Source organism: Myotis myotis, unplaced genomic scaffold, assembly GCF_014108235.1.
Source record: "Myotis myotis isolate mMyoMyo1 unplaced genomic scaffold, mMyoMyo1.p scaffold_m19_p_2, whole genome shotgun sequence".
Taxonomy (NCBI): Eukaryota; Metazoa; Chordata; class Mammalia; order Chiroptera; family Vespertilionidae; genus Myotis; species Myotis myotis.
In genome coordinates this window covers 165,878,123-165,950,211 of record NW_023416324.1, presented here as the reverse complement: position 1 = coordinate 165,950,211, position 72,089 = coordinate 165,878,123, and the positions used below count along the sequence as shown (strand labels likewise).

General features: G+C 45.8%; 1 long non-coding RNA gene across 2 annotated transcripts; it reads right to left on the bottom strand.

The window, feature by feature from the left end:
* Nucleotides 1-36,570: 36,570 nt before the first annotated feature.
* Nucleotides 36,571-69,146, bottom strand: LOC118677355. 2 transcript variants are annotated; one of them, XR_004974379.1, is made up of 5 exons: nt 68,970-69,146; nt 51,763-51,815; nt 50,652-50,848; nt 41,084-42,745; nt 36,571-36,741 (listed from the first exon to the last, which is right to left on the bottom strand). It is a non-coding gene; the product is annotated as an uncharacterized LOC118677355 (long non-coding RNA). The 2 variants fall into 2 exon arrangements; XR_004974378.1 differs by lacking the exon at nt 36,571-36,741 and having other exon boundaries at nt 41,010-42,745; nt 68,970-69,135.
* Between the last annotated feature and the right edge of the window lie 2,943 nt (nt 69,147-72,089).

Here is a 72,089-nt window from a genome sequence, read left to right as displayed (position 1 = left end):
AAGACAAATACATCGACATGCACCCTGCACATTCCTGCATCCTGGAGAAGTTGGACCATCAAGCGACCATTGTGACATGTCCAATCCCGTGCCACTGTGTGAAGTGAGAGCCAGGGACTTAGAACACGGACCTCAGCTCTGACATCAACTACTGATTCAAGTGGGCAGGAGATTCTGCACCAGTAACCTAGTCATTCGGTGACATAGTGCTGGAAAGGACCTTAATACTATCCTAACCAATATATGCAAGACAAACTGAGGCCCAGAAGGGAAGAGACCTACCCGGGAACTCACAGGGAGTGAAGGGCAGAGCTGAGACCTAAACCCAGGTTGTGGGACTGAGGCCCCGTGCCTCCCTACTAACAATGCCTGGCTCAGCTCTCACTACCTACTGGGTTTCTGCCTTGGCTGGTGTGGAAATTAGTTTGAAAAACCCTGCAAAGGAAGAGAGGCCAAAGGAAACCCAGAAGCATTTGCCATAGATCTTCTTGTAATGGATAATCAAGACATTATTATACTCTCTTGCTTTAGTGAAGGAGCATTTTGCATACTTTCTGCTTGTTTCTTCAAACCCCTTTATTATAATCAAGGCTGCTTCAGTGGTACTTTGGTTAATGTTCAGGAGAAAATGCTCATGCAAGACCATTCGTTTCAAAATGCAGTTTTCAGTGTCTAAAATATTTCCTCCCTCAACCTCACAGAGCCTGTTAAGGGCAAAGGCAGGATCTATAATCCCCATGTCTATAAAGAGGAAATGGGTCTGTGAGAGGTGAGATGACTCATCCAAAGCCACATTCCTCACAAGGGGCTCAGGCAGATCTAGAACCCTCGCCTCCAGGGGAACAACCTGGCTCAGCCAATGCCTCAGAACTTACTCCTCCCTTTGGGGACCAATAAAATCAATGTTCCTTTGAAACATGAGAGTTTGGATCGATGACCACAAGTACTTGTCCCCACCTCCCCTTCTCTGCTCTGCCTGGTGTGCAGGAGTTGAAGAATATTCTGAGTCAACACCCCTAAGCTGACCCTCCCCACCCAGAGCCCAGGGCACCATCAGTGACTCTCAGGGCCTGGCCCACGGCAGGCACCAGGCCACGGCTCTGGAATGGATGGGCAGAACCTTCAGCCTCCTGCTTTAAAGGAACAGAACATGAGAAAACACATCTGTCAAGCTGGGGTTTAGAGAGGAGATAAAATCTCTTCAATGTTGATGCTTGGGAGTTTCTTCTGGAACACGTGAGGAAAGAAGTGAATAGCAAAAGGTGGAAAAGATGAGCTAATATGGACTGTTGACTCCCCAGACTAGAGTCTGACCGGTAAAATAGATAACAGAAAATATTTTAGAGAAGAGACACTCAGCAAATAAGCCCCCAAAAGACTAAGGAAGAATTACTTCCGCACCCATGTCTGCAAAACAAAAATACAAGAGACGTGAAATGAGTGCTGCTTACAGCCAACATAGGAGGCATGCCCTGTCTGAACTCACTCTCAAAACCTCAAAACCACCTGATATACACACACACACACACACACACACACACACACACAATTAAAGGGAGTAATGAGTTCTTCTTGAACGATTCTGCCTTCATGTCTACCAAGCTCAAATGGACTTTTCTGTAGAGAAATGCATAAACATCTTCTGTTGGAAAATTGTGTGTAAGTGTGTGTCCACACTATGTGTAAAAACTTGTATCTTAGTTTGATCTCTCATCTGGAAAATGACTTCAAAACTGGCCTCCCTGCCCCGGGTCTTGAGCCAACCTCCACCCTGCTGTCTATGCTGCTGTCTGACCACTCCCCTCCTGGGACAGGAGCCCGCCCAGGCTCCCCATCACCCACAAGATAAAGCCCACCTCATAGACACAAAGTCCTCGCCTCCGTCTCCAATCCTAGCGCTCACTGTTTCCTCCCTCACAGTTTATGCTCCAGCGACACGGGTCTCTTTATGATTTCCTGCCCAGACCATGCGTCCTCTCTCCTCCATGAATTTGCTCTCGATGGAACTGCGCCAGGAACACACCCTGCCCTCCGGGAAGCCTTCCTAACACGTAACATGTCCGACCTTCCCCTCACTCTCCCACGGTGCCCTAGGCACACCTGCATGTAGCTCTTAGAATGCTGTTTTTGTCAGCTACTAATCTTGCCTTTTTTTTTTCTATTGAGGGATAGCATACACGCCCAAATCTTAAGTATGTGAAGAGTGGAACATTTATAAATTTTATCCAAGACCCAGACATACTTTTGAGGTCAGAGGCTGAGTTTTATTCACTCTGTAACCTCAGCACCATACGCAGTGGCTGGCATGCAGCGTGTACTTAACAAATGGTTATTGAATGAATCAGTGAATGGTTATCACCCTGTCTCTTTCTCTCTGTTTGACCCACTTACCTTTTCTGCCAAATCCCACTTCACCTGAGTTGCCTAACGAATAATTCCGGGTTTCTTCCCTAGGCTTTGAGAGCCTGAATTCTGAGTGATGAGGGTTGTGAAGAAATGTTGGTGGTTGGGAGTAGAGAGGTGGGGAGCAGCTTGACTCCTGAGCACCGAACCTGAATATGCAACTCAGTTAGATCCAAGGCCTGACTTGAAGTTATCATCGCAGCTGCCAAAGCAAGTCACAGCCCTTACATCCATTCAAACAAATGACGAAGTCACTAGAGAATAGCAGTTTCAGCCTATTTTCATTAGGTCTAAGAAGAAGGAACAAGTGGTGTTTGTTTCTTTCACCCTCAGCTTCTGGTGCCCGGCATCAACATCACCTTAAGGCACCATCCCTGAGAAGGCAAGAGCCTATTCTCCCTACACCCATGGAGGCAATCGTAAGATGTTGTACCATACTTCCTAAATACTAATTTCCCTGTCCACACACTTCTCTGTGAAGTCCACAGTGGGAGGAAATAAACCTACCACTTATTTAGCACTTACTATGTGCCAGGCACTGTGCTAAGTAACCATGTACATATATGACCACATTTATTCTTCACAGCTACTCTCTCCAATGGGTGATATTATCCCCATTTTACAGATGAGAAAACTGAGCAGCTAATGCTGGGATTTGAACCTCCATCTTTGATTCCAAAGCCTGTGAGGATAACTCATAGTATGCAGTAGTGCCAGGACTAGCTCTGCTTCCCCGTGTCCCTACTACTGATGACAACATCAACAGTGCCGAGCTTGAGAAGCCCTGATCTAGACAACTTCCCCAAAGACCCTATAAAGCTGTGATCTCCAGGTGGACTGGATCCATCTGCAGCTGGGTGGGAGCTCAGTCCACATTCTCAGTCTCACTGCTGGGAACCCAGGTTCGATGTTACCCAGGGCTGCAGCCAGAATTCTGATGGTGGATTTTCTCCTGAGAAGTTAGAGTTCCTCATTTATGTTCACCCAAGGTCTTATTTTGAAAAAGTATTTTGAGAAGGTTCACAGCACACAAGGATTAAAGCATTAAAAACAACCATCCCTTCACGTGGGCAGCTAACGGAGACCAGTCCTTCTGAAATAGAGGAGAATCTCCCCCAAAGGAGCCTCCCTGAGATCAGCTGCGATGTTCTCAGCAAAAAGCTCAACATAAGAGAAAGCATCCCTCTAATTGACATAAATGACTGCTCCCTGCACAGGGGCACTTCGTCTTGGGATCTACCCAACACCTGGACAGCCGGGAAGGGACAATGACCAAGCCAGGGAGCCCGGCAAACGCTCACCAATATCTGGCTTACTCCTTGGCTTGAGAACAGATTGAGAACAGACACAAAGCTACCCTGTTCCTGAGCCCAGACCTCTAATGAGCCCCTCCCACTTCCCAGCGCTCAGACGTCCCCTGTTTACATTCTACTCACCAGCCAGACCTAATCCCAGGGCTCCGGATCTGCACTTAATCCTGTTTCTGTAGAGTCTAGATCAATACACGTTAATAATAGTCATCACTGTGGTAAGAACCACGTTTGAGGAATTCTGAGCCCTTCAGGTTTGGTGCCAGCAGGAGAAAATGTGGAAAAGGAAACCCAAACATTTACAAACATTCCAGAATGTTTAGTTCAGGCTGCCCTGTGTAAAGAAGAGAGAGCCCAGGAGATACTAATTTTTCTGGGACGCGCTTATTTTGTCCCACGTAAAAATTGGCTTAAAAAAAAAAAATCCAAGTCACCAGTCCCTGCCTCTCTCTTGCTTCTCAGACCCTAAGATCTTTTTCATGCAGTTTGCTTCAACACTATTGTATTTCTTCTGTGCTTTGAAACTGAGCCTCCCTCTTTGATGGATATTAGCAAAACGTGCTTTCGTGTCTCCCTAATGAACTTTCACTTGAAAAAGACCCCAAGCAAGGAAGATGTTGGAAGTGTAATGGTATTTTGTTTAAAGCAAAGAGAGACCCTCTCTTCTGATTTCCCCCTCTTTGGTCCACCCCAGAGGAGCAATAAGCCAAGAATCACAGATGGGATCATTTACAGTTTTACTTTCAAGCTCCTCAGCCCTTTCAGATTGTGTTTACTCCGTCAAAGCCTTCAGACCAGCCAGGGTGGGCCTCCTGACAGCCCCATCTTACTGGTTCTCAGATACTCTGATTGAGATTAAGTCCGTGCTGATCTGTCAGCAACTGATTGATGGAGAGGCTTCTTTGTGATGCTCATGGAAAACGTGAGAGGATAGAAGAGTTCAGATGTGAAGGCGATATTCTTTTGGAGGGTCATCAGCCCCTGCCTGGAGGAGCCAGGAGAGCAGGCCTGCAATAGCTACTGGCTACACAAAAGCAAAACCCACTCAAAATGGAAGACAGCTTGGCGCCCAGTAAAAAACCCCTTTAGTGGGTGTGTTATTATTATTATTTTTAACAATTGAAAATAACCTGTGGGGAACAGTTTTCTAAAATATAAACGACATTAATTTTCAAAGTAAAACCAAGTATAGAAGAAATAAATGAGCAAGGAAACTCAAAGCAGTGGATGTGCCTACGCTGATTTTTTTGTTGTTGTTCTTCCTTCAATGGGTGTTACTGTCAGGAGAGATTGGCTATAATACTAATAATTAGTATTTTTGTGAACAAAGTTGTGTGAAGCTGAATAATTTAGCATAGATCAAATACAAATTTTTTAATTTAGTGATGAGAGAGAGAGAGAGAGAGAGAGAGAGAGAGAGAGAGATTTGTTATTCCACTTATTTATGCATTCATTGATTGATTCTTATATGTGCCCTGACCGGGGGTCCAACCCACAACCTTGGAGTATCAGGACCCAAATACAATTTTTTAAAAATATATTTTATTGATTTTTTACAGAGAGGAAGGGAGAGGAATAGAGAGTTAGAAACATCAATGAGAGAGAAACATCGATCAGCTGCCTCCTGCACACCCCCTACTGGGGATGTGCCTGCAACCAAGGTATATGCCCTTGACCGGAATCGAACCCGGGACCCTTCAGTCCACAGGCTAATGCTCTATCCACTGAGCCAAACCGGTTAGGGCCCAAATACAACTTTTGAGAACACCAACTTCTCAGTGTGGCCTGGTAGGGAAAAAGGGGACTGAACACAAGAACATTATGTTCTTCTCCTTGCATATTAACTTGCGATTGTGAAGGCTTGGACAAGGCTCTGCCTTTCAGTTCTCTGCTTCTTCGCCGATAATATGGGGACATTCAGGCTCTGTCTTTCACAGGTTTGTCCTGGGCATCTAACAAGGCCATGAAGGTGACAGCGCCATGGGATCCCTAATACAGGACTGGTTGTCACCACTCACCTTGGATGTGAGGACTTTAGAAGCAGAAATTCCCGCCTCGGTTAATGTCACCAACAAGTCATCATTGACAAATCCCCCGCTCTGGGGTTCAGAACTTCTCTCCCCTGTACTTTTGCTCATGTTGTTGGCTCAGCCCGGAATGTCCACCTCCCATTTTCCTCCTCTGTGTTTCCCAAATCCACTCCTCCCTCAAGGCTCAATTCAAGTGTTAGCTCCTCCATAAGCCTCCTCTGAGAGTCCTGTCCCCCGTAAAACAGAACCACGCCGCTCTGAGTCCCTGAAGCACTTGTAAGTTTCAGCTGTCGTTATCTTTCAGTCATGTCTGTACATAATCTAACCTCTCCTATCATTTTCCTCAATCACGGGGGCTGTGTCCGCTGGCTATGAGTACATAGACAAGCTCTGCACCCAGGAGGCACTCCCTGTTTTTTCAAGGAATGAGAATGGCTATAGTCACATTCTCTATCCAAAATAAGTTTTAAAGCAGCTTTGCACAGTATGGTGCTCACTGAAATCATACATACCAGACCTGTGTTCTCACTTTGTAGTCACCACAGAATCATGCGAAGTGAGGGCCCCGTTCCAATTGCATGCATTTTAGTTAACTGGACTCTGGAAAGCAAGGATTGCCTGTATACCTAAACAAGCAATCTATAACATAAACGTGCCCCATCTAATCATGTGGGAAGAAACACCATCAAGCTGTGTGCATTGAGGGCAGCCAGCCACATATATTAAATACAGAACTCGTGTAGCATCTCCTAAATCAGAGCCCTGGCAGAAACAGCAATGGGCGTCCAGTCTCAAATGGGGCTTTAGTGACTGAGGGACCACATTATTTCCATTTCAGAACCGTTATAATGCCTTATGGCTGTTTATGGAAGTCATTTCCAGGGACAAAAGCCAATCTAAAATGTGTAGCTTAGATGCTGAAATATGGTCATTTCTGGAATATTTTAGTAGCTTCAGGGACAATGAGACATTTATAATCTGTATGGTCCCAGAATTGCCTTAAACCACCCCTCCCCCCCAAACTGCATAAACACCAGCCTTCCTGGTGGCCTGCTGCTTTCCATGGTGAACACTGTGAGAGACTGGCAAAACAACACATTTTTAAGTCACCGAAGAGCCAGGAGACTGCATAGCAAATCAATTTCAAAAGCTAAACATGCTGAGTTTATGTACTCTACAAAAGAAAGGGACACAGAAAAATAGTTAGAGGTCATGGAAGATGATGATAAGCATGAGTTTAAGCCACTCGCAAGGGTGCCAGGCTGTCTGATAATGCTGAGCAGAGGGCAGAGCCCGAAACCCACAGTGAGACCTCAACGTTGTGCTCCCCATTCAGCTGCTGAGCTCCAGGCAGCTTCAGAGAAGTGCTGTGCTGGCCTTGATTCCCAGCACCTTCGCCAAGGCTCAAGACGGAAAGGACTGAGTGTGAGCTTTGGATCCTGCACACCAGCTCGCTTTCCGAGCAGGGGTCTTTGGCTGGTTAGGTAACCTCTCTGAGAGTTATTCTTGTCAAGTGGGAAGCCCATAGTGTGCAGGTGCTCCCATAGCCACCCCTACGATGCTGGCAGTCTTTAAGAATAGCATACCCCCTCCTCATTTTCATGTCTTCCTCTGTAAAATGGAAATTGTACCCCTTTGCCATTTGCAGGGCTACTGTGCAGATTGAATGAGACTATATATGAAAACACTTGTGCAAAAATCCAAGTAATATAAGGGATTCTTAACACCACTGTAAATGGGTATTTGGTAATCAATCCAATTCTCTAACTTCTGAGTAGAGACAAGCAGTTAAACAATCATGAAAGGAATCATAAGACTGTAATTAGTTGAAGCCCTAATCCCCACCCACCCACCCCCACCCTCGTACCGGGGAATGTGACCTTGTTTGGAGTAGGATCTTTGCAGATGAATAAAGTTAAGGATCTCTTCTTGTAAGGACTCTAGTCATTGGACTAGAGCAGTGATGGAGAACCTTCTGAGCTCGGCGTGTCAGCATTTTGAAAAACCCTAACTGAACTCGGGTGCCCTGTCACATATAGAAATTTTTTGATATTTGCAACCATAGTAAAACAAAGATTTATATCTTTGATATTTATTTTATATATTTAAATGCCATTTAACAAAGAAAAACCAACCAAAAAAATGAGTGCGCATGTCACCTCTGACACGCGTGTCATAGGTTCGCCATCACTGGACTAGAGCACCCCCCCCTCCAACCTAGCACCACCTCATTTAATTTAGGGTGAACTTTAATCCAGCTTGACTGGTGTCCTCATAAGAAGAGGAGAGCTCCATGTGAAGACAGAGACAGGGAGAACACCAAGTGCTGACAGGAGAGGTAGGGGGATGCAGGGGCAAGCCAAGGAATGCCCGTCACCCGCAGAAGCTAGGGCGAGGCAAGGAAGGAGTCTACCCAGAGTCTCCGAGGCAACATGGCCCTGCTGACACCTTGATTTCAACCTTCCAGCCTCCAGAACTGTGAGAATTGGTTCCTGTTGTTTCAGTCGCGCAGCCACGGGAAACTGAGGCAGACCTCTCTGCTCCTCCTCCCTGCTCAGCTCCTCTTCGCTAAAACATTTAGCCTGTAAGGCCCCTTCAAACTCCAGAATGAAGCTTTACCTGTAATAGGATTTTTGCTTCTATGTTTTATATTTAAAGTCTCGTCACTGTTTCAGCAGCTTATAACCCATCTTTGGCGTTGCTGCTTCTGGAACCATCTTAAGAAAGAGGTCTGTCCGGTCCCCCTGGGAAGTAAATATTCTCAGACCAGGTGAAGAGGAAGCTGGGGAGGAAGCAGGATTCTGTAGAAGGGGTTGGCTGAGACAGATTAAGAACATCATGGCACACTTCTGAAGGGCCTGCCACGAATTTGCCACTGCCCATCTCCTTTACCTAGACAGAAAGTAGGTTTGTAGCCCTAGCTGGCTTGGCTTAGTGGGTAGAGCACTGGCCTTCAGACTGAGGGATCCCGGGTTTGATTCCGGTCAGGGGCACATGTGGGCTTGATCCCTAGTGGGGGGCATGCAGGAAGCAGCCAATCAATGATTCTCTTTCATCACTGATGTTTCTGTCTCTCTCCTTCTCCCTTCCTCTCTGAAATCTATAAAAAATATATTTTAAAAAAGAAAAAGAAAAGAAAGTGGGTCTGCAGAGCTTTCTCCCAGCTCAGCTCACCGATTAATACCTGAGTCCATGAAATGAGCCCTGGACTAGAAGTCAAGGACAATGTGATCCCTTCTGGATTTTACCACTCACCAGCTCTCCCCGACTTTCTTCATCTGTAAAATGGGCGTCCCACCTCCACTTCCCACGCTGGAGGTGGCCACAATGACATGAGAACGTGAGGTGCTGAGCAAATGGAAAGTGGTGAAATCATTATCACTCTCATCCCCCACCAGTTGTCAACACCTGGGGGGTGGGGATCCTTCAAGAGGACCAGGAAAGCTGATCAAAGTGTCCAGCTGGTAAAGGGGAGTCAGCTGCAGGGCCTGACCCTCTGGTGTCGGCTGCCCAGGGGAGAGCAGTTGAGATGAGCTCTCCCGGTGGGTCATAAAATGAGGCTACGCAGGGAGGAAGCAGGATGTATAAAGCCCAGGAGCCTGATCTGTTTCTGAGATCAAACAGAGCAGCATTGTACCGGGGTGTGGAGCTGATGTCAGCGTCTAGAATGCTGGTCGGGATCGCCCTGGTTACGCAGCTGGACCGGAATAAGGCAAGTCTGTATCTGAACTCATTAATTTTTACAACCAACTGAACTGTTCTGCCTTTTTTGGGGGGTGGGGAGGTAGTGCAGGGGGAGAACAAGGGAAGGAAGGGGAAAGGGAGGGGCCAGTATGTATGGAACAAGGGGCTTCCCACCAGCAGACACTATCTCATTATTCCCCAGCACACCCCGGCTTCCAACCTCAGCCCCCTGGACGGGAGGCAGAGCCGCTGCAGCCGGTCCTGCCAGCGGAGGGCGAGAAGCGGGCCAATGAAACGTAAGGATAATTAGAGTGGCACAAGCCGCTCCTAGGAGTTCAAGTTATGTCAATGTTTCCATTCTATGCCTCACTTTTCGGGGGTTTATAACGGAGCTATAAAAACTCACGCCAGCTGAGAATTTGGCAGGCCAGGTCGCAGCAAAGGAGAGCCTGTTTTTTAATTCAATTCAGCTGCTCCTGCCTTGGGAGGGAAGCACGCTGCACACTTGGATCACTCCACGGGGCTGGTTTCCAGTGTTGAGCACCCCTCTGCTATCTGACCGCCCTCCTCCTCTGACTATCATTCCTTTGTGCGATTGCAAAAGAAACAGCTTTACACAAATGCAGCCAAACGCTTCCTGCGCTGAGAATCTGCCTGCACCCTCTCCGCGTGCCCCTGATTCGGCTCTCCTCCATCCCAGGAAATGTGCAAACCCTTTCACCCTGAACTCAACACAAAAGATCGTCAAAGCCTCTGCGACTGAGCTGTTGGGTACACAAGGTATTCCAGACAAACCTCAATATTTGGGGGCAGTCCTTTCACACGGTTGTAACAGGACTTGGCCTGGTGGATGAGTATCATGTATCCCCAGCTCAGAGAAGGGTTTGTTGGCCTCTCAGAGAGGAAGCTGAAGAGGAAGCAGGATTCTGTAGAAGGCGTTGGCTTTGACAAATTAAGAACACCATGACACACTTCTGAAGGACTTCCTCCATGTTTTATTCCATCGTCTCGGGTCGACTGCACCCAAATCCTGCAGGATCCTGAACAGTCAGTGTCCAGACCACCCTGACCATGAGCCTCTGTGATTCTCCTTCCAGAAGTCCTGTCTCTCACCTTGGTCTCCCATCAGCTCTTTGCCTATAATCTTTATCAGGGGTTCCTTTTGTGTGCATTAGAGTTATCTGTGCATGTTCTATCTCATTTACTGTAAGATGGGCCCCTCTGACACAGCCCTGCACTTATTAACTCCTACCTACACTAAGTGCCGGATTTAAATGGACTCTGCTCAGTAAATGCGGGTGGACTTATTACTGAAATGATTAATAATGACAATCAGAAGCCAGGCAGTTACAGCAGAGGGATCAGTAAAGCTCAGAACAGACAGGGACTTATCAATCCAATCTTCCTCAGAGAGGGGAAGACAGCATGTCACAGTATTTCCTTACCTTGTTACTGATGGTAAACTAAGACAGTGAGGAGATGGGGGAAGGTGTCAAACTCTCTAACCAGAAAGGAGTAATAAGGTGCAAGCAATAGCATATGTGTATATATGCACATACCTATATTAACATATAACAGTAATAAAAATAAGCAAAACCACATATGTACATGTACACATAACTGTATTAGGCTATACAAACAATGAGATAAGTTTATTTTATCAATATGTACTGGTTTTGCTCTCCATTGTAACCCAACCCAATTCCCAGCCCCTAATCCTATGAAAGTGCTTTTATAAACTATGGATAAGTAACTATAAATGTATGGTAATGATATCACTGTAGTGCATGAAACATTTAATAACACTTTGCCAAATCAATGAATGGACAAATGAACGAATTACTTAAGGTAATTTAACTGAGGTGAATAAATAGCACTTCTTCATATACTGCATACTAAGTATTTTTTTGTGATGTAATTAACTTAGGTTCCATCATAAATGCCTGACTCTGATCTAAGAGCTAGTAACAAACAGAATTTCAGTCTTCCCTAGGGGTTCAGAGAGCTATGGGCCCATTGTCCTAACCAGGCAATGGGGGGATAGACAGGTGTGTTAGTGTGATTAAGGAACTGGTCTCTTCAATAAATTTTCACTAAGCTTGACAGCTTGAAGTAGCAGAGCTGGGAGGGCCCAAGTATGATGAATGGGTGGGTGAGCTAAGAAGATATATCCAAGTCAGAGACTGGGATGGTTTTATAGAGAAGTCTGAATCCAGTTGCACTTTCTGAAATATTTATAGAATTGCCTCGTAATTTTTGTTTAATTAGAGCTTCAAGGTCTTCAAAAATTTAGAAGTATAAACTGAAGCCCATGTCTATAAGTTAAAATGTAAAGCTAATTTGAACTACTTCTTCATGTTAAGGAACAAAATCTAAACACATGCAAGTTTGTCTGTTACAAATGTGTGTGTGTGTATCAAAGTCTCCAAAGGTTTTATGTCACAATATATGTAAATGTGAGTGAAATGAATTACTTATGAATGACAGTCAAAAGTTAGATGACCGACAGCAAAGGTACCCATAAAGCTCAGAATAGATAGGATTTATCCTTAATAGAAGGGAAAGCAGAATTTACATATCTATCTATCTATCTATCTATCTATCTATCTATATATATATATACACACACATATATATATATATATATATATATATATATATATATATATATATATATATATTAGTAGGAAGAAATAATCAGAATGGCTGAGCTAGGTCGATGGAAAAGGCCAAGGACTTATAATCAGGAAACGTGAGCTGGAATCTAAGCCCTACTGTTATAAACTGTGCACCTTCATTATTCTGGAGCTTCAATGTCTTCATCTGTGAAATGGGATCTATATTACCTATGGTACCAACATCACAGAACTGTAGCAGGTTGTATCAGTTAGGAGTGTGTTTGGCTGAAAATAACAACAACAACAGAAGACTATAATGGCTGCAACAGATCAGAGTATATTTTTCTCACATAAGAACAAGTCAGGGTAGGCAGTCCAGGTCATACAGCTCAGTGATGCCTTTGGGCAGGGAGGAGGGAGCGGCAGGTTATTTCTGTATTTTTGCCCTAATATCCTTGCCATGTTGATTCTTTAATGCTTGTAATCTCTTGGTCACAAGATGGCTACTATAGCTCCAGAAATATATACATATTCGGGAAGAAGGGGCAAGGGTTAAACTCCTCTCCCTATGATTCACCTTCAGGTCTTTTTAAACACTATGGGGTGCTTACCCACCTTCAGATCAATCAATGGCCAAGGGAACTGAGATGACCATGACTATGTTAGACCCATCATCAGCATCTTCTGGCACTGAGGTATAGACCGAACTCTGACTATCAGAATAACTCAGGGCTCTGTCAGCAGAGAAGAGGGGATGGCTTGGGTAAGCAACCAACAGGGTCTGCCCCAAAGCAAAGCAAGATAAAGCAGAGGTCTCAGAGTGTGCTGCATCAGTAGCACCTGGGAGTTTGTTAGAAATGCACGTCCTCAGGCCCCACCCCAGACCTACTGGCTGGGGCCTCATAATCTGTGTTTTAGCCCACCCTCCAGGGGATTCTGGTGCTTCTCAGGTTTGAGGACCACTGGAACGAAGTTGAGAAAAACTTAGCAACGAAGCTTCAGCATTCAGTGATGTGACTGAAATGTGTTCTTTATCCAAGCTCTTCTACTGAGTATTCAGAGCCCTCTGCAGTTTTGCTCCATCTCCCTTCCTTACCTTCATTATGCCCCTACCCTCCCCCACTCCCAGACACAACCTGGGTCAGGGCCACACCTGTCTCCTCCCAATTTCTCTGGCATGCCATGCACCCTTGAAGCCTCAACTAAATTCCCATTCCCTTGAATGCCCTCCCTTCCCTTTTCTTTCTGCCTGTGGAATTTTATTCTTCTGTAAATAATTAAAGAACTAAAATTGGCCCCCTCTGAATGTTCATGGTATTCTGCATGAAACCAATTTGGCATTCAATAATTATCCGTGTAATAGATGAATGCAAGAATGCTCAATTTGAATTCTTCCTCTACCAATAGACACCTCCAAGTTTTCCTTTCTAACCCAACGGCATTTTGCTTCCACTTGTAATTCCTCAATCTATCCTGTGATGAGATAATGCATATGCCTCTGTCTCTCAACAAATGTATGAATTCCCAAAGCCAAGGCTAGGTCTCGCTCCTCTCTTTACCCTCTACAGTACCTAGCATAGGGTCTTACACTTAGTAGGTACTCACAGACTACATATATGGAATCAAACCATGAAATGCATGTCTGTACTTCAAAGAAGTGGATTTGCAAGGAGCTGATGAATCCTACCACTTTTCATAAACAAAAGCCTGTTTCATAGTGATGCTTTTGATGTAGAAGCAGACCTTCCCTTTGGATCACTCTGGAGGATTTTACCTTGCCCACTGCTTAGCTAATCCAATTCTGAGAATACAGCATCACTGCTGGATGTTGAAATAGAGCCATTTTGGGAAGCTGAGCGGAAAGCCTCCGCGTAGGAGTTATTTACGCACCTGCTGGATTGCCTGTAATAAATGATACCTGCCAACTCACAGTGCGATCCCCTTGCATATTCTGTACCCTGACCACTCCCTCCCTGCCTGAATTTATTGGATGACTTCCAGGAATACCTGGAAATTAAATATATTTTGCAGCCTCCAAAAGTATAAAGTGACACTGACCCGTAGAAAATTACATTTCTTTTATACATCTTTAAAAAGGAGACCTTTTTATAATAAATTTTGAGTGTTGAGGGAATGGATTAGAAGGAGGAATCTCAGAGAAAGTCTGAAAATGGCTAATAAAATCTGGAACTTTCTAGGCAGTTAATACCACAGGTTTAAAGAAAGCTTACAAACATAAATATCAGAGAAGGGAGTAATAGTATTTTAACTACTCTGTCACTCCTTTTTTTCCCCTTAGGCATTCTTCAGAATTTTTTGAACATTCATTTCAAATAACTGACCAACAAAGATTTATTGAATACCTTCCATACCATGGGCCCAGCCTATAAAGGCAAAAGGAGAAAGAATACCAAAGAATGTAATAGCCATTTCTTATGTATTTTTTACCTTTTAAGAACTTAAAAGTGTTTTTAGGCCGAAACCGGTTTGGCTCAGTGGATAGAGCCTCAGCCTGCGGACTGAAGGGTCCCAGGTTCGATTCCGGTCGAGGGCATGTACCTGGGTTGCGGGGACATCCCCAGTGGGAGATGTGCAGGAGGCGGCTGATCGATGTTTCTCTCTCATCGATGTTTCTGACTCTCTATCTCTCTCCCTTCCTCTCTGTAAAAAATGAATAAAATATATTTTAAAAAAAGTGTTTTTAAATACTTGGTCTCATTAAATTCAATTACTCTCATTGTACAGTTGAGCAAAGTGAAGAGTGTACGACCAGGATCACATGGTTGATAAATAAGTGAGTTAGGGCTCAAGTGTAGGTCTTCTGATTCTGAGTCCCATACTCTTACTCCTCTACTCTGCCCACAAAGACCTGGGCTGTTTTTAGTAAACTTTAAGCATATAATATACACTCTCACAATATGAAAAACCTTAAATGATATCTATAATAATAAAAGCATAATATGCTAATTAGACCAGACGTCCTTCTGGGCAACCTTCTGGACGAAGCTGGAGCTTCGAGGGAAGCCTGGGCCCGGGTACTAGAGGGAAGCCTGTGCCGGCAGCCGGGGGGAGGAAGGTCTACTCTTGCACAAATTTCATGCATCGGGCCTCTAGTCTTTTATAGACTCCTAGTTAAATAGGCATTGAAGTTAAATATTTAACTTTCTCCTACACCAATTCCCCTCTGAAATGACCCCGAGAAGAACAAAAAAGAAAAAGCTTTTGGGGGGAAGGAGGACAAGTACAAGAAAGTGTGTCATACAGATGGCTGAAGGCTTGGTGCTATCGTGTCCAATGTGGCACAGGCAGAACAGATGAAGGAGGACACTGAAGGCCATCTAACAGCTCCGCCTCCTGAGGAGCAGCAGTGGGCACAGGAAGTGAGTGGCAGGGAGACTGTAAGAGCTCACCAAGCACACGGCCCCCTTTCAGTTGTGAAGTTTTTAGGGTCAGAGGCGGCATTGAAAAGGGTGCTGGTCTAGAGGAGACAAACATTTCCAAGAGAGTTTAAAAAAAAAACTCAAAAAGCTATAGCTAATTAAATTTTTTATTCAAAGCAATAAAGAGAAGAATAGGCACTACCAAAAAGTCAAAACCACTGGTACGGACAAGAAAGTTGAAAAACTGCCAAAATTGAGGAGGGAAAAGACAAAGTGATTGAAAATAATGAGAGGGAAATTGTTGGATTTGACAAACAGATCATTTAGAGAATGTAGATAAGAGGTGTTCCTGGAAAGAGAGAGAACAGAATAGAACAAATGAAATAACCAAAAATATAAAAGAAGAAAACTTTTCTGAGCTGATATATCTATAAAGAATCAGAGTCTGCTGCCTGAGGCAGAATTGCAACACTAGACTTCAAGTGAATCTAGGAAATATAGTTATTATTCCAAGAAGCTATCACCCATGTGAAAATCAAGAATTATGTTACTAACTAGAGGCCGAGTGCACAAAATTTGTGCACTCGGGGGGAGGGAGTCCCTCAGCCCAGCCTGCGCCCTCTCACAGTCCAGAAGCCCTCGGGGGATGTCCCATGGGGAGTGGGCCTAAGCTGTCAGCCAGACATCCTTAGCACTGCCACAGAGGCAGGAGAGGCTTCTACCACCGCCACTGTGCTCGCCAGCCTTCAGCCTGGCTTCTGGCTGAGCAGTGCTCCCCCTGTTGGGGTGCACTGACCACTGGGGGCAGCTCCTGCATTGGGCCAAAACTGGCTCTCCGACATCCCCCAAGGGGTCCCGAATTGCAAGAGGGCACAGGCCAGGCCAAGGGATCCCACCAATGCACGATCAGGGCCGGGGAGGGACATGGGAGGTTGGCCAGCAAGGGAGGGACCATGGGAGGGCTCCAGGGCATGTCTGGCCCATCTCGCTCAGTCCCGATCTGCCGGACCCCAGCAGCAAGCTAACCTATGGATTGGAGCATCTGCCCCTGGTGGTCAGTGCACATCATAATGACTGGTCAACCGGTTGACTGTCTGCCCTCTGGTGGTCAGTGCACGTCATAGCGAGTGGTTAAGCGGCCTTAGCATATCATTAGCATATTACACTTTGATGGGTTGAATGGCCGACCAGTCAAATGGACACTTAGCATATTAGGCTTTTATTATATAGGATAGGGAAAGTGTGGGTTTGGGGGCACCACTACTAATCTCTGCCATACCTCAATAAAAAATGTATATTGGCAGATTTAAAAGATCTCACAGAATACTGGCAAGATTACCTCAAAGACTACTAGATATATTCAAGTTCAAAAACAATAAAGAATTTTATAATTATCTAGGCAGTAAACACATTCAGGCTAGCCTCAGATCATCCTATAACATTAAACATCAGATTACAAAGAAACATCTATAGTTTTGAGTGCCAAATGTTGTCAGATATGAATTCTAAACTCATCCATGTTGTCATTCATGTCTGAAGGAGACAAAAGAAAATTTTCAGGTATAGCGAGAAGCCTAAACTGTATTACTCACATTCTTAGAGAAAAAAGTACTGAAATTATACTGCAGCCAACTGAGAGATGAATCAAAATAAAGAACGAGGTATTTTTTATGAAATGGAAACAATGGTGACTACTAAAATCAATTAAATATGTTATCTAAATAATTTCAAATGCATAATTGCAAATAGTTTTTAAATAAAAACAATAATTACTGAAATAAAATAATGTCCAAAATAACATCTGGTGTACATTTGTCAAAATTTAATGAATACAGCCGAAGCCAGTTTGGCTCAGTGGATAGAGCATCAGCCTGCGGACTGAAGGGTCCCAGGTTCGATTCCAGTCAAGGGCATGTACCTGGGTTGCGGGCACATCCCCAGTGGGAGATGTGCAGGAGGCAGCTGATCGATGTTTCTCTCTCATCGATGTTTCTAACTCTCTATCTCTCTCCCTTCCTCTCTGTAAAAAAGCAATAAAATATATTTTAAAAAAAATTTAATGAATACATACTTAAGATTTGTACATTTCATTGTAAATTTTACCTCAAAGGAAAAATAGCTGCAAGGAATTATTAAACTCTAGTTAATGATACTTGTGCTGAAGTATTTAAGGGGAAGTATACTGATATCTTCAATTCACTTTGAAATGCATTTTCAAAGTATGAAGTGATGGATGGATGAATAGAAGGATGAATATACCGTAACATAAGCCAGGTAAAAAATGCAATAGTGGCAATCAGATAGTGACTGTATGGGTATTCACTATCAAACTCTTCCAAGTTTCCCATAGGTCTGAAAATGTTCCTAAAACAAAACGTTGAGAGGAAAAAAGTAATACCTGAGTCTAAAATCCCAGATTAAATAAATAAAATAAGAAACTTGGAAAAATAGAGAAGAGGAAAATAAAGTGTGTTTATTTCTTAACCTTACATAATAGACAGTCAATAGGTACCATTTTAAATCAATAATTAGAGAAATATAGATTCGTATATATATTTTTTTAATTTTTAAGGCAATCCAAATAGACTTTAAAAATAGGACCTATACATTTCAATTCACTAGTGAAAAAAGTAAATACAAACAACATAGTAAAAAACTTTAAGTAAAAAGCAAGAAAGTATTAAAAAAAAGAAAACATAAGCAACTTGACAAAAGTAAAAATGAACATATTAATACTAGAGGCCTGGTGCATGAAATTCGTGCATGGAGGGGGGTTCCTTCAGCCCAGCCTGCACCCACTCCAATCAGGGACCTCTCGGGACCCTGTGGGATCAGGCCTAAACTGGCGGTCGGACACCCCTCTCAAAATCTGGGACCGCTGGCTTCTAACCACTCACCTGCCTGCCTGCTTGATTGTCCCTAACCCTTCTGCCTGCCTGCCTGATCACCCCAAACCTCTCTGCCTTCCTGCCTGATCGCCCCTAACTACCCTCCCCTGCCAGCCTGATCTTGCCCCTAACTGCTCTCCCCTGCTGGCCTGATTGCCCCTAACTGCCTCTGCCTGCCTGATCACCCCTAACTGCCCTCCTCTGCCGGCAATTTAGTTCTGATTGGTCAGTTTCTATGCCAGTCAGCATCAAACGCTTCACCTCCTAGTCAGCGATTGGCTCCTTACATTCACCCAGATTTGGTTCTGATTGGTCAGTTTCTATGCCAGTCAGTGTCTCTGGGCCTATCAACGGGGCCTGATCAGAAAGGCAGGGCTGATCAGCAGCCCCGGTGAAGGCCTGGAGAGAAATGGAGGTGCGGCTGTTGGCCAGGCTAGGAGAGAAAGAGAGGCAAGTTCTGATCAATGACTGCCACAGAGGCTACGGATCAGACCCTGCCTCTCTCTCTGCAGGCCTCTCTCTGGGCCTGATCTGCAGCCCCCTAGGCAGTCAGTGCTGGGTAGGGGTGCCCTCAGAGGCCCTAGTCAGTGCTGGGTCACCATGGCAACCCAGCACTGACTTCCGGTCTGGTCAAGCCTTCAGCAGTTAGGACCCTGGCTCTTTATTATATAAATGATAATAAATGTAAATATCTTAAACTCCCATATTTGAAAAACTAAACCTGTGCTTTCCCAAAATATGTACCTAAGACAAAGAGAAGTATAAAAATAAGAAAAGATAAACTAGTAAATAACACACACACACACACACACACACACACACACACACACACACACATACACAATCTATAAAGAAACTAGGATCACAATATTTTATATCCAAGTAGAATTTAAAGCAAAAAGCTTAAGTGAAATTTAGATAAACAAATATTGAAAAAGTGAACAACTCATAAAGAAAACATAACATCCATAAACCTTTATATGCCACATAATCTATACTAATAAATTAGTAATATGCTAATTAGACTGGGAGACCTTCCATGAGATCTTCCAGATATCCTTTTGGACAAAGCCATGGTGGCGGGGCTGAGGCAGAGGTGGTTAGGGGCGATCAGGCCAGGAGGGGAGGGCAGTTGAGGGTGATCAGGCTGGCGGGGGGTGGCTGTTGGGGGTGAGCAGGCCAGCGGGGGGGGGGGGGGATGGGGGGGCAGTTGGGGGCAAGCAGTCTGGCAGGGTGGGGCGACCAAGCTAAGGGCAGTTGGGGGCAAGCAGGCTGACAGGGTGGGGGCAGTTGGGGGCGATCAAGCTGGCAAAGGGAGGCAGTTGGGGGTGAGAAGGCTGGCGAGGGGGGGCAGTTGGGGGTGAGCAGGCCAGCAGGCAGGTGAGTGGTTAGGAGCCAGCAGTCCTGGGATCAGGCCTAAAGCAGCAGTTGGACATCCCCCAAGGGGTCCCAGATTGGAGAGGGTGCAGGCTGGGCTGAGAGACACTTCTCCCCCCCACCCCCCATGCAGGAATTTCATGCACCAAGACACTAGTATAGAATAAAGCAAGAGATTCTTAGGGGAATTCAGGGTAAATTGATAGAAATATAATAGTGATGAGAGACTTTAAGACAACATCTTTGACAGCTCAGAAAAATAATACTCCAAGAGTGTCTCCATCAGTGCAAAGATGATGAAGACAATAACTTCGCTCATTCTAGAGTCTGTTTTCTTCTTAATAAAGCAGACGGTATGTGAGCTTCTTTGGCAACCACATGCTGTAGCTTTGCGTTTGGCTTACACTGTCTACCAACCCACTTGCACATGTGCTACTAATAAAGCTGCTCCTCTGCACATGAGATCTAACTAGACCCATGAGCTATACAACCTAGAGAGGTTTCACTGTTAGTTTGGAGGAAGAAGAAAGCATCTGGGCTATAAGAACTGGAAAAGATTTCTTATGTAACTATTCAACTATAAGATGTTTTAAAGCAATGGGTCCTAGTAAAAGATCAGGGGATAGAACAGGGAAGCTCGGGATCTTCCCATCTAGTGTTTATTCCCTGAGACTAGATCATGCTTCACACGTGGAAATAAGAGAGATGGGAAGAGCACTGCAGTTCAGGGAAAGCTGCTGGGTGTCCATGAAGACATTTTAAATTGACAAGCTAGTCCACGGAAAATGCATTGCAGGCTGTAAGAATCTGGCTTGGAAATGTGGATTCAAGAGTAACCATCACAAAAGTGAACTAAAATCACACGATTCAAGTTACTTAGGGAGAAGACATAGAATTAGCAAAGCCTGCAAAAGCCAGATGATAGGGATGTTGAAAGCCAGACAAATCTATATATATAAAAGCCTAAGCGACCGTCGCAACCAAAACAACCAAATGAATGACCGAACAGGCTGCGTGGGGCGATCAGACTGGCAGGGGTTTAGTGAGGGATGACCAAACCACTGAGCAGCAGGCTGCATGGGGAGACCAGGCTGGCGGGGGGGGGGCAGTGAAGGGCAACCAAACCACTGAATAGCAGGCTGCATGGGGTGACCAGGCCAGCAGGGGAGGCAGTTGGGGGTGAACAAGCCAGCAGGGGGAGGGCGGGCAGTGAGGGGCAACCAGGCCAGCAGAGAGGGGCTGTGAGGGATGACTAGGCTGGCAGGGGGGGCAGTTGGGGACGACCAGGACAGCAGGGGGGCAGTAAGAGGTAACCAGGCTGGTCGGGGAGGCAGTTAGGGGTGACCAGTCCGGCAGTGGGGGCAGTTGGGGGTGACCAGGCCAGCAGGGGGGTCAGTTAGGGGTGATCAGGCAGGCAGGCAGGTGAACAGTTAGGAGCCAGTAGTCCCAGATTGTGAGAGGGATGTCTGATTGCTAGGGATCGGGCCTAAACCGGCAGTCGGACATCCCCCAAGGGGTCCTGGATTGGAGAGGGTGCAATCTGGGCTGAGGGGACCCCCCCCCCCATGCATGAATTTTGTGCACTGGATTGTGCATAACACGGTAGGCAATGTACAGCCAGCAAAGGTTTGGGATCAGGGAAGTCTTTCTATTGATTAAGAAATTCCAGCTTTTTAACCCAATTTCACCTCCCTGCCTCTGTGTCTGTCAGCTGATGCTTCGTCTGCCCTCTGGGGTAACACAGAATGCATCTCTTCGACATTCAGCCATTGTGCAGTCCACAGGACCAGCAGGAAAAGCCTTTTGAGAAGGCACAGTGCACTCTGAGAAAACCACATTAATCATCAACCCGGGAAACTGGAACACTCTACAAGACCATTGCTATAAATTCAATATTTACACAAAATCTGGAGGTTGAAGTTCTTATTCCTACAGGGAAGGAAAACATGAAAAGCTGCCAGAAAGAGAAGCCCACTTGCTACCTAGACTCACCAAATTCATACTCATTTTACAGAGGAGACTGAGTTGCCAAAAGATAGTGTCTTAACCAATTACATGTGCAATGCACTTTACAATTCCGCATGACTGTGCCCATTTTGAGTTGAGGAAACCATAGCTCCAAGGGCACAATGACCAATGTCACACAGCATCCAAGCTAATAGTCAAACCCAGTCTGCCCTGCTACTCAACCACACAAACCAAGCAAAGCACACTGGATGGGGAGAAGCAGATAAAATTAGCTGTGTGGTGTCTGAAGGATCAGGCCCAGATGTCTCATTGGAAAGATGAAACCTCTGCTGATGGAGGAACCTGCACATCCAGCTTGGTTTTGGGGGAAGTCACTAGGGCCCTCTCTCTAGTTTCTACAAAAGAAAGAGCATCTGCACGCACCCTGCAGGGTTGCTGCCCAGGGACCTCCTGACAAGTATGGTTTGGCTGGAGCCCCTGCCAGACTTCCTGGGGCAGAATCTCAGGAGGGGCCCTGGAATCTGAATTCTTAATAAGCCTCCCCAGTGGATCTCACACAGACTCAAGTACAAGAGCCACCCTGGAGTTTATAATCGTGACCAAAAACAACACATAGAGAGTGATTCCTGATCTGTCCCCAAGCCAGGGGTCTGACAAAAATAGGGGTCATCATCCTGCCTTCAGTCCCAGACCATGTGCCCTTCTGGCCCCTGCTCTTGGCTCAGCCCCACCCAGCCCAGAGTAGTCCTCCTGAAGGACATCCCTCTGTCATTTTAATTTCCAAAACCTGTCATAAAAGCCGCTCTTTCCTCCTAATGAGGTAAGTGGTGCCATAATACCGCTAGAAAGGTGCCCCTGGTGTGTGGCTCAATTAAGAAAGGTGTATTAAATGATTTACATGTCTTTATTTAGCTGAAACATGAGTTCTTGACTTGCTAAGTAATATAATGTTGTTAATGGGCAGAGTATGGGGCTCATTTAATCCCTACTGTAGCTTTCTAACTGATTGATGCATTGTTCTTTCTCACACTCATTGTCCAATTTTTCTTCTCCCAGTGCTATAAGGAGGGGGAGAGAAATAGAAAGAGAGAGAGGGAGAACCACTCAAGAGCTGGATGGCAAAGGAAGAACCTCCATAAAGACTGATTCCTAGCCAGCTTGTCACGGACCAACCCCCATGTTCAGAGCTGCCCTTGCCGGTTCCTTCGGGGCTTACACTGAAGCTAGAAGCCTAGAGCCCCATTCAAAGGCCCTGGTTATTATGTCCCCAGCTGTGAGTCCTGCTGCTCCCCAGAGGTGCCCAGGGGAGGCCTAAATTGGGTTCATCCAGTCTTCTTACTACAGGCATAGCCCAAGGGTCTGCATCAGGGGCACCCCCTGGGAGCTCATTGGAATCCCAGGCCCCACCCCAAACCCATTGAATCAGAAGCTGGATTGAATAAGACCCTGAAGTGGTCTTTACTCACCGGAATTTGAGAAGCTCTAGCTCCTTCCAGTGTAACTCAGAATCTCCCATGCCTCCCTCAGAGAGACCTCCCTACCAGAAACCAGTCCATGCCCACCCAGAAATGGCAGCATTTCTCTCTTCTTAGATATTCTCATGAGACAAAAACCTTTAAAAAAAAGTGTTGTTTTTTTTTTAAAAAAAAAAAGAAATAAACAAATAAGAAACAGAAAAGACCAAGAAAGGGTTTCTGGACTTGAGAAGTTTAAAAGCCCATATTTTATTTTATTCACATAACCACAGATTTGTCCTGCATCACACCCAAGAGCTGCAGCGCCACCTCTGCCAAGCCACAAGGAAATGAAAAGCCAGAAGGAAAACACTGTCTCTGACCCATGGGGGCCAGCAACACCACTACGGAGACCGGCCTTCTAACCCCACAAGATCATGGCATGTGGGGGCAGGGAGGGGCCTGAGAAGTCATTCCCCACCCCTCATCCCCCAGAACTAGCCACGAAGGCGCCCAGGGGACACGTGAGTTATTCAAGGAACTCATGCTTGTTAGAAGCTGGGATGGCGCCCAGGTCCCTTGTCTCCCGTTCTCTGGTTCTCTGGCCATCGCACCAAAAGCTCTCGGGGAAATTTGTATGAGGACTACCTCGAGGCCAGCGTGCAAAGGCCATTTCACAAATTTGCACAACGGGAAAGTGTATTCTTCTAAAGCAAACTGTAACCGCTGCCAAGGAGAGGTAATCCCGAGGAACCGCCTAGGCTGCGGGCCTCCAGATTACAGATCAGCCAGGGTTCCACAGAAAGCGAGAAGTAACCCCAGCCACTCGAGGAAACTTGAACCGAACTCGACATCAGATCAGGACATGGAACCCACTTTCTTTATACTCTTTTTTCTTTTTCTTTTTTCACCCACTTCCCCCCCCCCCAACACACACACACACACACACACACACACACACACACACACACACACAGATACCCCACACATACTCCTGACCTGCCTCTGGCAACCACCAATGTGTTCTCTGTTACTATAAATTCAGTTTTTAAAGATTCCGCATCTCAGTGGGATCACACAGTATTTGGCTTTCTCTGACGTAGTTTACTCTCTCTTTTTTAACGGGCTGCATGGTTCCACCTTTGGCACTTGAGTGTTGTTTGTGTGAGAAGATTGATACCACCAGCTCAATGGAATTTCCACAACTGACTGATGGTTTGGTTGCCCAAAGTCACCATTTTTTTTTTCCCTCAGCTACACACAGCCCAAGTGGGGAGCCCAGACAGAATAACAAAAATATCCCTTAAAACCAAAAGTTTCAGCCAGAGACGCCATAACTCATCAGACCCCAAGGGACTCACATCCAAATGACAAAGCAACGGCAGCGGGAAACCTGTGTGAGAAAACCTAGGGCGAGGAGGGGGCTTCATAAAATCCCTCTGAATAAACGTCAGTTCTCAAAGCCCGCATTCTCTGCTACCTCCAGAAGCCAGAGCACCTCCCAGCCTCACCGTTCCCGGTGTGGTGACGGTCCGCTCCTGTGCCCTCATGCCTAAACTGATTAACACCAGCCTCATGCTCGATCTGGCCACCAAGGTGAGGCTTCTGCACTGGGAGCTCCTGAAATCCACCCAGTACTTTTTCTGCCTTTCTGTTTTCCCTTTAGTCCGGAGCACTCTGCCATTTTTCTAAAAAGGAGAAAAGGGAGGGAAAATAGAAGCAGCAAACGCACCTTCCCTGCGGCTATGTGAGTGACTGCAATGTTTCCATGGCTCGCTTTCCACTGTTCTCGGTGACCCCTGCGGACTCCCCTTATGAGCGAGTGTCCGGGAATGTCTCTTTATTAGGTGTCTGGAGAAGGGAAGCTGTCCTGATGCCAGCGCCCCCACACTGAGGACTTTATTAGTTTTTTAATTTTCTGTCTGGGTGCTCCTGCTGCATCAAACTTTCCACAGCTGTTAGGAGCTGTTAAGTAGCCTCATTGGGCCCTTTCCCCACCCCCACCCCCTTCTTAATAACAGGAGAAATTTCTGGACACGGAGCCTTTAAACTGAAGATCCTTGGTCTCTCTGGTGAGGCGCTGTTGGGGGTCGGGGTGGAGAGGATGTCCTGCCATAAGAAGCCCCTGTCTTGTCAGTGTCTTGGCTCAGAGCAGGGCCGTTCAGACCACGTGGGGAACAGACCTGGGCTGGCGGCCGTGCGGAAGTGAGACCGGGCCTTTGCAGCCCTTCTGCCCAGGCAGGAGGGGACGGGAGGAGCTCTGGCTGTTTTGAAAGCTGCCTTGGAATTCGGCCCAGAGCTGGATGCCCGGTTCAAAGCGTTCCCTCCTGAGTGGACATTCTAAGGCCTGCAGTAAAGAATAAAGCAGAACGGCTCGCAAACATTCCCCTTGTCGGCACACAGCTGTGGTTCTGGACAACAGGATAGTGCTATTGCTCATGTCCCCTGAGAAGGAAATCCTGCTCCCCACCCACCCCACGCCCCCTCCCTGCCAGTGTCCCTGACGTGCCCCAACCCAGCCGGCGCCACAGGACTCCCTGAGCATAAATCCAAAGATGGGGCGTGCGTGCGTGTACACACACACACACACACACACACACACGCACACACACGCACACACACACACAGCGATATATCATTAGACCAAGCAACCTGGCAGTTCCCGTATCACCGGAGGATCTGGAGGGTTATGACCACTCCGCAGGGCAGAGGAGCACAGACTAGGGGCTGGAGAGCCCAGAGAATGCTTAGCATCCCTCCTGGCTCCAGCCTGCCTGGCAATTTGCTTTCCAGTGGCTGCCTTTAAGCCTCCCTTTGAGAAGACCTGATTTGCAGGGTGAATGTGAAAGCCTCAAGAGAAGAAAACCCTTTGGTGATGCCCGCCTTGGGAACAATTTTGCCTCTGAAAGCAAGTTAGTATTTGGGGTTAATCCCTCTGTGGAAACACTGGGTTGAAAGCCCAGAGGAGGTCAGGGGTCTGATTAAGGCTTCTGTTTACTGGCTCTGTTTACATATAAACTTCCTGGTCCTAGGAGACAACCCAGGGGTGGGGGAGGGGAGCAGGGAAGAAAAGGACAATTTTTTAAAAATGAAATGACCTTGTCTCTTAAAAGTAAAGTCAAAAAATAAGGTGGAACTTGTGGAGTCAAGGTTTGATTTTAATGTCTCGGTACAAATACTTCTTTAAAATTTTTCAGTCAGGATTTATAACAGGGTCGAAGCATCCTAGACACATACACGTATGTACATAGCTATATTCACAAATAAAATAAAGTGGGAAGAGAGTAACCTCAGTCTGTTATCTCCTGAGAACCAGAGGGACAGTTTTGTTGTAGTATTTTGGAGAGTGAGCTCTGATTTGATTTTTGTTTGGGTTGGCCAGAGGAAATTATCATGAAGACTCTAAAACAGGCAGATGAGCTGAAAAGCATGGTATTTAGCCCAATTAAAAGCTGCTGTAAACACACACAAACAAGAAAAGCCTAGATGACGATATTCAAACCAGAAAAAGAAAACCATACTTTGAAAAGAATTAAGAGGGAAAGAATACTTCACATGCTGAAAAGAAGGCAAAGCCAAAATATGCAGTTGGGGGAGGGCAGAGAAAAAAATGCCACAATGGTGACCCCAAAAAAAGAGCAGTTAATTTTTAAGATCTATAACTTGAGAAATTTTAAAAGGATTAAATTTAAAGACAAAATAGTTGCCTTTTTCTTTTTTCTTTGAGAAGAGAGGGCTTTAAGAGTCTGTCCAATAGAACATTAAACAAAATATTCATGAAGAAGCCGTGGGAAAGCCTATTACTCAGGGCATTTACAACCAGATAAAACTCAGGTATGCAGGATTTAAATCTAAAAACATCCCATAATAAAAAAAAGGGAGGCCCCAAACACTTGATCGCTGGTTTCCTTTTGTGTTTCTAACTGCTGATACTTTTCTGAGGCTTTTGTAAATATTAAAGGTGCTTGTCACCATTTACTGTGTCAAATAAAAAAGGTAAGCATTTCTTCAACAAATCCTCATCTTTCCAGCTAAAGGATTCTGGAAAGCCAGATGTCTGACATTTTGAAAACAGGTTTGTCAACCAAAGTAACAAAACAGAAAAACGTAAGCAAAAGTTAAAAACCGAAGCCTCTAGGCCATTCATGGCCCCTTCAAAAGAATTGAGAAAATTTTGAATCCTTTCATTTCTCTCATTGACTTCTGTGGGCTTCCTAGTTCATCATAGCTGTTTGGCGGCTGCCTTGCCCACGTGGCCTTTTCCCTTTGATTTGTCTCAGTCCCTAAAGGAGAATGGTTTCTTGATATTGTCTAACACAGATTCCTTCAGGGCATCTGACTTCAAGAAGGTGGCTGTTTTAGTAGCAGGAATAAAAGGAGCCGAGAGAAGGAGGAGGAAAAAAATGATACAGACAAACAACTCAGCAACAGACCAGCAGTCAGAGTCCCGCAGAGGAACAAAGTTCGGGAGCGGAGGCGGTCCAGAAAGGCCTGGCCTGAAGACACCCATTGTGAAGGGACATCCAGCAAAAAAGGTCTGCACTTCTCAGGGCCCTGCTTTTCTGTCAGCTCCCTTGCAGAACCGCTCTTGAGAAGGTGAGGCATTTCGCCAGCCTGACTACGGTGGCTGAATAAAGGGAAAGGAATTCGGGACCCACTGGCAAATACCAGAGGTTGCCGGAGAGCAAGTGGTGAGTCAAAGGGTGACATCAGACTGTGTTATGGGCAGAAGCAAGCCCGACAATGAGCTGCCCTTTGGGCTCCAAAATGCCAAGTGGCTGGACTCTGCAGTGGGCTATGGTCACAGTGACCACATAACTTACACCCCAAATCGGGGCTAGTAGAATTATAATGGGGCAACAACCCATATAAGCCAGGGCTACCCTATGCAACCTGGGCATTGCTGACCCTAAGAACCCCTCCAGAGTCTACATTTAGCTGCCAACATTTAGCTGCCCTCACAATCCACTCCAGAGAAGGCTGGAGCCCCAGGTGAGCTCCTTGACCCTCCTTTGTTGTAGAGGTGAAGAGCCTCTACAATGGCAAAGAGGGTGCACCTTCGCCAGCTAAGTGTGGTGGGAAATGGACTGTCCTGACTCTTCCCTCCTCTGGGAGACTCAAAATATCTATATTAGCAAATTCGATCTTCAGAAGGCCCACAGTGAATTACACTACTTAGCATTGTTCCACCCAGGGCTTCCCCCAAGGTGTGTGACCACCAGGAGATCTCTTGTCTGCCCAACACCTAGAACATTTGGGCAGACCCTGCTCTAAACCTCTGGAGGCAAAATGCAGAGGGGAGGCTGGGATCCCAGGCCCTCTTCTCCGGGAGATGGAAGCCGGCAGAGTATCCGAGGCCGCCAGTGCCCCTGAGGAGGACGCCAGCGAGTGTTCAGCTGGGTGAGGTAATGCAAGAACCTACCCTGGCACAGCCAAATGGCCTGCAGAGACAAGCCTGAAGCCATCCCACGCCATGAGCAGGAAGCCTCTGAGTTCACATTAACACAGGCAGGCCTCCGAGCCCATGTTCATCCATTTCCTCAAGTAAGGATGGCAACACGGCCTGCGCTTGATACTGAGGAAAGGGTGAGCCTGACCCAAACTCAGCTGAGACACAACCTTTGTGTTCCTGTAAGCATTTTCTTGGTGTGTGTGCGCGTGTTCGCGCTCGCGCGCGCGGGAGGGGGGGGGGGTAGGGAGGAGGAGGCCTGGGGCTCTACCTCATCCATCCTGCCCTGTCTCTGGCATGCATGCCCTGGAGGAGTGCCTGAGAGGGTGTGGTGCAGCAGCCTCACTCAGGGCTACTCTTAAGTGAGAGGATGAGTTCTGGTAAGGGAGGTGATGGGTTACCACAGAGGCTAGGAGTCAAAGCAGAGCCCGCCTGGGCACCAGGTGAAGCACTTGTCGCTAGGTGTGGCCCAGCACTATTGAGGTCTGGTGAGTCTCCCTGGAATGTGCCACCCTGGCGTGCAGATTATTTCCAGCCAAAAACAATGAAAACCCACCTGCCTAAAGAGATTCAGAGAGCCTAGCTAGTGTGGCTCAGTGGTTGAGCATCGACCTATGAAACAGAAGGTCATGGTTCCATTCCCAGTCAGGGCATATGTTCAGGGTTGCTGGTTCAATCCCCAATGTGGGGCGTGCAGGAGGCAGCCAACCAATGATTCTCTCTCATCATTGATGTTTCTATCTCTCTCTCTCCCTCTCCCTTCCACTCGGAAATCCATAAAAATATTTTTTTAAAGGAGATTCATATAGAAAAATCTGCTTCAAAAGGGGAACCTTAACACATTGACCACAGTCTAGTCACCTCAGCACATATGAATAAAGTGTGGCAGACAGGGTGGGTCCGAGCAAAACTCTCGCCACATTCCTCTCTGTGTCCCATTGTTTCTGGGTGGCCCTGCTAGTATTTGTTTACCAAATATTTGCTCTTTCTCTTCCACCTGTAAATTGCCTATCTCCCCCCAGTCCAAAATGACATAGATACCTCCTTTTGCCTCACTGTCTTTGGAATTTGCATGCTTCTGTGAATTCCTTGTGCACACGTATTAAAATTAGATTGTCTCCTCTTAGTCTTTGAATTATTTAACCAATTGGAAGAACTAAAGAGGGAAGGGGAAAGTTTTCCACCACTGACTCAGTCCATGAGACAGGGGTTGCCGGTTTCATAGACACTGGACAGTTCTCACCAGGATCTTCACAAAATCCCCTAAGGGCATCTCTTTGTGGTTGGGTTCTGCTATCCCTGTTTGTCCTTCATTCTGCAGCTGGAAACACAAACTCACAGGTCTTCCAGAGCATCTCACAGTGAGTTGGTGGACACGAAAGCCCTAGAAAAAGGTCTTCATGATGGGAGGTGGAGATCAAGGAATCCCATCATCAATGCCCAAGACCCTTCATGGTGCTCTCTGAGATGACTCCCCATTCTTTCCTCCTCCCTCTACTACATCTACTCAGATTCAGCTTCTCTTTGATTCCTAAACATACTGATAGGGGCAGAAATCGAATATTGGGGACCAGTTATAATTGTAAGAAATATTAATCATGCTCTGTTAATCATGATTGCTAAGAAGTCACATTCTAATCTGGCTGGGAGTTGCACCTGGGACCTGGGAGCTCACCTGGAAACGCAGCCCATCCTCTCCACCTGGGAGCTGCCTATTATCATGGAAACATTAACCATCTTATTGCAGAAACTAGAGCTGCCAGCCCTTTGAAGACCCCCAGCCTTTGCATACCCATAGGCCTTTGCAAATCTCCAGCCTGTATTACCTATAAACTGCCCATTTGGCATACCCTTTTGCCTAAGTCCCATATAATCTTTGTCTCTCTAGCCAATATAAGCAGCTGGTTTATGGTGGGGGCAGAGCAGATTTTTGTGGATGACCTGCTGCTCTCCCATACTGTTGGCAATATTGGAATAAATGCATATATATGATTCAATCCTGTCTCTGCTTAATTGGCTCAAATAGTGACAAGCAGTACAGTTACAATATCACTGTTCTCATGATCCTTTGCTTTTCCTAATGCTGTTCCTTGCCAATAATATTCTGTCTCTCTAGCAAAGGTTTACTCATGTACTTTACGACCCACCTGAGATTCCACCTGTGTAGCTGAACAGGCTTCACTACTGCCCCTGTGCCATCTCTACTCAAGCAGAATTTAAGCCTTCCTCCTCTGTGCCCACTCCACCTTATTACATACCCTATGAGGGTCTTCTTGACTGAACTCTGAGTGCCTAAAGGCAGGCAGCTGTCACCCCAATCCCTTTGTCCTCAGTGCCTACCCTAACACTTACTGCAGGTTCAATGCCTGTTAATGTGGGGTCACACTGCAGTGTCAATGCCTGTTAATGTGGGGTCACACTGCAGTGTCAATGCCTGTTAATGTGGGGGTCACACTGCAGTGTCAATGCCTGTTAATGTGGGGTCACACTGCAGTGTCAATGCCTGTTAATGTGGGTCACACTGCAGTGTCAATGCCCGTTAATGTGGGGTCACACTGCAGTGTCAATGCCTGTTAATGTGGGGTCACACTGCAGTGTCAATGCCTGTTAATGTGGGGTCACACTGCAGTGTCAATGCCCATTGACGTGGGGTCACACTGCAGTGTCAATGCCTGTTAATGTGGGGTCACACTGCAGTGTCAATGCCTGTTAATGTGGGTCACACTGCAGTGTCAATGCCTGTTAATGTGGGGTCACACTGCAGTGTCAATGCCCATTAATGTGGGTCACACTGCAGTGTCAATGCCCGTTAATATGGGGTCACACTGCAGTGTCAATGCCCCTTAATGTGGGGTCACACTGCAGTGTCAATGCCCGTTAATGTGGGGTCACACTGCAGTGTCAATGCCCGTTAATGTGGGGTCACACTGCAGTGTCAATGCCCATTAATGTGGGTGTCTCTTGCAGCAGCAAACAGAAGTCTGTAGAATCACAATCAGAATTCAAACTATTTTCCTCAGGCCTTAGTATTTTAAATTTAAAAGTAAAAGACACAAGCATGGCTTTATGATCTGAAAAGCATGATCAACATGTTTAAAATGTGGAAATGGGCCAGGTCTTTACAACCAGGGCTGAGCAAAAGGATATTTGCTGGAGTTGACCATCCTGTCAATTTACATTCCAAGAGAAAGGATAGTCAGAATGGCTGAGGCCATTTCAAAGGGAACCAAAACCCACCCACCTCAACCCCCACCCAGGAGTCCTTCCAGGAAGCGGCCCAAACACTGGGCCAGACAGACACCTTCCGCTCAAGGAGGAGCGATTTCCACGATGGAGGAAATGCCGGGCATGGGGAGGAGGTAGGGACTGAAGTGAGAAAGAAAGGAAACCAAGGAGAATAACAGTGTCTGGGAGGTGAGAAGAGGGCCAGAGGACTTGATAATAAAAACGCCCGAAGCTGAAAGCAGTCCCGTCAGAGAGGAGGGGTGCAGCCCAAAAAGTCCTCGGGTCCCACAGCCTGGACCTCAGCAGCAGGAGCGGCAAGGGCTCACCCTCAGGCTGTACAGCTCCGTGAGCAAGCCTGGATTTCGGAAGTTCTCTGGTTAATTTCCAGCCATCAAAATACAGCCCAAGACTCTGTAAAAATCTCCCTAAAACATTCCACATGTTCCCCAAGGCAGAGGGTAATTGTTATGAACAAATCCACACAAATGCTTATGCCAAGAGCAACACACTGAGAATAAAGAAGGAACAGGAAGCATGAAAAGGGGGACTAGCTGGAAACCTGAATGACAGATGTGGGCAAAACCAGAGGGAAGTGGAACTTAGCACCTTAGAGGCTCCTCGCTATGGAGAAAGGTCCAGCACAACAGCCCTGAAGGGTATTTTAACCTGGGGGACACTCAGGAGTGATGCTGCTGCTGCTGCTAAGTGTGGGTAGATCAGGGTCACAGCTGCAGCATCAGTCCCTCCGGGCACAGTCTCCAGGACTTGCAGGGACATCATCTAGTTCAGTGATGGCGAACCTTTTGAGCTCGGCGTGTCAGCATTTTGAAAAACCCTAACTTAACTCTGGTGCCGTGTCACCTATAGAAATTTTTTGATATTTGCAACCATAGTAAAACAAAGACTTATATTTTTGATATTTATTTTATATATTGAAATGCCATTTAACAAAGAAAAATCAACCAAAAAAATGAGTTCGCATGTCACCTCTGACGCACGTGTCATAGGTTCGCCATCACTGATCTAGGACAACCCATTCTGTCTCTGCATCCCCTCCACATGGCTCCTTCATGTTGAGGAGGAAACTGGTCCTGCAAGGCATGTCAGGCCATAGAAACTGTGAACAATGAACTGCCCTGGGCGGGGGGTGGGGGGGGGTGTGTGGGGGCAAGGTTGTGATGCTGGTGCCAGCACGGACCACGGACCATGGGATGTGGCCTGACACCTGGGGGCCTTCCTGCAGGGCCACGAAGGGGGCAGGGGGCATATCTGCAAGATAAAGACAGGCTCTCTGCGTGTTTCTTCACTCTGATTTGTAAATGATTCCCAGAGTCCACTAGTGTTAATAAACGGGGTCCCTCCCTTTCTCTAGGAAGCGTGCTTGGTATTCTTGGCTCTTCTGTAACAATGTGGTCAGATGGTTTCTGCTTCACCACTTTCAGGTGCCTTGACTTTATAGGAAGTTTTTCCTCCTAATGAGCCAATTTTTTCCCCTGGAGAGAGGGGAGGAGGAGGGAAAGTTGGGCGCTAACCGAGTAGGCTACTCTTCCCCATGACGGGCTCGCAGGTGGAGGAAGCTAAGTCTAATGTCCACAGTAAACATCCCTTTGTTTTCTGTAACATAAGTCCCAGTCTGTCACTCTCCTTTCCAATGTCCTGAGACACACCCTGGTTGGTATTGAGTGCGGAAGTCCTGGGGGCCAGGCCTCACTCTTTCTACCATTGTGCAGCCATCAGTAGGCTATTCTGGTGCGATAGCAGCCATATCTAGATGCATAAAAACAAGAGTCGTCCCTCCAACCCCCCAAAAATCAGCTGAGAAGTTTATGTTGTTCCTGCCACAAATCTATGGTGACGGTATCGAAGCCAGCATAGCTACTCTTGGACAAGCATCACCTTTCTCCCTCCTCCCCCTCACGTTGGTCATTACTGAGATTTAACCTTGTTTGGGAGTCTCCACCTCTTCAGCTCTCTGTAAGTGCAGCTGTTCACCCTCCCAAGGAAATCTTCACCCTGAGAGTGGCCCTCACCACGAATACGTGCCCCTAAAACAGAAGCATTCCCAAAGAGCACCACGGAAGAGTGAGAGGTACGAGTAAGCAAACCTTAATAACACGAGAGCCCCATCTACTGAAATTGGAAACAGGTAGCCTCCCAGACCAGGCAGGAGTGGCTGGATCCCATGACCTCCAACACCAGCCCCCTGAGACCTTCCTCCCTCTTAGAAATCCTTGCTGGCATTTAAGGTCAGGAATCCAGCCATGTCTCTTAATAAAATCAAACCCCAGCCCTTCAAAGCTGGCTATGGCCAGAAACTCTTCAAACAGAAAGCAGCCAACAGGAGCCAGGGCTGTAAGAGCCAACCACATGAAAACAAATGGTTCCTTGCTTTCGGGCAACACCTTACCGTTTATTGACCATTTTTGCGTTCATCTCATTTAGTTCTCAGCATAATCCAGTGACATAGGTAGGGCAGGAGTTACTTTCAGACAAGAAACTGAGGCCTGGAGGAGAGGAAGTGATCTTCCAAATTTATGCAACAAATCAGAGAGTGAGTTGATTCTAGAATGAAGGTCTCTAGTCTCTTTCTGATGACCGTGCACTGATACACTATCTTAAAATATACTCATCTTAAACACCTCATGGATACAGCCACAGCCCAAGGAAAGGCCCTTAAAGTTGGCACTTTCTGGGGACTTAATTGGGCTCAAAACAAGCAGCTTCTGTCCTGCAGCTCCAGCCCCGAACCCATGATGGCGCAGTGACATCCTTGAGATAAAAGCCATCGGTGTAGGGCCCACAGGAGCACACAGCCAGCCACACCCTGAGGCATTGCAGGCCCCGCTGACTCAGGAGGAGCATTCCCACGGGTGACCACAGTCTGCTCCAGGCTGTTGCCCAGGGAGACGAGAGAATCAGCAAGCAAAGAGCTGCCTGCCCTGCCCAGCCTCTCAGGGGCAATAGCTTAGCCCTGAAGCTGGCAGGCGCCCACCATTTGGGTGTGACTCGGCTGGGTGCCCAGCCCTGCAAGCCTGTCCAGGTCTCACAGTTCCTGGTAACACCCTCATGCTTCACCCTCTTGCATTTGGGAGAAGAGTCATCAATCTGGCAGCAGCCCAACTCAGCAGCTGATTGGGACAGGGAAAGGCAGAGATCTTCACCAGACCAGCCCTTCTTCCTTGAGCTTATTCAAATGCGAGGTTACTGTTGCAAAGGACTGAACAACAGAGCATTTTCTCATCCGCAACAGGAATACATTTAGTGCTCTTCTGATGAGCAACCTGGAAAGGCATTCCTGTAGATGTTATTCAGCAAGCGTTTACCAGATGTGTAGTCACACAACGTGTGATGAGGGGATGGCCATGTGCAAAGGGGAATATAAAGATACCAGAGAGAGTACTAACTTCCTCAGTTCAAATCCCAAGTCTACCTATTTAATAGCTGTGTGACCTTGGGCGTGTTACTCAACTTCTCTGTGTGTCAGTTTTCTTATCTGCAAAATGGGGGTGCTAGTACCTAGCTTAAGATGGTTATACCCCAAGCACTTAAAAAAAATAAATAAAACACTTGGGCATGTGGTTCGGTAGTTGAGCATTGACCTATGAACCAGGAGGTCACAGTTTGATTCCTGGTCAGGGCACATTCCAGGGTTGTGGGCTCCATCCCCAGTAGGGGGGGCGTGCAGGAGGCAGCTGATCAATGATTCTCTTTCATCATTGATGTTTCTCTCTCTCCCTCTCCTTTCCTCTCTGAAATCAAATATATATATAGTACTCAGAATGCAGTAAGACTTTGATACATGTTAGCTACTATCACAATATTTTTAATAGATCTTTTTAATATCCCAAGAGGTGGGAACTATTACTATCCCAATTTCATAGGTGAGAAAATGGGATCAGAGGCCTTAAGCAAGTTTCCAAGGTCACAACACTAATAAGAGGCAAACTCAAGACCCTAAGCAAGTTTGTATGGGTCCAAGCCCCATGCCCTTATTTACTGCTCAGAACAATGCAGATACCTCCCAAGAACTCATTGTCTTATACAACAGGAGAGAACCCGTATTTGTTTTGTGCCTATTAAGTGCAAGACACTTGGCTGGGGCTTTACATAGATTAACGTAAGCAAACAGATAACTCTCCTTCAAATCAAAATGTGATTAGGGCCTTACCAAGTGCCACTGAAAGTCAGAGGGCAAGTGTCGCTCTGCCCGCCTCCGAAGGCCCCACTCACGTTGGGCTCCTCTTCTCTCCTCTGCTCCTGTGATGTCTCCGTGGCAACCAACTGGCCCTAATGGAAGTAGGCTCAAGCAGACAGCCTTAGCATGTTTCCTTTGCACTAGTCTGATTTCACCAAACAGCAAACCTATAAAACCAAGCTACACATAAACAAGCATTTTATTTAGGTTTCCCTACGCCCAACCCCACCCCCCAGATTTTCAGCACTGTGGTGTTAGCTGTGCCCCAGTTCCATGCTCAATAATGAATATGGACTTAAATTTTTTTCTTACCCATCCTAATAGGAAAAATAAATTGTAATGCTATGCATTTAAATAAATAATATTACTTAGGGTACTAAGCACTAAGAAGAGATGGGAGATTTCAAGGGAAAGATATCTTCACTACAACCTAAAAAAGTGATTTTAACAACAGTATTTATCACAAAGGCTGGAGAAACCCAATCAAATGCTTCTTCAAGAAAACTGGGTCAGCATTAAAAGGTCAAGAAGTTTGAAGTGCTCTTTTTTTTGCAATAACATAAACCTGCACATTCAGTCTTATTCAATTTTGTTTCATATATATGCAAACATACAAATGCATACCTACCAAAAGCAAGAAATTCATCAAAATATTATTGGTGGCTACCTCTGGAGCATGGGTTAATGGTGATTTTATTTTCTTCTTTATACATTTCTGTATTGTGCAAGTTGTATATAGTGAGTCTGTTATTTTTATAATCTAGAAGGATAGCCAAAATTATTATTTCAGTTTTAAATTAGTACAAGAGAAAACAGTTTTATTCACATGAGCAACCAAGCCTGTGAAAAGTCTAAGAATTTAACTAAAATAGAAAAAGAAGTAATTCAGAAATTACTTAATGACTATAAAGGGAGAGTAGTATATAACTTGTATTTATAAAACTCAGATTTTGCAAGTACTAATGATGCATCAGCAATACACTCTGTTTGGCTCTTTGTGCCCATTTACAAGAGGTATAATGGGTACAAATATGTCTCTAGTTTTAAGCAATGGTGTTTAATCTTGAGGAAGGGAGTCATGAGATTCAGAGGAGAGTGCCTCAAACAATAAACCTTCCCCCAACAATGATGATACAAACACACACACCACAAAAGTTTATATATAAATTTAGAGTCTTCCTGGTCCCTGACACCCATCCTTACCTCCCCCCAGAATCCATAAAACACAGGTCAAGAAACTGCTTCACCAATTTTCTCCTCACCCTCCGGTGTGGCTCAGTGTGTCGAGAGTGGGCCCGTGCACCAAAAGGTCGCCAGTTCAAATCCCGGTCAGGGCACTTGCCCAGGTTACACGTTCAGTTTCCGGTTGGAGTGCTTATGGGACACAACCAATCCATGTTTCTTTCTCTCCCTCTCCCTTCCTCTCCTTCTAAAATAAATAAAAACTTAAAAAAAAAAAAAAAGAATTTTCTTCTATTAGTTTCCCCTAAGTTTTTAATTATGAATTATTTTAAATTATGAATTATTTTTAATCCTCTCCATTCAAACTGGACTTGTTTTTTCAACCTGATGGCTTTCTATCGTGATTTCTAGATGCTAGAAAATAGTTGAGTTCAGAGGCTTAAAAAATATACACCCCGTCCCTCCCTCACCATCACCTCCACATCAACGCACAGTACAAACTCAGCACGTGGCACGCAGCTCTGTGTGTGGCTATCCCTTTGACATAGTGATCTGACGATTTGCTCCCCCACTAGCCTGAGTTCCTTGAGAACAGCAACCCTGTCATTTCCTACTTCGTATCCTCTGTACCTACATGGTGCCCCCAAAAGATATGTCAACCCTTCACCCCCATTACTATGAATGTGACTTTATTTAGGAAAAGGGTCTTTGTGAATGTAATTAAATTAAGAATCTCCAGGTGAGGTCAGCTTGGATGACCCAGGTGGGCCCTCAATCCAATGACAAGCACCCTTATAGGAGACACACGGAGGAGAGACACTCCGGAAGAAGAGGGCAGTGTAAAGCCAGAGGCACAGAGTGGAGTCATGCACCCACAAGCCAAGGAATGCCTGCAGCCACCAGAAGCTGGAAGAGGCTAGGAAGGATTCTCCTCTGGGGAATCCCAAGGGATCAAGGCCCCGCCAACACCTTGATTTCACGCTCTGGCCTCCACAACTTCCTGTTGTGTTATGGTAACTTGTTACAGCAGCCCTAGGACTCTGACATACCCTAGCAGCACCATCCTGGTAGACAATTTGAGCAAGGCACACTTGCTTAAGAATGGAAAAGGCTGAGGGTGTGGCTTGTGCCTCTTGCATATCCTACAGATGAGGACGCATCTCTGGAGGCCACTGGACTCTGGCTGACAAATATGTAAGCTTCATTATTCTGCTGTCGACTGAACCGTTTGCTCCTTTAATGAGGTGTTTGAATCTCACTTTATATTCATTGTTCTGCCCTCCTCGATTTTACTGTAAGTGACTGAATTGACTTTTGATGTATCGCCAGCACACCATGAATTATGAGCCTCTTTCTTTAAGGTTGGGAAGGGGAGGAACTCTGCTTCCCTGTTCAGTTATTTCAGGCGAGGGTGGGAGCAGGTTTTCTGTGCCAGCAGCATCCTGATTACGATTCAGGATGTGCGGCTAAAGGCAAACAGTTCCTCTTCAAGTTCAATCAAATAGGAAGGAGCAAAGGCCCAAACAAGAAAAGCCTGGTTCTCTTTGTGTGCACGGCCAAGGGGTCCTGGGAAGCTCGGGAGAGATGCCGGCCTATCTCAGGCTTAGCAAGACTGAACTTGCACGATACTCAGGAAACTCCTGCACTTACTCGGCACAGGCTCCCAGTTACATCCTGGAAGACCCCAAACCTGCCACAGTGGGAGTTCTTCACAGGCTATAAGGGCAGAGGTTGGTCAGGATTAAAACATACCTCTCTCTCGCTTTTTAAAATCTTTTCTCCTTGGAAAAAATTCTATATGCAACATCCATGATGTTGATTATGGCTACTAAGCACCCAAATAATGACTCTGCGGACTTTCTGTTTTGTTGATACATGGTACAACTCAGAACCCTAATTTTTCACTCAATAAGTCATGACCCTTTAATGAATTCAGAGGTCAATTTTGTGAGAGGAGCCAGCACTTTTGCTGAAATGAGAGAGAAGATAATAGAAAATACCAGGATGTATCTTGCACACTAAGGGTAAGTACTGTACTATGAAATGTTGCTTTAGTTTCATATGTATGTATGTGTCACTGACTCCTCATTATGAGTCCTTTTCTGAAAAAGTATGGAAGCCACTGTCTTATAGAATCTACGCCACCAAACCCAAAGCACTGCTTCCCCTTGTCCTTGGCCCAGCTCTTGCGAGCCCTGTTTGCAGCGATGATGGGGAGCTCAGCTAGTGAGAACAATTCATCACACGCCTCGTGAGACAAGTGACCATCGGAAACCAACGACCATCCTTTCCCATCAATCCACAGAGTGCCTTCTTCCTGTGCCAGCCCCACCCTGCCTGAGGCTGGGGCCCTGGCCTCCTGGGTCCTTATTTCTACACCTTGGTAGAATGTTACCCGTTCACCTCCATCTCCCTGGGGCCCACTGTTCTTCCTCTGAAGTCCTAGAAACTCCACAGCCTTTCAGTTACTCTGAAACAGGCTCACACACAGAGCTCCTGAAGTCTTTGAGGAGTGTTATGCCCAGATTTCAAGATTCCCAAGAGCCCACCAGGGAGCCAGCGAGTCCGATGCAAAAGCAAAGAGTCCTTCATTTCGAACTAGTTCGGCTCCCCGACCACACTCACCGATGCAATGGTAAGCCCAGTGGCAGAGAGCAAAGCCTGATGGGACTGTGGGTTTTATAGGGGGGTGGAGTGAGGGCAGGAGAGGGGACTGTGGGCCCCGCCGATTGGCCAGGCGCGAGTCGGTGTCTCATTACACAGGATGTGGTCATAGTGATGGCGTGCACTTCCCTTGATTATCATTGGTTAGTCCAGAGTAATCCTGGGTGTGGCTAGCAGAGGCTTCTTCCGGGAAGAAGCCCCACCGAGCACATGGCTCTGCCCAAAAATGGAGGACCCAGGGCAAGATGGAGGGTGCAGTCCTCGCCCTTTCAGGAGATAAAGGAACCACCTCGATTTCTTTCACGGACCATCTTTTTCTAGATCAATGTGTCCAATTTCCCCTTTTGCCGTTTTGCCAGGTAACCAGTCACTCTGGCCTCCATCAAGGTTTCTCTCTCACCCACGCGTTTGCTGCCTCTCCTAGCCCCTGCTCCCATACCCTAGGCAGCGTCCCACCACTGTGCACTGTCCCCTGCAGGGCCTGCACCATGGATCTGCTGTGGGCTTTCTGATCACACCTAATTAAGAACTATAACCAATTAGACTGGCCGGGTGGTATAGACTGGAGCATTCACTTCAGCAGCAGCAGAACTGCGTCCCAGTTTTGGTGCTGTTGCTTTACTGGCTATTGACCTTGAGCAAGTTGCTTAACTTCTCTAAACCTCATCTGGAAAATCAAATAATGCTAACACCCATCTCAAGGGAGTTGCTGAAGCCTGTTTTTTGGTGTTTTTTTTTAAAGATTGGTGGAAGTTTCTGTGATGAATCCTTCTTGTGCATCTTATAAATGAATTTCCAAAAAAAAAAAAAAAAGTCTTTATTCTTTCAATGCTTTCAGAATTCTGTATTACCTGGTGGAAATGTATAAAATGGAGACTTTCTGGAAAATATGTATTGTCTAAGGAGTCAAACCATTCTTGATTTTTCAGCGGTTCTCAACCTGTGGGTCGCGACTCCTTTGGCGGTTGAACAACCCTTTCACAGGGGTTGCCTAAGACCATCCTGCATATCAGATATTTACATTACGATTCATAACAGTAGCAACATGACAGTTATGAAGTAGCAACGAAAATAATTTTATGGTTGGCTCACAACATGAGGAACTGTATTTAAAGGGCCAGAAGGTTGAGAACAACTGCTTTAGATTGACAGAAAGTAAAAAAAAAAAAAGAAATGAAATGAAGGAAGAGAGAGAGGGAGCAAGGGAGGGAGGAGGAAGGGAGGGAGGCAAAATAAAATTCTATGGATGGTCTGACCTGCAACAGTGCCACGGGTCTTCTCATTTTTGCATTAACACCAGACCGTGAACATCTCTCCGCCAGCAACACTCTCCGCTTTGGCGGGGCTGCAAATCCGTTCCAGCATGAAAGATCCACGTAATGGAAAGCAAGTGTGCAGAGGAAAGCACTGCACTCACATCTTCTCATGAATTCTTTATGCAAAGAAGAAACGATTCAATCACCAAAATAATCAATGTTATATTGAAGGAACTGCCTTTTCCATCTGGGATTGGTCTTTTTTGTAAGGCCACGGTTGGAGCCTTATCTAAACGTAGACCTTTTTCTTGGAACAGCAAGAAACAAATGGAGGCACCACATTGTTGGGTCATCAGCAAGCGGCAATTGCTGTGCGAGGCAAGGGGGTGGCCTTGGCATGTCCATCCCTCGGTCATGGTTGAACCTGCGTGCTAACAGTGGTGGATCCTGAGGAACCACTCTCTCCAGGTGCCCTCCTCTGCACATGCGTTACTGAGTAGCCAGCGCCGCCAATACTGAGTCTTTCATTTAATCTCCCACCACCCACAGGAAGGGAGGGGATTAGTAAATTTCTGTTCAGAACTGGCTGGTGATAGCAGGGCTTCCATTTAGTCCCATGCTTTCCCCCAATGCTGGAGGACTAAACTGTGATACCTCCCGGAGAAATGCTCTTCCTCAGAAAGTGTAGACTAGCGCTTCTCCTTCGCCTAAAACAAACAAACCGGCCACAGGGTCCAGTCTCTTCTGTCTTGAAGTCGTTATGTACATCAGCATTTTGAACAGCAGAAAGTAACACAAATAAAACATAAAATAGGGTAGTTGAAATTTTCCAAAATAAGCCATCAGAATCCACTCTATGTCTATACTCTGTGAGAATACTAGTATGTGAAAGCTTCCTGGGGGGGTTCCTCTTTGCTTCCATCAAATTCCCATAGGCATCAACAAACCAGAAAATTGAGAATAACTGAAAGATAATTGCAACATAACCAGGTTGGGCTTGTCTGGACACCAAATTCAGCTCTGAGCTTCCCGGTCACCAGAGGGAAAATCAACTAAGTAATGATGGTGCAAGGACTTTTCCATAGGAAAATCTCAATCTCTCTCTCTCTCTCTCTCTCTCTCTCTCACACACACACACACACACACACACACACACACACAACTGGAAGCCAAATTATCATTGGCCCCTCAACCTTGTGGAGTTAAAAGGCAAGACCTGTAGCTTAGAAAGCTCAGACCCTGCACACAGATGCTAGAAGTGTTCAGCAAGTGTCGCCAAAAGGTCCTACATGGTCCGTTTTCATAAATAGAAAACTCATGGGATTTCATATTAACATTCAAATAGTTCACTTGCTGGAAAGCTGAAGAAGTGTTTAATCTCTCAGCCATAGATAGGTTCTGCCTGCCTGACCTGGTTTACTCTGTTCATCTATTTTGTTTTTCTAAATATATTTTTATTGATTTTTAGAGAGAGGAAGGGAAAGGGATAGGGAGATAGAAACATTGATGAGAGAGGAACATCATCGCGAACAGGACCAGCGACCCCTTGGTTCCTGGGTCAACGCTCAACCAACCGCTGAGCCACACCAGCTGGGCTGTTCATCTGTTTACTACTCCTTTCTTCAGAGCTGGTGCAGGGGTGAGTGCCCGCCTCTGCCAGGTCTATAACCGAGATAAAAAATAAAGGGGCTTTTAGTAGAATTAGGGGGTTTTAGAGGCGGGTGGGGAGACTTTTCTTTAGTCCTGGGGTTCTCTTTCCCTCTCTTACTTAAGCCCTGGAGAGAAAGAAGTTAAAAACACATTCCTGAACAAGGCTAATTCACAAAGCCAGCTGAACCACAAAGCCTCCCCCAAGGCCTAAATCCCTCCTCTGAGTTGGTTGGTCTGATTGTCTGGAGTTAAGGGGTTCTTTCCTCTGGGCCCTTTGAAATAGCCATAATTAACACTTACACCGAGGTTTATGATACAATGGTATTATTTACAGCAAGTCAGCAAACTATGTCCTGCGGGGAATTCGTAGTTGCAACAGAGACCATATGTGGAGCAAAGCCAGAGCGAGTACCCACTGGCCCCTTCCAGAGGCTTGCCAGCCCCTCCACGCGCTCTCCTTGATCCTCAACCGCCTGCCAGAAGCAGCCTCTTGATCTGGTGGTCACATGACTTGAGTATGAACAAGGATTTGAGATTCCTTCTGGCAAACTACCTACAAAGAATACCAAGTACTGGGGGGGGGGGGGGCCGGGGGGGGGGGAGGAAGGGGCTGTAGGAACAAGGGTTAGGAAGGTGACCACAAAAAGGGGAAAAGGATTCGAGGGGAAAAAACTCCCAGTGTCATAGTACTCCCAATGAACAAAACTCCCAGATGTTCCCACCGCCGCTCCTCACACTCCCCCTCCCGCATCTGCATCCCCTAAATCTCCTGTGCACACAGTGGTGGGGAGGAGCCAGCCTGCACCAGCTCATGAGAGGCAGTTGCGTGCATCTTGTCCCAGCTCCAGGTCAGTGGCCACAGACTGGGAGTTTGATATCAGCCATGATAGGAGTATCTATACCAAAAATCATCAGGAGCTACAAATCAGCGCAATCTCCCCCCCCCCCCCCCCACCACCACCACCACTCACCAGAGCCGATTGTTAAACACTGCCCAGCAACCATGGCATATACATATGTAAGTATGGATGGATAATTTCACATAAATGGTACCATGTGTGCATTGTGCAGGATGCTGGGTGCAGAGCCTGTATGCTGCACCCCCTGCCTTCTCCCCAACCCACCTCCAACTGAAGGAGTGTTGGCTACTGACAGCTCAGATCCCAGCTAAGTCTCTCTCCTTAGCAATTGCCTGGAGCTGAAGGGAACTGTCACACCTCAGGTTTGCTCCCTTCCCTGGCACCCTCCATGCAACTACTAGTCAATGCTGGGTTGAGAAAGCCAGGTGCACCTCAATTCAGAACAACTCTAGCTCCAAATATACAGAGAGAGAGAGAGAGAGAGAGAGGGAAAGAGAGAGGGATAGAGAGAGTCCCAGTTGCCCACCACCAACTTCTTTTTTCTTCATCACCTTCTCCTATTTTGAGTTATGTATTTCAGTTTATTTTTTTCTTTCATTTGCTTGAGTTTCTTTCTAGAGTGTTTTTCTCAGACAGGTGCCTGGATACCTGGGCAATACTTCTTTCCCCTCTTGACCAGCAAGAAGTGTTTTGGCTAGCTCTGGAATGTTATAGATGTCTTCAAGTTCCCATTAATATAGGTGTGAAACATGACACCCATCTCTTTCCTTTTCCTGTGTAATTAATGTTTTTCTCCTTGTATTGAAATGGGCAAGAGGTTCTCTTTATACCTGCTGTTCAAGAATTTTATTGGTATGTGGCTTTCCTTCCTGGTGACCCCATGAGTTCTCTTTAAACCTCAGACCCAACTCTTTTTGTCACCTGTCTAATTATCCCCTCTCCTTCATTGGTTTGTTTTCCTCCTCCTCCTGGAATTCCTATTATTGACATCTTAGGTCTCCTGGGTCTAACTTCCTAGTCTCTTATTTTGCTCTCATGATTTCCATCTCTTTTTATTTTTTAATTTTTATTTTTTTATTGATTAAGTTATTATGTATGTGTCCTTATCCCCTCTTTTTATTTTTGTTCTATGTTGGGGTTATTCTCACACTTGATCTTCTAAATCCAAATTATTTTCTGTTTTAATTTATCCAATGAGTAGTTTAGTTAAAATGTTTTAGATCCAGGATTTATTATTATTATTATTATTATTATTATTATTATTATTATTATTTTGTACTGCGTTTGAATGTCCTTGTTGCTCCTGCTCAGGCTGTCTACTCTTGCAGTGTTCTTTCTGGTGGGTTCTCTTTCTCCCTCTCTTTGCCTGCTGAGCCCTTGGGATGCACAGTTTTCTCTTATTTGTTCTCTGAAGCTCAGGGCCAGCTTCTGGGCCTTCCTTAAGTGATGACAGTCCTATAAGAAGCTGCACATAGGAGTCTGTCCCGATCAAGGCTCCACAGGAAGGAAGCCACCCTGCTCTGTCTCCCAGGTTCAGCTTCTTCTCAGCCACCTGGGACCAGGGGACTCACTCTTGCTGAGGTAGCCTAAGGCCCACACATCCCCACATTCTCCGTCCATTGGCTCAGAGGATGAAAGTCCTGCGCCAGCTCCCTCCAGGTCCCTAACAGAGCCAGGTTTGCTCTTGCTCCTTCAGGCTCCACCTCCTTCATTCCCAGGTACCTGGTCAGGAGAACCACTAAATTGGATCTGGGAGTTAAGGGCAGCCAGGACACCAGCTTATGAAAATCTCCATCACACTCCCAACCTCTTAATATAAATAAAGGACAAACTTGATCTGCTGTCCCTGGCTTTGCCTCATTTACTTCTAAGATGATGAAACTCTTTATTCCCCACTGGTTTCATTGGGGGAAGGCCTTCAGAGTTGTGTACATTCATGAAATTTTTAAAAAGATTTTTAGAGAGAGAGGAAGAGAGGGATGGAGAGAGAGAGAGAGAGGGGGAGGGGGGGAGAGAAACATTGATATGAGAGCAAAACATCTATAAGCTGCCGCCTCCTGTATGCTCCCGATGGAGGGATCAAGCCCTAAGTGGGATTAAAACCAGCAACCTTTAGGTGCACAGGACGATGCCCAACCGAGCCACACTGGCCAAGGCTTAACAAAATATTTATTATTTTTGTTAATCCTCACTTGAGAATACTTTTTTCATTGATTTTTCAGAGAGAGTGAAAGGGAGGGGCGGGGAAAGAGAAAAAAAGTCAATGTGAGAGACACATATATTAGTTGCTACTCACAAGAACTCTGACCAGGGCTGGGGATCAAACCTACAACCCAGTTATGTGCCTTTGACTGGGGAACAAACCTGTGACCCTTTGATGCATTGGCCAACACTCTAACCACTGAGTCACACCGGCCAGGGCAAAATATTTTTAAATAAAGGGATTTACTTTGAAATTGTGCTCACTGGGGAAATAACTGGATGAGAAAGGCAGATTACAAAAATGCATATATGTGTGCATGTATATGTGTAAAATTTTCCACATCCACAGATATACAATGATGGATTTACAAATCATTTTATTGTCTAATATTTCTTGAAAAAGAAATATTCTTGATAAAGATATAAGAATTGTTCTGTCCAATTGCTAATTCAGCAAAATGCATTAGAAGATGTAGTTTGGTGTCACAGCACTTTTAGGGAGTGTGAGGAAAGCGGGCACAGAGCCGCTGGCCTGCCATCTCATTGTCTGCGCAATAAGAACATGTCTGGGGAACGCCATGCTCTCGGTGGACTCACCAGTAACCTATGGGGGCAGAGGAGGCCCATAGACAGAAGAAGCTTCTTGCTCAGAGTCACACAAGACAGCCCTATCTAGGATGGACCCAGGCCTGACATGAGGTTCAGAAGCAAAATTCAGCCATTCCGGACGTCGCTGGTCTCCCCGGCTCTCCAGTGCTGCCCCCAGTGGGACAGGCTCTTAGAGCAGAGCCAAGTCTACTTCCCCGCCGAATCTCCAGCACCAGAAACACTGTCTGGCACTTAGCGGCTGCTCAATAAATGTTGGCTGAATGAATGAATGATCGCAAGACCTCTCAGCTCATTTGATACAACTATAGTATGTGTGAGTAGACGGCACTGCTTGCTTTGGGCCATCGTTGGGCTTGCAATTCCACCTACTTGAGGGACCAAAATTTGAGACGTATAGGAAATAAATGGGGTTCACCCTTGGACTTGTTGAGGAAGATTTCCGCTCCCGTTGGTTCATACGGTGGGCTTCTTCAACGAGCTGAGCTGCCGGTCAGTGGACGTGACCTGGAAGGGGCTGGCTGTTTCCTGAGGAGGGTGGATCTGAAAGGGTCTAGGCTGTCTGTGAAGACAGACTGCATGTCCTCTAAGTAGCCTTCTAATTCAGACTCTTGGCAAATGTAATTCCTGATTGGAAAACCTTCTGCAAATGTGTCCCTTTGTTCCAAAAATATTCTTCAATCCTGAAGTCATTGCTGCACCCATTAAAACTCTCCTCTGAGGCAGCCAAATACTAGTATGATCCAACGGAATGCTGGGTGTGTTCTTGCAACAACAGGGGAAGCGAGAGGCATCTCGGAAGAAAACCTCCTTTGGGCCCCTGGACTGGCCTGGGATCTGTGAAGGAGAGTTTTATTCTTATGGAATGTGCCCCTGGTCTGTTCCACGGGGATCTGACGGGCCTGTTCCCAGGCAGACATGTGGTGGGACGGGTGATATTTCGAGTACTTAACAGCCTCTCCTGCATGACATCAGCCACTCTGAAGCAGTGTGTTGCTGCTGGAGACAGGGCATAAGCAGGATCTGCAGGATCTCTGTGTGTGGGGGCTAGATCCTGGGGAAGTCCCACAGTGGGGGCTGAGCAGCCAGTGCAGCAGGGCAGCCCTCACGAAGCTAGAAGCAGCACTCGTTAACAGGCGGTACAGAGGGCTTTCAGTATTTTAAGAACCAGTATGGCCATACCAGTGCACCCCCGCTCGACATCAGCCCTGCTCTGAAACCCCTTCTGAGCAAGGCTGACCGTCTGGCAGAGGCTGCAACCCCATTGCTCCAAGCCACGTTTTATGGAGTTTTTTTTATTAGTCTCTCCTGTAACCCATAGCCACATCATAAAATTAAACACCCCATTCTGCACATCAAGTCCACGGACTTCTAGATCCCTGATTAGCACTGGGCTTTTCCCTCTGGGGGTTGTATTACAGTAACATTATAACGGACGGAAAAGGAATCTTTGCTGGAAGCAGTCAAATCCTTCAGACTAACTCAGCTTATGCCGCACTCACAGCGTGTCACCCTTGTCCTCAAGCCCCTTCGCCAGCTTCCTGTCAACCTCATCTGCTTCTTCCATTCCTGTCCCTCCCCACTCATCCCTGTGGGTCCCCTCCCTCTCCCAAGCCCCTTCCATCTCTTGGGAGGACATAGAGCCATGGGTGCTCAAATGCTTGCCTGGAGTCACCGGTCAGGGTAACCCCAACTCACCCGAGAATAAATTTAGCCTGTGGGTGATATCCCACATGGAGAGGTTATCTTTAGCCTGGCAGAGGTCGGGAGTCAGTCTGGGCCATGATGGGAAAGAGCAGAGAGAGCGGGGAGGAGGAAAGGGGAGTTAATACCTGCGAGTCTACAATAGCTGTGCTCAAGTGTACTCAGGTGGCCGAGAACTGAAAATCGTGAGTGCGCTTCCTGAAACATGAGGCTCTTCCGGGAACACCTGGGAATAATGGTCTGTTTCATTCCACCCATGAACTAGGAACAATTTTAATAGCAGAAAATATGGCTACATTATGGGCAGGCAGTATAAAACCACAAGCACACATGTTCTCTAAAAAAGGCAACAAACTCAGCATGATCGGTGGTTTTCAAGCTTCCCCATTCATATCTGTTTACTACTTGTTCATTAGTTTCGTTGCCTGCAGGTGTTAAAGGTTTAAGACTTTTCAAAAAGTATGGAAAAAATGTACATGGAAAAGTTACATTACCGGAATTCAGAAAAGGCCACGACTATTTAATTTTAAAGGTAGACCATCTCAGTCCACCTCAGGAACACCAAGAGCTCAGCTTCGCAAGAAGTAGGGCTCCTGAACTATTCAGGAAAGGTGGCGGGCTTTTCCTTAGATTGAAATAACTTTCTTGCTAGAACCCCCATGTAAGAAATCCTTCCTTTCACTCAGTAAAATCATTCCATCGTTTATATCCACAGCCTCGTTTTGGCCTTCCAATTGATCAGAATCTCTCATCAAAATGACCGAGCACTTGCTAGTTATTAGGGGAACCAAGGTCCTAGTCTGAACCTGGGCTGGAGTCTGACGTGTCTGAGCACGTCTGTCTAACAAGTAGCTCCTGGGAGGAGCTTGCTCTGTGGGAAAGCAGACTGAGATGCCTGGCTGACCCAGGAAGACAGTCCTGCTCAGGGGAGGAGCAGGGCAATGAACTCTGAGTCTCCCTTGGCCGACAGGCTCCCTTGGGGTGTCCAGTGGTGACGGCAGTGCCAGGAGGAGCAGCCCCGAGGGCTCCTGGGGCAACCCAGAGAGTCTGCGCAGAGGACAAGAAGGCCTTTTCTCCAGGCAGCCGTCCCCACAGTTTCCAAGAAGGTTCTGTCCTCAGGTGGGAGACTTGGGGGGCACTCAGTCTACGCTATCAGGCACTTACACAAGTCATTTTGGGTCCTTTTCTCCTCTAGAGGAAAGGATGCTAGTTTGGTCAGCCAGGCTATGGCACCCTGTATTGTAATGTCGTGTGTGCATTTGGGTCCTCCTGATTCCACCAGAAGTTAGTTACCTTGTCCATCTCTGTGATTTCCCCCCTACCAGTCACTCACCCTCTCAGTTTTACCATCTGCAAAATGGCATAATAATGGTCCCTTCCTAAAATGACTGTGAGGATTACACAAGTTAGTGCCCTTGTGTTCTGGCTCCCTATAGCTAGCGGAGTGTGTGTGTGTGGGGGGGGGGGGGGGGAATGGGAGGTGGGAGTAGGCTGCAGGTACCCCACTCCCCCACTCCAGGGCCTGTCCTTGTGACCCACAGAACCTTGGGGGCCAGGACCAGGTCTCCTCATCACTCATCTCTGAGCAAGAAGCCCTACTGCTTACTACTTGTTGATTAGTTTCGTGGCCTGCAGGTGTTAAAGGTTTAAGACTTTTCAAAAAGTATGGAAAAAATGTACATGGAAAAGTTACATTACCGGAATTCAGAAAAGGCCACGACTATTTAATTTTAAAGGTAGACCATCTCAGTCCACCTCAGGAACACCAAGATAAGTGTCCTGAAAACTAGGTGTTTCATTACCATCTTCTGACGGGATAAACAAAACATGGTCATGAAAAGGAGGGAAAAAAAGAAAAAAATGAGTCAAGGCCAAATGCCAAGCAAAGGAAACACAGGTGAGATGATGGGACAGGAATGTAGAAACGTAAATGCAGGAATGCGAATTTGCCACTCCTTCAGCGGAGAAGAATTCCTATCGCCGGCTTCCAGCCCTAAGCCTGGCGAAGGCGCATTTTATTTGGATGACAGCTCTTCTCTGGCTCCCTCGGCCCAGGCGCTCCCTCCCCCGCAGGGCCGCCTCCCCGCGGGCCTCCTCCCCGCCCCTGACCGCCTGCGGCTGCAGCCCTGACCTCGGCTCCCACGCGGGCAGCAGGCGGCCAGCCGGCCGGCGGGCGGGCGGGGAAGGGGGAGACGCGGCTCCGGGCACCAGAGATCCTTAACTGCGGCTTGCAGAGCCCTGGCTGATCCTAATCAGTGTGAGAAAGGAGCGCGGCCCGCCCGCCGCCGGAGACGCCGCCTCCTTTCATGAACTTTATCGCCGGCACAGCCGCTGATAACCCTCGGTAAATACACTGGCGGCTGGAGTGCGCGGTGGCCCGAGCTGCCCGCGCCCTCCCCCTGGCCCAGCCACCCCCCTCCCCCCGGGGAGGGGGGTGGGTGGGGAATGAATCACACTCCAAGTTGGAAAAGAGTTCCTCGTTCTCCCCCTTTCCAGACCTGCGTCATAAATAGTCCTGCATTCTTCTCCTGCCAGAGACCCCTCACCTTTTCTTTTATCGATTCAAGACACAGCTCAGAGGTTTCGTTCTGGCTGCCGGGCCACCCCTCCTCTCCCTGGACTCTGAGTGCATTGTTCTGGGTTATGCTCTTGCCTCCTCGGGTCCAGCTCCTCTGGCCTGGGTTGGGTCTGTGCCTGTGGCTCCCTTATCACAATCTTTGGCTCTTGCACAACCTGAGAGGGGCTGGAGCAGGGTAGGGAGGGGAAGGGGAGGGGTGATTTGAAGTCAACAAGGGCAGGTGATGAGAACCGCTTCCCACAGTAGTGGCCTTGGACAGCTTGCAGCAGCCAAGCCATAGTGGGACCCCCGGCTCTGGGCTTGGCCTGCACCCAGGTATTGAGAGGCAGAGGGAGCACGCAGTGCCCTGATTGCAAAAGAAGGGAGGAACTACTCTCCACTGAAATGTGTGTTCAAAAGTCCCTCAGAGCCCGGCTGGCTTGGCTCAGTGGTTGAGGGTCGACCAGGAGGTCATGGTTGGATTCCTGATCAGGCACATGCCTGGGTTGCAGCTCAATCCCCAGTGGGGGGCGTGCAGGAGGCAGCCGATCAATGCTTCTCTCTCATCATTGATGTTTCTGTATTTCTCACCCTCTCCCTTCCTCTCTGAAATCAGGGAGGGAAAAAAAATCCCTCAGATGTTATTTGGCAGATCTCATATTTTGAAATTTTGACTTGGGGACACTCACATTAACCTGTGGTACAATTTGGAGACTGAAGTTTGAGGTAAATTCCATGAGTATGAAGGACTATGGAAAGATGGGGTGTGCAGAGCAGCCCAAAGCACCCCAGCTCAGTCACAAGACCCAGGTCTCTAGCCCAATTCTGCTACCACCTGGCTCTGGCCCTGGGGCAGCCACTGCCCCTCCCTGGTCCTCAGTTTCCTCATCTGTCTGTCTAATGACTGACTAATATCTCAAAGGATCCCCCAGCTTTCCTATTCTGCAGAAATTCGTGTTCTTCCTATAAATCACTCCATTTCTGATGTGTCTTATCACCTACCCCTCTGGGGAAGTACTGTTCTGTCCCTTTGGAAGAAACTGGGCCATGGCCAGTTTCTGTAACTGATCACTCATCAGTGAGATTAATGCTAGTTTTACCCCTCATGGAGGTGACAGAAGTCCAGGGTACCTCCAGGCCGAATGAAGTCCACCTGTTAGGCAAAATAAATAAATTTTACAAATAAAATCCAGCAAACTAACAGCATTAGTTCAGTGCTTCTCCCGTCCCCAGGTATAAGCTGCCTTTTGACTGTGGTTTCTGTCTCATGTGGGAGGGACTGGTTGGCTAAGAACATCTAATCTGGAAAACTTAACGTAAAGGCTGGGGAGGGAAGTTCTAGAGGCAGCGGAGCCTGATGGGAGTCTGAAGAGATGCCCTCCAGGGAATGTGGGTGGGGAGCCACCCTCCGGCCATGGCCAAGAGGAGGAGCTCACTCATGAATCAGAATCGAACAAAGGCCTGCTTCTTCCAGGACCCATTTCTGACACCACAATGTGTCCCAAGGGAACATGAGGCCCCAGACTGGCTTCATTTCCTGTGCTCTGGACAGAAACCCACTCAGTCTTGTTCGCTCATTTGCATAATGTCAAGAAAAATGACTCATACTGAATTGTCGTTTGTTAAAAAATATTGGCAAGAGGCTCCCAACTGAGATTGGAGTCCATTTCTCAAAATGAATGAACACTTACTCCATCAGTGATTTATTAGGTGAATGTGATCAACACTTTCAGTTCTCCCATCCATGAATCCTGAGCATTTTCAAGACATTTGTTTTTTGTGGGTTTTTTGTTTGTTTTTTTCTGGTCTGTGATACTGGGACTCTGACATATGTGGGACCATCGTGAGGAGAAGTAAGATTTTAACTTTCCAGGACAGAGACAGGATGGGGAAATTATGTAAATGTGACTCCTCCACAACTGTTCTTGCTTTCTATTTTGTCTGCTGCTGTGGAGGTCAGCAACCAAGGAAAAAAACGAGAGAACTGGGTGGAGGGAGGATGACATGGGTAATGGGAATCAATACCATAGTGATGGATGGAAATGAGACTTTTGGTGGTGAGCACGATGCAGTATATACAGATGCCGAAATATATTATAAACCACTGTTACCTCAATTTAAAAAATTAAAATGAGAGAACTCATCATAAAAGAGCTGACCATCAAATTGGGCTAATCTGCCAATTATTGTATAAGAATAAAAGCCCTACGGTAAGTCTTTTATATCACAGAACATTGTAGAATTTGATGAAAATCACATGCTCTCCCCTCACCCCCAAATGCACATACAAGTACATATTTGTCTTTACAGGTCATATCAAGGGTTTATAGACCCCTGAAGCCCCATCCAAGGACCGTGTTAAAGATCTCTGCTCCAGAGGCTATAAAATATTGACCCTCTGCTTCCTTATCTGTAAAAAGGAAATACTACTCACCTCCAACCAGCTTCATAAAGGAAGAGGAGGGGGGTAAATAGACCTGTGCTATTAAAGCATATTGGTTCTCTGCCTGGTAGACATGTAATATTGATGCAACCCTATTACCATCATCTGCCATCGTCATTCCCTAGTCTGCTTCGTGGGATGTAAATTTCCTTACAAGACAGAGCAGCCCTGTCTGTGAAATCCCCGAAGCAAACCCTTCTGGTAAGCCAGCACTGGAAGTCTTCAGACCTGCCCGTTAGAAATGTAATAAATCCCCACGGAGCCCACAGGGAAGGCTCAAGATAGCTCTGCAGGCACTCAAAGGCTAATAATTGCTGGGGTAGGAATGTACCAAATGATACCCTGGTGGCTGTAAAAGTTAATGTAACTTTTCAAAGAGTCTTCCTTTCCCCCAGAGTGGGTTGCACTATTAGAGAAATTAACTCACTGAAACAAAACCAAGGTTTAGGAAAAAGCTTTAGATGAAGTACTCAGCTAATATATTAAGTAGAGTTGGTCCATTTGGTCCCAGAGTGAAGGTGACCTGGAGCGCTCCTGCAGTCAACCTGTCATAGACCTCAGGCAAGTGCAGGGAAAAACATTTGGTGTGTGAGCCATTGAGATTTGGGAGTTATTTTTTGACTGTAGCAGAGCCAAGTCCAACTTACTGACACAGCCTCCTTAGGAAAGGAAAAGAGATGGTTACTCAGAAGGGCCCACACTAACCTGCAGGGCTGCGGATAACAGTACCGGCAGTGTCAGCAGGGGCCATGTGCGCACTCCACTCCTTGCCTCTCCCTCACACTGTTAACAGTACCCTCCCTCTCCACCATCACCCAAGCACCCTAGAGTTCAGCTAAGAGCCAGTAGCCCATTGGTCATGCCACCTGTGGTGGGGGCGAATGGTAGCCCCCCGAAAGATATCTGTATCCTAACTCCCAGAAACTGTGAATGTGACCTTATTTGTAAAAACAAAAGGTCTTTGCAGATGTAAGATCTCTAAATGAGGTCATCCTGGATCACTCAAGTGCACTCTAAATCCACTGACAAGTGCCATCATAAAGACAAAGAGAAGACAAGGCAGAGATTGGAGTGCTGCGGCCACGAACCAAAAGCACCAGGCGCCATAAGAAGCTGGAAGAGGCCCAGGATGATTCTCCCTGAGAGCTTTGGGAGGGAGCCTGACTTCAGACTCCTGGCCTCCAGAGCTGTGAGAGTACATTTATCTGTCGTTTTAAGCCACCCAATTTGCAGCAACCATAGAAAACGAATACTCCATCTTACAGAATATCTTTTCTTCATGAGTTCTTCCCTTTGGTATAATTCTTTTTTAAAAAATATATTTTTATTGATTTTCGAGATGAAAGGAGAGAAACAGAGAGATAGAAGTATCAATGATGTGAGAGAATCATTGATTAGCTGCCTCATGCATGCCCCACCGTGGGGATCAAGCCCGCAACCTGAGCATGTGCCTGACAGGGAATCAAACTGAGACCTCCTGGTTCACAGGTTGATGCTCAGCCACTGAACCACACCAGGCGGGCCCATGTAATTCTTAAAAGCAAGAACTACAACCCAGCATCCTAATGGATTAGGAAGAAAACCGCTCTTTCTCTCTACCCAGTCCCCAGGCCAGGGCCTCAATTATGTCTCAAGAGGGGAGAATACCAGCTCACAAAACTCAACTGGTCTGTTCCTCTCCAGAGGGGACACCAGCAGTGAGAGAGGTCCAGTCCTGGATTATAGGCTAAGAAGCCGATGCTCAAAATAAATAGCTCTTGGAATCAAAGCTTCAAGCAATCATGAAGTCCAGCATCTTCAGATAGAGGAGGTTTTGGAGAAATGAGAGAGCTTCAGGGATTTTCGCATATATGTTTACTTTTTGGTTTTATTGAAGATCCAGAGATGAATGGAATTTGCCCAGGGTCATAAACTAATTAGGGACCGATTCCCATTCCACCATCCAGCACAGGGAGGTGCTCAGTTCTCTACAAAACACTGGCTGTCCAGCTCTGTGGTGTTCTCCAAATACCTCCTCTGACCCCCTCACCCCAAACTGGTCTGGCTGGCTTAGGTCCCTTGTAAGGCATCAGGTCTCCTAGTTTGGGGGTGCTGCTCCATATCATTTTAAATATCTTAAAATGTATGCTCATCCCACATCAAATGTCATTTTTATTTTAAAATTTTATGGTTCTTTCAGAATTTTTGTTTTTGAAAGTAATTGCATATAAGTAACTTCTTTGGTTTGAGGTTTACTACAATGTGCTCAGCAATCCTCATACAGACCCAGGAAAATTTAGTCATAGATTGTTTTCCAGTGCAATGAAATTTTTATAAAGACTAAATGTCATGATTAATATGACTGATACCATGCTTCCTGTTGTACAGATTTAATTCAATCAGTGCTGATATTGATTTGCAGCTTGCCTTTTCGTTTTTGGATTGGGAAGTATTCAGAGAAGCCTTCACATGAGGCACAGTATACAGCAGGTTAAGGTAGTCAGGAGGGGGTGGCAGTGCATGAAACATCTGGCACATGGCATGTGGCTGGGGCTGAGTGTAGGGGAGGAAGGTAGCAGGAGACTGGACTTTCAGCGTCTACCCTAGGTCAGACACCAAACCAGGCGCTTTCATATCCATAATCTCCTCTAAGATTGGAAAAACAAGCTGCAGCCAGATTGTGAATGACTTCACATGCCATTCCTACCTCCACCTGCACCCTGGACAGCCATGGGGGTCACTCCTGGTTCTAGATTCCTGCCTCCAAATAGCTCACCAGAAATGAGTAGGAGTCACGTGCCCAGCCACACCGGTTTCCATCTCTTTGTATGGCCCAAAGCCAGCTGAGAAGGGGCCTTGTTGGGGGTGGAAGATAAGACAGGCATCACACAGTGGCTGGGCTCACCCTCCCAGGAAATGACTTTGCTGTACTGACTGTATACCACCCAGGCCAAGGCAGACTTGTGGAAAAAATTCCAGCCTGCATGGCATCAAATATTTGGCCGAGGAAAAAGCCACTCAAGCATATATTGATTTAACTGAAACATAACTCTCACAGGCTACAAACAGAACAGGCAAACAGATTTTTCAAATGGTGCCTCTGCAACTCATTAGGCCATCAATGCACAGAAGGATCTGGAAATTCTCTAGGAAGGGAAATCAGCCTGTATTATAATCTCCCCCGTTAGCGCGAATTTCACAGCAACTGCTCCAGATGGTAGGAAGGACTAATTGTCCCCATATTTAGCCTTAAAGCTGAAGGGCCACTCTCCCAAGGATACCCAACTAGGAATGAAAGCAGCCAAGAAGATGGCAACTCAGGTCTTTAGACCCTAAGAAGAGTCCCCCTTCCCTTGAGCCCAGCAGAACTATCATTAAAAAGATGAACACTGTCAAAAAATGATGGGGAAATGTCAAAGACACGGAAGTGAGTTTGAAAGCTCTTCCACTGGTCAAATATGGGACAATTTATTTATCAACATAAATAATGATAGTAATACATTGTAATCACTGAGTAGGATAAGAATCCATAAGTCCACACTGATACAAAGAAATACTAGTAAATGAAGAGAAGAGAAAGCTTTTCCTTCCAATAAAATGCCAACTAATAAATGGAGAAATGATGGAATTAGAAAAATCACCATTTAGCAACCATCATAGTAATCGTTAATTCAGCCAAGAAACATCAGTAAATATTACAACTAGTGGGTAAAAGTTTAATAAAAAATGGGACCTTTGCATAGTTTCAGAGTATCTCCACACAACATCCTTATTAATTAAGAAGAGAAAAAGAGTAATTTTACAATGAAAAATTCTGAGATCACCTCAACTGCGTGATTAAAGTGAGCCTCACCAACACACAAGAAATCATGTGCAATTTGATAGGATGCAATACAAGCACAGAATCACTTCCGTGGTATTCCTGCCAAAGATCCATTACCTGGATACAATCAGGAGGAAATATCAGACCAATGCAAACTGAGGGGAATTTTATAAAATATTCACCATGTAATATTCAAAAGTATCAAAGTTCTGAAAGCCACGGAAAGATTGAGAGGATAATTCTGAGTGAAGGAAACCAAAGACCCAACAAAATGCAACATGATCCTGAATTATATCCTTTTGTTATAACAAACATTATTTGATCAAATGTCAGAACTTGAATGGCATTTGTTCATTTCCTTATTTTGATGATTGCATTATAATTATGTAGAAGTATATTTTTGTTGTTCGTAGGAATGACACACGACAGTATTCAGATACAAGGGGAAAAAGTTCTTTATGATATTTTCGCAACTTTTGTGTAAATATGTAGTTACTAGAGGCCCAGTGCACAAAATTCATGCACTGGAGGGGGAGGTCCCCCAGCCTGGCCTGAGCCCTCTCACAGTCTGGGAAGCCTGGGGGATGTCCAACTGCTGACTTAGGCCCGCTCCCCATGAGGAAGCGCACTGACCACCAGGAGGCAGCTCCTGCTTTCAGCGTCTGCCCCCTAGTGGTCCGTGTGTATCATAGTGACCGGTCATTCTGCCATAACCATCACTTAGGCTTTTATTATATAGATTTTACAATAAAAAATTTATATAAGAGCCCTGGCCAGGTGGCTCATTTGGTTAGAGCATCATCCCATACACCAAAAGGTTGCCTATTCTATCCCTAGTCAGGGCATCTACAGGAGGCAACTGATTGATGTTTCTTTCTCACATGGATGTTTCTCTCCCTCTCTCTAAAAACCAATGAAAGCATGTCCTCTGGTGAGGATTTATAAAAACAAATTTACAGAAGAAATTTAGGCACAAGCAAATCAAAGTGGCATTTTTGTCACTTCTTTGAGGAAATCAGCTGCTTCACTCAAGGACAGGATAGTAACCTGCCAGCTGAGGTGGCCTGATGCACTTCTAGAAAGACTGTGTGCAGAGTGTCTACAAACCAGTCCTGTATCCTCAGCAGTTTAAATTCATGATATCTGATCATCATTTACAGTCAACCTTTAGTAAGCAATGGCTCTTTTCTTTTTACCTTTAAATCTGACCCATTTAATGAAAAAAAAATGTTCTGAAAAACAAAACACTTAAAGGTAATGAAATGGTTCCCATCTATTGGGACACTTTAATAAATGTTTTTAAGCCTAATTTTTTTAATGTGAATGCTTACTTTCTTCAAAGGGGGGACCACCAGAAATGAATGTGCTCTCATCAGACTGTAGGATGAGCAACACCAACTCACTACAACCAGAAAAAAGATATCTTCTCGCATCAGATTCTCCCGTGCCCTCTACTGCCTTGTTGCTGAATGATGAATTTCCAGTGAAATATTAAACAGTGTATGTGTCTTCTTGTCTACCAATGATTGGCTTGCCCTCCCCCCACCTTCGTTCCTCCCTTCCTTCCTCATTGTCTTAATGCACTCAGCATTGTCTGGGTCGATCAGAAAGTCTATTTTTCTTGCAGACTTTAGGAAATCTACAATACCTAGTGAACCTATAATTAAGCTTAATATAACCTGGGAAAGGCAGGAGAGAAGGAAAATGAAGGCTGTGAATAAGAGGAGATATGCAGTTAGCACATACCCATTTCCTTTGTGGAAAGGTGACTAAAGTCTGCAAACATCAAGAGTTTTTCATGTGCTGGGTCTAACTCAGATCTCTATTTATTTCAACTCTTCTTGTTCAAAGCTATGACATGCTGGGGAGTGCTTGGACTATTTTTCATAGGAAGCTGCACTGACCCTCTCTTCTCTCCAAGTGGAACAGCCTGTCCCCAATTCACAGTCCCGCTGCATTCCAAAAGTTCTTTTTAAAATTATTTTTTAGAACTCAGAAATAATGTTACAAATAAGTGTTTGATTTCCAGATCAGCCACAAAAACTCCCCATAATTTTAGTGTATAAAGTTATCAACACACACACACACACACACACACACACACACACACACACACTTTACTGGAACTGCTAAGATGGCATTTTCAGGTAATGGCTGTGAGTCAGCTCCTCATAGCTCAGATACTACCTTAGTCTACGTGATCCATGTTGACAAATGGCTCCTTCACTTTGGATTCTGATGTGAACAAGAACATGGTTAGAGGTTCATGCTAGCCCACCCTCTCACTCAACCCCACAGGTTTGGATCCCAAGAGATACTCTAACTATTGTCTTGCTATATTTTATTCCACTTCTCACAACTCATATTCTCCTTCTCTCTCTCTCTCTGCCTCCTTCTCTCTCTTTCTTGCTCTCATAATCTATTTCACTGAGCACACAAAATATGACATTTGAGCAATGAAGCTTGAAAGGAAATTTAGGAAAGCAGATATTTATCATTTTATTACTAAACTAGAGGCCTGATGCACAAAATTCGTGCAAGAATAGGCCTTCCTTCCCCCAGCACTGGCTTCTCTCTGGCACCCGGGACCCGGGCTTCCCTCGTAGCCCTGGCTTCGTCCGGAAGGACGTCCTGTCTAATTAGCATATTACGCTTTTATTATTATAGATAAGTATTTCATTTAGAATGGGCTTCTATTGCTACTTGGTGGAATCCTCTTATTTAAAACATTTTATAATAGTCTATGTATCATAATAATGAGGAAGAGGAACAAGAAGAAGAGAAAGAAGACCTACATACTATCTCATGGTATCAACTCATAGCTATCACTGCAGTTCACTATAATTTTATTAGATGTGACGTGATTTAAGTTTTTTAAAAATGATAAGTTTCAAATTATCTCATTGAAAGCACAATTGTCCTTGAAATTCTTATTCTGTGACAAAAATTTAGGGCAAATCAGTCTGGTATTCTCCCTAAATGTTCTTCTTCAAGACAAAGTTTCTAAAATAATCTCAGACATGGTGTAACATTTGCCAGACAGCTGTCCCAGGGACTGCCAAGAAGATAATCCCTATGTCTATCTAGTCTTTTTTCTTCCTTCAGTGAATTCTGAGCCCAGGCCAGTTCATAGACGCATGTTCTGAAAGCTTAGAGTCTCTCTAAGGAGACTTGATGTTCCTTGAGGCCTTTACACCTATTCTACTGACCTAGTTGAGAAGGCAGTTGGTTAAGTTTGGGGCAAAGGGATTGACCTTAACTGTTCCTAGAGGGCAAATGTCTATGAAGATAAAGCTACCACTCAAGGTCACCAGCTCTAAGATGTACCTGGTCTGAGTATTCTCTCTCCATCCTTGAGACCCAGCCAGAGTACATAAAACCCTGGGATATGGAGTTACAGCCTTGTTGATCTAAGAGCTAGAAGAAAATTCTAGAGGGCATTTGGACAAACATTCTTCTTTTTGAACTGTTGGTTACCTCCACTGTTTATTTTTTTCTCAATATATGTTCATTGATTTCAGAGAGGAAGAGAGAGGGAGAGAAAGAGGTAGAAACATCAATGATGAGAAAGAATCATTGATTGGCTGTCTCCTGTATGCCCCCTACTGGGTATTGAGCCCTCAACCTGGGCATGTGCCCTTGACTGGAATCAAACCCAGGACCCTTAGGTCTGCAGGATGATGCTCTATCCACTGAGCCAAACCAGCTAGGGTATACCCCTACTGTTTAGCAGAAATAGTTTTTCTAGAAAATGAAATTATTTCTACCAATAAATATGTTCAGAATTTCACAGATCTTTTAATGCATATGACTTGATCTTTCATTCAAATTAATTTATTGAAATAATTTTAGATAGAGAATAAAGGATTTTGTGTGTTTAAAAAGACCTAGATATAAAACTTTGAGGTCAGACCTTCCCTCAAATCTTCAAAATGCCAGTTCTCTGACCCTAATGCTTCTTGAATCTTCATCACCTGTCAGAGAATAAAGAGGACTGTTAATAGAAGAGGAGACAGAGAACCATACAATTTGGACATGGGGACTGGAAAACAGACGCTGATCTCAGGCAGAGGCAACATGAGAGAGAAATGTTTGCAGCTATCTTTTAGGTCTGGACAGATTGTTGCAGAAAGCCAGATTGCTGGCCTTGGAGAAATTGTTTTCTTTTGTCACTAAGCTTTTTCAAACTCTACCAAGAAATAGGTTAGTGTATTCGCTTTCTTGGGCTGCCATAAGAAAGTATCACAGACTGAGCTGCTTAAACAACAGAAATTAATTTTCTCATGGTTCTGAAGGCTGGAAGGGCAAGATTGAGGTGTTGGCAGGTTAAGGAGTTGCAAGATTAAGGAGTTGGTGAGGTCTCACTCCTTGGCTTGCAGACAGCTGCCTTCTCACTGTGTTTTCACATGGTCTTTCCTCTGTGCATGTGCATCCCTGATGTCTCCTTTTGTGTCCAACTGTCCTCCTCTTACAAGGACACTAATCAGATTGGGTTAAGACCCACCCTAACAGCCTCATTTTAACATTATCATCTCTTTAAAGGCCCAATCTCCATATACAGTCACATTTTGAGGCACTCAAGATTAGGACTTCAATATATGAATTTTGAGGGGACACAATTCAGCCCATAATAGTTAGAAAGGGTACTTGTAAAGTAAGGTACTAAAATCCAAACAATTAGTTGGATTTCAGAATTTCAAAAACTAGTCAAATAAGAAGTGTAATTGAGTTCATAATGTTGTCCCAGACTAAGAGGGGCCTGTGCTAGTAGCAAGGGGAAGATGGTCTATGTCTTGCAGTAAACATATGTCTTGTCTCTTCTAGCCTTTGGTCTGGGTTCTAAGACTCTTCAGATAAGATCCTTGGAACTGAGACTAGCACTCAGCAATAGAAATATAATGTGAGCTACACTGGCAATTTTTAGTTTTCTAGTAGTCACATTAAAAAATAAAAACAAAAACCCCACAAACCCTAGCCCATTTTGCTCAGTGGTTAGAGTGGCAGCCTGTGGATGGAAGGGTCACAGGTTCTGTTCTGGTCAATGGAATGTACCTTGGTTGCAGGCTCAATCCCCAGCCAAGTCGGGGTGCATGCGGAAGGCAACGAATTGATGTGTCTCTCTCACATTGATGTTTCTCTCTCTCTGTCTCTCCCCCTCCTTTCCACTCTCTGTAAAATTAATGGGGAAAAATATCCTTGGGTGACAACAAACCCACACACACACATGGAATTGTTTTTAAAGCATACTTTATTTAACTCAATATTCAAAATATTAGTGTTTCAAAATACAATCACTATTTAACAATTGTCAATGAGATTCCTATTGTTAAGTCTTCAGGCTCTGGTGACTATTTTAAACTAACAGCACCTGTCAGTACAGACCAGTCACATTTCTAGTGCTCAATACCCACATGGCCTGGTGGCTGCCATACTAGACAGTACAGATCTAGAGAGTGGTCAGGTCCACAGTATCTAGGAGACACAACAGTCTTATGCTCTACACAAAGGTCTAAGAGTGTAATGATTGAACACAATGGTCCAGAAATTAAAGAGATTTTCATGACATTCTCAAGAGCAGTCAATGCCACCTGGAACTCCCAGAGCTGCCTAGGGACTTATGAATGGGGCCCTGTCAGCCAGTGCCTTTCCAAACTTAAGCCTGTATGAGCTAACCAAGGGCTTGACTCGGGAGCAGAGCAACTCAAGAGGGACATTGACCTTCCTCACACCACTCAGCTCTGACTCGGTAAATAGGACCAAGACAGAGCAGTAGCCTCAGCCTTCTCTTCTGCCACTAACTGCTAGAATGTTGGCCAAGTCACTTAAGTCCATGCCGAACAGGAATCACCAAGGCCTAATAAGAAATGTTAGGCTACCTGCCCTTGCCTCTTTTCCCTTTCATGCTGGCTTTTCTAGGAGCCCATCACCTAGGAGGTGTAAGGAGGACTTTTCCTGCAGACTGGCAGGTGTATTATGATGATGCAATATCCTATCTAATAAAGAGGGAATATGCTAAGTGAACCTCACACTGTTGCAAAGATAGTGGCACCCACAGTCAATAAGGAGGGAATATGCTAATTGGCCACCACACCCTCAAATATGGCGGCACCCACAGCCACAAGATGGCAGCATCCAGTCCCCTCGGCCCCACCAGGGCAGCTGGCGCACAGAGTCCCCCAGTTCCCTCAGCTCCCCAGCCACCCAGGGCCAGCCCGAGGAACAGGCAAGCCTCAGATGTCAGCTGCCCAGCTGCCCAGGGCTGGCAGAGGTGCAGGCAAGCCTCAGATGGTGGCTGCCCAGCTGCCCAGGGCTGGCTTGAGGTGCAGGCAAGCCTCAGATGGTGGCTGCCCAGCTGCCATAGGCCCCCCGAGGCTCAGGTAACCAGTGGCAGCAGCAGAGGTGTGATGGGGCATCGCCTTCCCCTGATCACTGGGTCACCTTCTGCCCCTGAGGGCTCCTGGACTGTGAGAGGGGGCAGGCTGGGCTGAGGGACCCTCCCTCCAGTGCATGAATTTTCATGCACTGGGCCTCTAGTAAGGAAATAATGCTTGAGACAGAAAAATGAGGAAGCAATAAATGGTTGGTGAAAAATTTTGGAAATCACATGGCCTTAGAGCAGTGGTTCTCAACCTTCTGGCCCTTTAAATATAGTCCCTCATGTTGTGACCCAACCATAAAATTATTTTTGTTGTTACTTCATAACTGTAATTTTGCTACTGTTATGGATCATAATGTAAATATCTGATATGCAGGATGGTCTTAGGCGACCCCTGTGAAAGGGTCGTTCGACCGCCAAAGGGGTCGTGACCCACAGGTTGAGAACCGCTGCCTTAGAGGATTAATGACTTTGGAAAACTGTAGGGAAGTGGGGCATCCCCAACTCCCCTAAGGTTTTAAAGGTTTAATTCATGCCCAGAAATAAAGCAAGTGGCCTAATGCCTACTTTCCTGCTATAACAACACAGACTCTCTCCTGCAGACTGTCCAAAGAGAAAGCATCAAAGTGTGTGGTTAATCAGAAAGAACTCCATGGTTACCTACAAAGTTAAGGTTTGCCCCAACAGCACATTCCTTATATTCCTACTACTGATATCTGCCATTTACACATTACATCTATAATGTATATAAAGTCATTTGACCCCAACAATGTCCCTGAGAGGCAGAATAGAAAACAGAGGCTCACAGAGTTGGAGGAGTTAGTGGGCTGTAGAGGATTTTAAAACCAGTCTTCTGACCCCAAGTCTACATAAGTAATACACAGGGTAATTGGCAGGTAATGTGTGTTTGGCATGTAGTCAATAAACAATAAAAGTTGGTTGAATGAGTGCATACATGAATGAATGAATAAAAAATAAGAAACTGAATTTCTTGAAATTCCTCAGGAAACACCATTTCCAAATGTAAGTATGAGATCACACATCCTCAGGGAAATGCCCTCAGGAAAGTGCATTTGCCTCCTTAATATTGTCCAGGAATAGCGGGAAGCGCTTCCTTTAATCTAGATTTCTTCGGAAAGTCATTATATAGAAGTGGTTTGGGAACTCTGATCTCTATGTCCCCAGGCTTTTTGCAACAGTGTATAGACAGCCCTGCAGTCGTGGTTAACATGAGGCAAAGCAGCCTTCGCTGGGGAAGTGTATTGTGCACAGATGACAGTGATCAGGTCCAGAGACGGAGCCAGCCCGGCAGAGGAGGAGCAGGTCAAGTCAGCCTCGGCCACGGCCCGTGCTTCCCTCACTTAGATGGAAAATTAATTAATTAATTAATTAATTAATTACCTAGAAATGAACATTTCCAGGGAAGAAGATGCTAGAAGGAGAGCCAAAGAAATTCAATAGAGGTAACTGGGTAGGAGGGACAAATCAGTTAAGAGAGAAAGTCATCGGCCTATAAGCGACTTCTGTCCTTCAAATTCAAATCCACTCTCCCTTTTTCTGGAAGAAAAAAAAAATCACTTACAGGATCTCAGACAAAGGATGTTCAAGCTGGAAGAAATGTAAAGAAAATAAGAATAGCCTTAGCTGGTTTGGCTCAGTGGATAGAGCGCCAGCCTGTGGACTGAAGGGTCCTGGTTAGATTCCAGTCAAGAGCACATGCCCAGGTTGCTAGTTCAATCCCCAGTGGGGGGGGCGGGGGGGGCATGCAGAAGGCAGTTGATCAGTGATTCTCTCTCATCATTGATGTTTCTATCTCTCTCTCTTTCCCTTCTTCTTTGAAATCAATAAAAATATTTTTTTAAAAAAGAAAATAAGAATAATAACTAACACTTACTTATCCCAGGCATGTTCTAAACACTTTAGCTGTATTAGCTCATTCAATCCCCAGCAGTTACTCCTCATCCCCATCTCAGTAACCCTACCTTGTCCAATCCCGGGTACCACTGTTCATATTATCTCCAAGAGCACCAAGTGAATGACAGGCTTGGAGTTGTACAATGCTGCAGCCTTGCCCATTCTACAGTGGAAGAAACATCACCTATCCAGCTACTGACCAAAACAGCAGGTTATTGGCAGGACGGGCTCTAGGATCTTGACCCTCTGCAGTTGAGTCTGGTGCCTGTGCAGTGGGGCATGAGCTACATTTTGGAAGCTGTCAGTGATTTCAGTATCCCTGACTTTAAAGAGCTCACATGAATTCAGGAGGTACTGGTCACACAAGCACATCTGCACCTTCAGGTTCATGCTAATGGTTCCCTCAGCCTCCTGGTTGTATTTGACTTCTCCTTCCTCAAGTTCCCTCCCCAAGGTCGCCACACTCTGACATCCCAGCAGAGCGTAGTTGAGGACATGTGCTCCAAAGTCACACTGCTGTATGACCTTGGGCAACTTTCTGTGCTTCAGTTTCCTCCTCCAGAATGTGGAGATGATAACAGAACTTATTCCTGGGGTTATTATGAGAATTAAATAACTCAATGTTTCTAAAGCAGCTAAAATAGTGCATGGCACATAGTAAGCACAGTATGTAAGTGTTTCATAAAAGGCTGGATTATTAAACAGCTTCCCTCTCCGTCAATATCAAAAGCCTCTCGCTAAAACCCAAATCTGCTCACCACCTGCCTGAATCCACACTATCTATAGCCCTGGTGCTCAAACTGCAGTCTGCACAAGAATCCCTTGTGGTGCTTGTGAGAAATGCAAACTTCTGAGCCACTCCCTAGATTCTGGTTCAGGAAGTCTGGGTGGAGCTCAAGAATCCACACTTTAGGTGTTCCCACAAGAGATTCTTTTCTAGGTGGTCTGAGAGCACAAATTGAGAAAAAGAGGACTCTGGGATAAAGTCCATTTTTTAGCCTGCCTTTCAGTGACCCTGGTCCTCTGGCCTTTGTCCACCATTCTAGCCTCACTGCTCAAAACCCCACCCTTAATCCTGCCAGCCAGGCTTGAGTCAGGAAAAATAAAAAGCCGTGTTAAAGTCAAGCCCAATTGCATTTCTCCATATGATTGCTGTGTTATATGAGATTAGAAAAAAAAAAATAGCTGAGTTGACAACCAGCAAAGTCTCCATGGTCATGCCGGTGGGTCACCATGGGAACCACATCTCTGTGACTTAGCCCAGGGTGAGCTTAAAAGCTGACGGGACAAAACACATCATGGGTCTGAGTTCCTGTTCTTTTTCTGAGTCTCCCTTAGAGACCAGACCCCTTGTTTTCGGAAAGTAACTCAAGGAATTGTCAGTTCTAAAGTTGGGGAAAGGAAGGTGAGAAGGGGCAGAACAGAGACAAAAGTAGGCCTGAAGCCAAGGGGACAGCACACTGAAATACGAAAGCATTAGGGTCTGGGAGTGCCCCTGCTCCAAACCATGAGCTCATCTAGAAGAAAAAATATATATATTTTTCTTCCCTGGCACAACAACTTAAACTGATTTGATATTAGTCTCCCTAAAAAGTAAGTCTTGACATATTAGTCCAAGACCTTGATTTTACCTGTTTTCCCCAGTTATAAAATCCAAGCACTTTTTTGTGTCTGAAGTTGACTTCATCAACCACCAGAGGAGCAAACTCCATTCTCTGCCTGTCCTGGGTTGAATAATATTCTCCTCTCCTCTCCGCCTCCCACCCCCAAATGCATGACTATTTGAAATCTATGAATGTGGAAATAGGGTGTCTTTGCAGATGAAATTAAAATATAAGTTTGTACTGGTTTTGTGCCTTAGACCCCTCAGGCTACTCTAACAAAAATAGAATGGGTGGCTTAGAAACAATAGGGATTTATATCTCACAGTTCCGGAAACTCTGAGATATAACAGGATGCCTCGCGGTCAGGTGAGGGCCTTCTTCTGGGTTCCTAGCCAGTGTCTTTACATGAAGGAAGAGAACTCTTGGGGGTCTCTTTTCTAAGGGCAGGAATCCAATTCATGAGGCAACACCCTCATGACCTAGTCATCCCCAAAGGCTCTACCTACTGTTACAGTCACAACTGGGGGGTTTGATTTCAATGTATTAATTTTGGTGGGACACAAACATTCAGGACATAACAGATGAGATCATAGTGGGTTAGAGTGGACTATAGATCCAATCACTGATGTTCTTAAAGAAGAGGAGACACACTGAGAGGAAAACACCCTGTGAAGACATAGACACCTGGGGACAAAGAGCATTGACAATGGAGGCAGGGATTAGAGTGATCCATGGGGCAAGTCAAGGAATGCCAAGGACTGTGGGCCGCCACAAGAAGCTAGGAAAAGGCAAGGAAGGATTCTTCCCTGGAGCCTCAGAGGGAGCATGGCCCTGCTGACAACTCGATTTCAGACTTCTGGCCTCCAAAACTATGATAGAATCTATTCCTGTTGTTTGAAGCCACCCAGCAGCCCTAGGAAACTGCCCAGTAGGTCCCTTTCTTGATGGTAGACAGACAGTCCATACTCTGCTGACCTTCAGGTTGACCAATGGATAATCATCAGGTCAGTTAAGCAGGGAAGCATCTCTAGGAGGAGCTCAGATCATGGAAAACGGTAAAAAGAAACTTCATTTTGAATAAGGAAATTCCCTTAAGCAAATCCAGCACAGGGCGGAGTAGGAGTACCCTGCTGGATAACAGCATTCCAGTTCCCCTTAGAGAGCTGTCCTCTGCCCTCGCTGTACGCAGTGTTGGTGGAGCTGTCAACATTCCTTGACATCCCTTCACAGGGAGCCGCCACGTGACTCACACTTTGCCCCTTGGACTCCCTTCGGGATTTTTGTCCCAAGCACAGTGATGCCAGAAAGAAATAGCTGCACGTTGTCCATCCAGCTATTGGGCCCCAAAGGGACCATCCACCAGGACCTGCTGTCTGGATACGGGGAGGTAACCCAGACCGGTTCTACTCTTCCCGCCTCTGAAAGGCTTCCTCTTCTGTGGACTGGGCCAGAAGCAAGTGTATTGCCTGCAACCCAAAACGGTAATAGAGACATCCTCCGGCATCCAGCCACCTTAAACCTCCCTGTCCTCCAAGAGAGAGGGAGGACAGAAAGGAATTCTTGGGAGTATCTGATGAAATGTCACAATTGCCCTCCCCACATACACACAGAGCTGCATCTGTTGCAAAAGTGCTGCTAAAAATATAGTCAGCATGTTTTTCAAAGGGCCTGGTAAACAGCTCTCTGACATACATTTGTTTCAGAAGTCAATACAGGGCTAGATGAAGGTCCTCTCATCTGAACAGCCGTCACGTTTCTTTCTACCAGACGAGACGCATCACAGAACTGGCTGAGTTTCCCTTCTCTCCACATGTGCCTTTTGGTTCAGAGTTAAAGCTACTACCCGATCACAGTGCCTATATTCGTTGACAACTGGAAGTACATTTTTCTACCCCCCCCACCCCCACCCCCGCTTTTCCATTGTTTTTGATCTTTGCTTTTCATTTCAAATGTTTGTTGTAAGACACTTAATATCTCTTGTGGAAATAGGTGAGATGAAAATAAATAAATAAATAGACACAGGCATCAAATGATTTTCATAATCTTACCAAGCGAGATCCGTAAGTGACCTAAATTTAGCTTTCAGAAGCATTTGTTCATTCCCCAGACATAGCTTAACTGGTGTTGGGAAGAAGATAGACTGGGACAGAAAACAAAACATGCCTCACCTCGTCTTCCTGATGTTGCGATGTGTTCATGTTATCATCAAACTCGGATGCCATTACCTTCAAAGACCTGCCTCAGACCCCTGAAACATGTCCTGCCACGTGTGCGGCAGCATTCACGAAATAAACCAGGCAAATTCCTACACCACCAGTCAGAGATCCCAGAGGCCACGGGCCAGGCCACACCCTCACCTCTCACTAGAACTGTGTGGAAAGTACAGGACACACTGCTCTTGTTTTGCTTTCATATTTTTTAACTGAACTGGTGTGCTCACCTGAAAGAAATGTCCTGAAAGGATTTCACTGGGTGACCATTTAGCCAAAGCAAAGCCATCTTTGTTTTCCAACCCCTCTCCTGTCCCCAGGGCCTAAAATGAACAGCCACACCAACTTCTCTCCAATCTGAGAAGCTATTGTGCAAACATGAATGAGTCAGTTACTCTTTCTTTGCCTTGGGGAGGAGGGGAACAAAACAAAACAAAACACAGATGGGACTCCTCACATAACCCAGACCAGAGGAGTGAAAAGATGAATATTTTCCATGGTCAGCTGTAGGATGGTATGTAAATGCAGCATGGGTCATTGTACATTATTAAATTTCTGTTGCACTTGAATTAGTTATAGAGTGACATTCTGACTGTTTCCTCCATGTAGTTCTCATAACTCCACCTGCTTGACATTTCCTTCCTCTCCATCCCACGTAGAACAGGCCCCACTTTGTGGGAGAGAGGCCACCCTGCAGAACTTCAAGAACACATTCCAGGGACGCTGTTGCTGGGGCACACACAGGAAATTTCAAACACACGCGGATAGCCAGGGTTAATCGGCCCCAGGACTTGATCATTCAAGAACTACCCCTGGAAGAACAGAGACAGTTCTTCATAATAAAGAAAAAGAATTCCAAATCCTTTCACCTCCTTATAGCCCTCGGGGACAAAAACTCCTTGAGTTAACCAAATAGACCGCTTGGCTTCTGCTCTGAGTGGGCACTCAGAAAAATCACAAAGATTAAAAAGCTTAGTGCCCATTGTCCAGAAGAAATGCGGAGAGCAGCAAGTGTACTGGGAGAAGTAGGGGAAGTAGGGTGCCAAGAACTGAGATTTATCAAAAAAGAAAAGAGAGAGAGAAGACATAAAGCGATGACCTCACACAAACATGACCCTTGCTGCACCGAGGCAAATGCCAGGCAGAAGGTTATGATGTGCCCACACTCCATCCCCCTCCTGGTTTTTCCTTGGGTCACAGCCAGGACTTCCAACGGCATCACACATGAGCTTCAGCAGGCTCTAGCTCCTACCTAACTTTAAGATAACTAGTTCAAGCACAGATTTCACTCTACTGCATATTCTCCCGTCTTGGATGAATCCAAGGAGCATTACCTGCCAAAAGTCCCTGAAGGATCTTGTTGTAATGTGGTGGGGGAGGAGGTACCTTGGCCCCCTCACCTGGCTCTGTGGTGTTAGTGCCCAGCCCTGAAGCACAGGCATTAGTGACTTCTCATTTCTCCCCTAACGTGTCCCAGACAGGGGAGGAAAAATAGAAACATATCCCTAGAGGCTTGCCAGCAAGGGTCTTGGGTACTCTGTATACTCCCCCCCAACCTCGCTCCCACCTACGCTCAAGCCCAAACTTCCCCCAATGCCTGTGGTTAAGCTTAAAAATTCATGCAGAATTTGCATGCTACCATTCCATAATTTAGCTTTGTTTTATTATAAAAACATTTCAAATAACTTGCCACTAAATGGACTTATATTCCATGAAGCTACACCAAGTCATCTTATGGGTGAATATGTTTTGCTGGGTCACCACCCCACAAGGAGGCTGGGTTTCCTTTGGTTTGAGGAGCACAGACTTAAGCAGGTCTGGCCAAGAAAGGTGTTTGGTAGGTGAGCGACAGTCTTATAACTTGATGCAAAGAAGGAGTTTTCGCCAATGGGGTGGTGTGCCTGGCTCTCTATCCTCATTGTCCTCTTGGGGGAAGCTATGGGAAACATGATCTGCTCATGCTTAATCTCTCAAATCTTAAAATGGCTGCAAAGCTCTGCATGACCTGGCCCCTTCCCAGCCCTTATGCTGTTTTTCTTTGCTCACTGCATTCTAGCTTTGGCCTTAATGAGCCTCCGTTCTCAAAGTAGCACCTGCCTTGCTGTAAATCCCCTACTTCAGTAAGAAGGAAATGCTTCCACTCTTGGTGCATGTGATTCTAGGCTCTCCTCTAATGGGTTGTCTAGGAACCCAACCATCTGGGACTTGCTCTTTCAGGGATCTTCCTGCCACCAGCCCTTACTCTCTTGGACACTATTGTTGACTTCCCAATATCCACTCCACCCTTCCTCCACTTTAGAACAGTCCTGCAGTCTTGGTCCCAAAGTAGCTGCAAGATTTAAATCAGTCATGGTAATCCTCTTCCTCTTCCCACAATTCAGGAGTGGGTATATGACTTCACATCATCCAATCAGAGGAACCCCAGGACTTTTGTTCAGTGTTGGAGGAGAAACAATCTGTGCTTGCTTGCTTTCTCTGCACAAGAATGCAAGTATCCTGGGAGCTCTTGGCAGACTCCGTGTAACCAGCATAGGAGTCCACCTTAGAATGAAGCTGATACACAGAAGGCAGAGAAGAGATGGTGAAATAAACTAGGTCCTTGGTTACATCTCTGAGCCACTGAATTAAAGTCATGTTGAGGCCCACCCTCTGGAATGTCTATTTCCAAGAGCCAATAACCATCTTCATTATTAAGTTTGATTTAGGATATAATTCTGCCCTTGGTGAGTTTGCAATCCAGTCAAGGGGAGAGAAAACTACATAATATAGTGAATACTAATCTAGAGGAAATACAATAAGATACTGAGAGGCAGAGAGCTGGGCCACCTAATCCAAACTTGTAATCCAAATTTGAAAGAATTGACCAAGATTTGGTGAGCAGATAGCATTAGACAGGCAGTGTGAGGGAAAGAAGAAAACTAAAAAAGGGAAATTATAGAGTTCCAACACAGAGAGAATATGTGCAAAAGATTTAAAGTGAGAAAGAACATGGTGCTTTCACACAACTAAAAATGGCCCCACGATTTGGTACTGTCTTAAAAAGCAGCCACTGAGAGTGTGGTTACCCTGGATCCTGCC